Source organism: Hemicordylus capensis, chromosome 5 (assembly GCF_027244095.1).
Source record: "Hemicordylus capensis ecotype Gifberg chromosome 5, rHemCap1.1.pri, whole genome shotgun sequence".
In the NCBI taxonomy this organism is placed as follows: domain Eukaryota; kingdom Metazoa; phylum Chordata; class Lepidosauria; order Squamata; family Cordylidae; genus Hemicordylus; species Hemicordylus capensis.
The window spans coordinates 152,314,734-152,367,500 of record NC_069661.1 but is presented as its reverse complement, the minus strand read 5'-3'; the positions used below and the strand labels follow the sequence as shown (position 1 = coordinate 152,367,500).

Below are 52,767 nucleotides of genomic sequence, written 5' to 3'. Positions count from 1 at the left end.
TCCGGGTGTTGTTGACTACAATTGCCATCATCCCCAGTTGCAATGGCCTTTGGCCATTGGGAGTTGTAGTCAACAACACTTGGGGATCCCTCTTACAGGGAACACTATTCCTAAGCCTGTACCATTAGTAGCACACTTGTTTCTTACTATTCCTGTAGGGCATTCTTGCTGAATCTTTTACAGAAAGGCTTCCTCTGTCTGGATTATTGAGCTTCCCTTCTCATTTGAGCAGTCTGTTGTGTGTGATTGTGTGTGTGTGTGTGTGTGTGTCCTTTTTAAAGAAGCAATGTGTGCACAGCAGGACAAATATCCCTTGGAGCTCTGTACAATAAACATTGATTATTGATTGTTGTGACTTGGTAAGGCTGTCTGTTCTCATGCTAGTTTGATTGTGGAATTAGGTTTTAAGGCTCAGATAACAGATGAAATTATGCTTTACGAGGAGAATGTATTAAAGTTTGTTTCCTTGCTCCTTTTCTATACAATGTCTATCATAATGACATGGTTTCCACATTAAAAGACAAACAACAATCTGAAATACAAGGGTTGTTGATATTCTAATGCAAGTTGGTTGCATGAATCAGCGTGGTTTTTCATACTCATTCATATCTTTGTTTACAATCAAGGAGCAAATATTTAAACAGTTACAATATACAGACAGATAACTCAAATTAAAATTAAAACAACCGGTTAATGCATATAGAAAGCGTTGGCAGCCCTAATCTTATTTCAACCCTGATCTTAACTTAGAAGTAAATTGCTCTGGCCAGTTAACTGCTGCCACCCATAATTTTGCTACATAAAGGGTATTGCCTACTTTCTTATCTGAAAGGAGGAATGAACTGTAAAATTCATAATCTCTTCCTGGAGAATCTATAAATAGAGGTGTTACAAATCTATCATGGGCATCCTTGCAGAAAGGGCAATATAGCAGAACATGTTGTATCAAGTCACGGGCAGGTTGCAATCCCCAGTACTTTCTTTCCTCCAGGATACACAAAGACTTTGGGGACACAACAGGGATACAAAGCCTTTGGCTGTCTACATGGAAATAATGTGCTGGTCTTACAATTCCAACTGTTTATCACCCTCCTTTCTGTCTTAGGAACACAGCAAACCACCTTATACCAAGTCAGACCCTTGATCCATCTAGCTCAGTGCTATTTAGACTGACTGGCAGCAGCTCTCCATGGTTTTAGGCAGGTGTTTTTCCCAGCCCTTCTGAAGATGCTGCCAGGAACTGAACCTGGGACCATCAGCATGCAAGTACTATGGTGGACTAGTGTCAGGACATTCTAAAACAGGGAATGCCCACTAAAAGTCACTGGTTCCTTCCAAATGGCCATGTGATGCACTGAATTTGGCCTTCAGAAATTCCATTCATTCCTATGGCCATTTGGAACCAGTGCATTTCATTGGGCATTTCCTGTCATTCATTCAAGTACATTCCCTAGAGTCTACCTGATCCTTGACATCTTGTAGCAGAACCACCCAAATTATTGTATCTGTTCAGTAATAAAAAAACCTTCTGTTTAAAATGAGAGTTATGCTGGTTTACACTTTCACTCGTGCTCTAAAAAGAATGGAAATTGCAAGTTATGGTGCCCATCTTAACTTCTGCACCATATAAGCTGTAAAGACTTTGTACAGTACAGTATGAGTCACCATCATATACCAGACTGTACAAAGTCTTTACAGCTTATTTGGCACAGAAGTTAAGATGGGCACCTTAACTTGCAATTTCCATTCTTTTTAGAGCAAGAGTGAAAATGTAAACCAGCTTAACTCTCATTTTAAACTGGGCTTTAAAAATAGGGAAATCTGATTAGATATTATGGGGAAGAGCTTGCCCAAACCACAAGGTAGAACTTCCTGTTGTTGAACAACAAAAGCTTTGTAAAACCTTCAAATAAGATAAAGTCACACTCCTCCCACCTCCTGAAAAAACATGAGTAAATGAAATTAGTGGATTGAGTAATAGTAACCATGTGATCCCACCTCATGATTATTCAGCAGTGAATAAGGACACAAGAAGAAGAAGTAGGTAATTTGTGTTCACTTTAAATCTGTATTTCATTTTTTCATTTTTCTTAAGAACACGCACATACACAAATGATAGTTATAAATAACAAATGCTTTAACAACCATGTCCAAAATTTTATTATTATTCTATTTATTCCCCGCTCCTCCAATACACTATTGCTTGGGGTGGTTCACAATATAATTTATTTATTATTATTTATTAAAAAATTTCTTATATACCTTCTCCTCCAAAGACTGTAAGCTGTGAACAACAATACCAATGCCAATACCAAATAATTTAATAATAATAATAATAATAATAATAATAATTAATTAAAGGGCAAATGCCTGGCAGAACAGGTGGGTCTTAAGAAGGGCCTTAAAAGCAGGCAGGGAGGGGGCTGAACAAATCGGGGGCGGGGGCGAAGAGTGTTCCAAAGAAGAATGGTCAATAATGAGAACTATTAAACACAAATAAAACAAAGCAAGCCTACGAGAAAGAACAATATAACCGGAAAATCAAACATCACCAAGACCTGGCTGTGGCTTAAGAATGGCAACTTAAAGGAAGAAACAGAGGGTTTAATACTGGCTGCACAAGAACAGGCACTAAGAACAAATGCAATAAGAGCAAAAGTAGAAAAATCCACAACAAACAGCAAGTGCCACCTTTGTAAAGAAGCAGATGAAACAGTGGACCACCTAATCAGCTGTTGTAAAAAGATCGCACAGACTGACTACAAACAAAAGCATGACAAGGTAGCAGGGATGGTACACTGGAACATCTGCAAAAAATACAAGCTACCTGTACCCAAAAATTGGTGGGATCATAAAACTGAAAAAGTTGTAGAAAATGAAAATGCAAAAATATTATGAGACTTCCAACTACAAACAGACAAAGATCTGCCACACAATACACCAGATATAACTGTAGTCGAGAAGAAAGAAAAACAAGTCAAAATAATTGACATAGCAATACCAGGGGATAGCAGAATAGAAGAAAAAGAAATAGAAAAAATCACCAAATACAAAGATCTCCAAATTGAAATTGAAAGGCTGTGGCAGAAGAAGACCAAAATAATCCCAGTAGTAATTGGCACCCTAGGTGCAATTCCAAAACACCTTGAAGGGCACCTCAACACCATAGGGGCCACAGAAATCACCACCAGCCAGTTACAAAAAGCAACTTTACTGGGAACAGTCTATATTTTGCAACAATATCTATAATAATAACAACAATATTGATAATAAAATTCAGCCATCCCAGGTGTTTGGGAAGGACGTGATGTCTGGATAATACAAACCAGTCAATAACACCTGTCTGACTGTGTAAACAAGAAATAATAAGTAATTAAAGGGCAAATGCCAGGCAGAACAGGTGGGTCTTAAGAAGGGCCCTTAAAAGCAGCCAGGGAGGGGGCTGAACGAATCTGAAGGGGAAGAGTGTTCCAAAGAAGAGGGGCAGCCACAGAAAGGTCCTCCTATGGGCCCTGGCACCACACACTACACTCAGCTAACACACTAAGCAAATGCATCCAAAATAACTCCACCAATACTAAGTCCTATGAGGAGAGAGGAAGAAACAAGCCAAGAAAGAAAGAAAGAAAGAAAGAAAGAAAGAAAGAAAGAAAGAAAGAAAGAAAGATTAAGAGCCATAACCAGGGCCCAAGAATAATCAGTGTCAGAAAAGGGATCAAGGGGAAAGTGGGGTGGGGTGAGGTGAACCCTCACCTCAACACAGAAAGCAAGAGACCATAACAACTGAAGCATTGGTTTGTTGCATAGAGTAGGTTCATTCCAGTTATGACCGCTCTGACTATCTGTGACCATGGAAGCATTAGTTTCCAAATTTAAAGATAACATAGATGATGAGGCTACAACTGTCTTCCCATTTTTAGTCTGATTTCTTATATCACTGAGAAAGAGAAAGAGAAAGTCTGTCTCCCATGTTATCACTTTGGCAGTCGGATGGTATATTCACCATGTCTCAGACTGTTTTAAAGATGCTCTCCATATCTTCAACTCTGGCCAGTAAATTCTCAATCAGATGGCCTTGGGTCTGGACAGAAAGTACATCCTTATCTGTCTGGTTGGCTGTGTGCCCAGAATTGTCTTCCTTTGAAGATGCTCTATCAAGGCAACAGCTTGTTTGGGGCAGCCATTGAAAGCACCTGACTCCAATCTGCAGCATTTGTTGATTTTAACACATTTTAAACATTTGTTAAAAATTAAAAATTAAAATTAAAATTTGTTTAAAATTAAAATCAACAAATCAGCATTTGTTGGTTTTAAACTTTAACAATTAAAGTAGTTCTACTTTTATTTTTATCTTTAATTCCATTTCATTTTTTATCTTCTCACTTGTTGCCAAATCAGCTGACCTAATTTTATTTTATTCTGTGTCACTAAAGGCACTGAGAATATAACAGAGAATACTCTTCATGGAAAAATCTAGAGTGTGGCCAAAAATGATTTCATTTAATTAGCATAGTTGGAAATGCATGCTGGTGGAAGGAGAGCAAAAGCCTTCTAACTGCAGGTCTATTAAGTAATTCTCCATATGAAGGTAAAATCAATATCACTGATTTAACAATGCAGAAGCAGCCCAAGAGATTATGGAACATTCCATCTGTTAAGCCACCTACCAAAATTTAAGGTATTATTCTATTCTTTTCTATTCTATTCTATTACAATCAAAGATCAGCACACAGATCAAATCCAGATATAAGAGTTCCAAAAAGTGAACAATAACAGTGCATGCACATATATAAACACACACATAAAATATACAATTAAGAACTATTATATAAAATATAAAATGGAATAAGATAACAAAATAAAAACAAAATGAATTAAGAGCCTGAATTGACCATCTCCAAAACACCATATGTGGGTCTTAATTGCAGCTGTACAGAATTTGGCCACCAGTTGTGAGACATCAGTATACGTATCAGAAAGAAATAAGTTTATATAAAACTCATCAGAATTATATGGATATCTAAAAACAAGAAGGGCAATAAGTCTAAGACACAGATCACAATAAAATGAGCAATACAAGAGTACAAAACCTACCATTTCAACATTGCCATTCTCACAAGGACACAACCTTTCCAAAAAAGGAACCCTCTTAAATCTACCCTCTAATACCACAGAGGGCAACACATCCATCCGGGCTAGTGTCAGGGCTCTTCTGTGGGTTGGATATGTCAGATTATACAGCTAGTTGGCTGGTTTTTGTAAGGGCTTAACTGCTCCAAACCACCTGTAGCTTGATGCCTGACCTAAATCTGTCTGGTGTCCCATATCGATAATACACTGCTTAAGGATCACTCTGGCATTATCATAGCCCAGGGGGATAAGAAATTCTATTGATAGTCCATATACTTTTAATTTTTCAGTGATTAAGAGGGTCCAATCAGTGATTAAGAGAGTCCAATTCATCCTTAAAGATTAAGGGAGCTAAGCCAGAAAATGGGGCCGGGGGATCAATTTCAGCCAGAAGTTGAAAATATAAATCCAGGCAGAGGACTCCAAGTTTAACAAACCAGCTTCCAATTGCAGCTTGACATCTGACACACAACAGGGGGTTGAAAAAATAGGCCTGAGAAATTTGGGCTGGATCCTTTCAAGTGGACAAAAGTCATGATATATGCAAATCTGTGAGCCATAAAGAATATGTGAGATTACCTTAGTTTGAAAGACCTTAATGGCAGCTGGAACATATCTGCCCCCTGCCAAAAAAGAAGAATCTCAAAATCGCAGTAGTAGACCTCAGGGCATTTGTTACTATGGCCTTAGTTTGCTCTTTCCAGCTACCTATTGCCTAGAAGATGATCCCCAAATATTTGTATTGCAATGTCTGTGCTACATCAACCCCATTAATTTGCCATTTAGGCATAATAGCTTTATTGGCAAACATTATGACCTTAGTCTTCTGGTAATTGATGGAGAGCAAGTTCTCATGACAATAGTCAGCCAAAACTCTCAGCATTTTCCTCATCCCCACCAGAGATTGTGACAGAAGCATGGCATCATCTGAGCCCCTGGTGGCGCAATGGTAAAACTGCTGCCCTGTAACCAGAAGGTTACAAGTTCGATCCTGACCAGGGGCTCAAGGTTGACTCAGCCTTCCATCCTTCTGAGGTAGGTAAAATGAGTACCCAGAATGTTGGGGGCAATGTGCTAAAATCATTGTAAACCGCTTAGAGAGCTCCGGCTATAGAGCGGTATATAAATGTAAGTGCTATTGCTATTGCTATTGCTATCATCTGCATAGAGAAGCATTTATTTATTTGAGGGAGGACAGGATGCCTCCTTGCCTTAAGGAGGCAATTATTAGACCACTTCTTAAGTAGCCTGCCCTGGATTCCTCAGAGTTGAGCAACTATAGGCCTGTCTCCAGCCTTCCATGGCTGGGCAAGGTAATTGAGTATGTGGTGGCCTCCCAACTACAGGCAGTCTTGGATAAAACTGATTATCTAGACCAGTTTCAGAATGGCTTTCGGGTGGGCTATGGGGTGAAGACTGCCTCGGTTGGCCTGATGGATGATCTCCAATTGGGAATTGACAGAGGAAGTGTGGCTCTGTTGGACCTCTTGGAGGCTTTCGATACTATCAACCATAGTATCCTTCTGGAGCGTCTGAGGGGGTTGGAGGTGGGATGCACTACTTTGCAATGGTTCCACTCTTACCTCTTGGGCAGATTCCAGATGGTGTCTCTCGAGGACTGTTCTTCAAAAACTGAACTTCAGTATGGTATCCCTCAGGGCTCCGTATTGTCTCCGATGTTGTTTAACATGTGCATGAAACTGCTAGGAGAGATCATCAGGAGATTGGGTGCAGGGTGTTATCAGTATGCTGATAACATCCAAATCTTTTTCTCCATGTCAACATCATCAGGAGAAAGCACAACCTCCTTAAATGCCTGCCTGGAGGCAGTAATGGGCTGGATGAGAGGTAACAAACTGAGACTGAATCCAGATAAGACAGAGGGACTTATTGTGTGGGGTTGGAACTCCGGAGATGATTTTGATTTGCCAGTTCTGGATGGAGTCACACTACCCCGAAGGAACAGGTACGCAGTCTGGGGGTGCTTCTGGACACAAAACTCTCCCTGGTGTCCCAGGTTGAGGCAGTGGCCAGAGGTGCCTTTTATCAGCTTCGGCTGAAATGCCAGCTGTGTCCATTTCTTGAGATAAATGACCTCAGAACAGTGGTACATCTGCTGGTCACCTCCAGACTTGACTACTGCAATGCACTCTATGTGGGGCTGCCTTCGTACGTAGTCCGGAAACTGCAGTTAGTCCAGAATGTGGCAGCCAGGCTGGTCTCTGTGTCATCTCGAAGAGACCATATCACTATCTTAAAAGATCTACACTGGCTGCCGATAAGTTTCCAGGCAAAGTACAAGGTTTTGGTTATAACCTATAAAGCCCTAAACAGCTTGGGCCCTGGGTATTTAAGAGAACGACTTCTTTGCTATTAACCACACCGCCCATTGAGATCATCTGGAGAGGTTTGTCTGCAGTTGCCACTGGCTCATCTGGTGGCTACTCAGAAATGGGCCTTCTCCATTGCTGCCCCGAGGCTTCAAACACACTTTGTGCTGAAATAAGAGCCTTCCCATCTCTTACAACTTTTTAAAGGGCACCCAGGCTCGTTAGCCCAGCATCCTGGTTACACAGGTCTAATGTTGGCCTAATGTAGTTGGGATCCTATGCCAGTTGAGCACAAGATAGGAGAATACAAAAGCTGAAAAACCCCAAGAGAGTCACAGCTTGCCAGTGATTCCTTCAGCATCCATGGCAAACTCCCAACCCCAATTAGATTGGTACACCAATATGTCCAAATGGGCCAGGTATGCAAGATGCCAATCCATGCATGATGTCATAGGGCATTTCCCCATTGCCAGCATTAGGGATGTGCACAGACCGGTCTGGAGCCCATTCTAAGGGCCTCTGGACTGGTCTGGACCTGGGGCCAGTTTGGCGGTTCGACGCTGCGGGGGGGACCTTTAAGGGCAGGGGAAGGTGTACTTACCCCTCCCGCCGCTTTCCCCCCTCCAGCGCTCCCAGTTTTGTAAGCATTTGGGGCAGCAGAATACCTTCCTGCCACTCCTTCCCCTGTTCCTCGTCAAAAGGCTTCAAAAGCCTCACTGTGCGTGCGCACATTGTGCGCGTCACATCTGTGCATCGCGTGCGCACACACCCCCAACATGCACACGCACATGATGCAGGACGTGACGTGCGCACACGACATGCGCACGTGCAGTTAAGCTTTTGAAGCCTTCTGACGAGGAAAAGGGGAAGTGGCAGCAGGAAGGTACACTGGGCGCCCAAAATGTTTACAAAACTGGGAGCGCTAGAGGGGGGAAAGTGGCGGGAGGGGTAAATACACTCTCCCCCGCACTTAAAGAGCCCCCCTCCCCAGTGCCAGACCACGGAGGTGCGGTTTAGTGCACACCACTAGCCAGCATCTCTCACGCATGAACACTCACACACACACACAATCTGCCAAACACAATGACGCCACAAGGCCTTCTACAGCCTGAGCTGCTGTGGTAATGTTACTGAGATAGCTTGTTTGGGGGCTCCCAAGATCACCCCTATGCCTGTCGGAGATACAGGCTTGTAGTTTCCACTTTTGCTTTTCAAAACTCATAGATCATGGGTTCATCATTTGACTTGCATGAGCTAACTCTTGGGGTATGTCACCTGGCACATAGCCTGTCCCAAAGGAGAGAGGTCTCTCAGCATCAGCTGAGCGACAAAGGTCCATTCACCCCACCGGACGAATGTAGGTAGTATAACTAATCTCTGTTCCAAAACCTCTTGCTCCTCTCCTTTCTTGTGCCTTCTAAAATCCAAAGCTGTTCTCTTAGTTTCTCTGGGCAGCCTTGAGAGGACTTAATTAGAATCTCAAGCCAAATTGCCTCTTTGTGAGCTGTAACATCATCCTATTGAATTGTTAGTCTTGTTAGTTTTGCTAGTTAATCTTGTGTTGCATATTTTATTAATCAATATTTCATTTCCTGTACTCATCAACCCCAAAATAAACCTGACTCTGTTTTTGAACTTCAAACACTCTGTCAGTTCTTTTTGAAACTGAAGCTTTGCACAAATTTATTCTAAGGTGGGCTGCTCCATTCACGCTTGCTCCATTCATGTTTGCATTCACAAGCCCAGAAGGTAGTCAGGGGTGTTTGCCAATTCCCTAGGAGCAGTACCATTAACAGTACAGGGAACAAGAACCTGGGAACAGAATGTTGACAAGGCTGCAGCATAGGGTGGTGGCTAGTTTTAAGCTCCTTATACCACTCACACATTGCTAATAACCACCTTTTTGACAACACAACACAAAAGGAATGAAGATAGCTCTCATAGGAGGGGACACGTATGTGTGACAAACATTTGGGTCTCTTTAGAGCAATGGTTCAGGTCCCCATGAGACAGCAGCACCCACCTGTAGAAAAGCCCTATTGTTGCAAGGAGAAGATATGAGACAAGCCACAAAGGAAACCCCAACTGCATTCAGGCAGGTGAGAATGCTGGTACCTCACTGCACAGAAGCTCAGGATAGAAGCTGTGCTTCAGTCCAGTCAAGAAAACAGGCAAAACCAAAAATATTTTAAAGAAGTGTTTGGAGTGTCTGTAGAGGACCATTCAGACCAAAAGCTTCCCCAGACAGTAAATGGATGTGCTGGGAGGGCCCTGAAATATCTGTGGAGGATTTCCTGATGGGCATGTTCTCAGTGCATCCCTTTTCTACTCATGTGAGCGGGGTATCATCCTTACTAGCCTCAAAAATGGTTCTCCCTGCCAAAAAAGTGTGTGGGGGGTATGTCCTTAGTTTCAGTCAAATCTAATAACTAATTGGTTTGCAAATCCAAAACAACTGAATAAAGATCTATTTGGCATCTTTATGACTCTGATTTTATTTTTATCATCCTTTGATAGAAGTGTTTGAATTGTTGCTGCTTTGAACTCAAGATGAAACACACACTTTTTACCTGTCAAGCTGTGCTCAGTTTTCTGCTTTCAAGAACAGATCCTTTTCAAATATTTCTCTAATGGGAAAACGTATTTTTCTTTAATGAGCTGTATTGGAATACTGAATAAATATTGAAGTTTTGGATTTAATATTAAATACGGTACATTCTACAGCATTTCAACTTCCATACTTTCTGATGGTTTATATTTAATACATCAGTATTATCTTTTTGAGTTCTTATATTCAGCAGGCTTTTAAAATTATATATCCGTTATATTCTAGTGCTTCTCCTTGCTTATGCTCTCCATTCTTGTTAAATTACATTGCACTTTTTACTCATGACTAAAATGCATCCATTTTATATGAATACGTTCAAAAATCACAACTCCACATAATGCTGTCACTGTTTAATCCACAGCTAGCGAAATTTCTACTATTATTCTAAATGGATGTGAGAGAGAAATAAAATTGCTCTGTAGCCTTTCTTTTTCATGCTAATAAGAAATGTATCCCAGTTCTAAGCATGTTGATGTTGAACTGATGGGTCTTCCTTGCACATAAATGTATTAGAACTCGGACATTGGTCTAAATTATACCAGGAAGTAATTACAGTACTTGATAAACCTTGCTTTTTCTTAATTTCATTAATTTTCACACCAGTATACCACCCAATGTCGCATTATTTCCTCCTACATTAGTCAATATTGTATACTCATGTGTCAGGAATAGCACCACAGCACCACACAGGCGCGTAACAATGATAGGGCAAGGGGAGACAGTTGTCTGGGGGCCCCACTGCCTGGAGGGGCACCCCAGGGGCACCTCATGTGACTCCCCATTGCCCCCTGCCCAGCCCCATAGCCTCTCAGCCACTTGCCCTCTTCGCCGTCTCTCCTGCTTGTTCTGCTGGCCCGCAATCGAAGCAGCAGGCAAGCTGCAAAGAGCTCCTTTTCTCCTGCCTCTCAGCTGATCGGCGGGTGGGCGGGGCTTCCACGGAGGCCTCCGTGTAGGCCGCAGTGAAGCCTGAACTCGAGTAGGGCCCAAGCCAGCCAGGAAGGAGGAGGCAGCCAGAGTGTTCTCTGCAGCAGAAGACCCCTTGCTGCCCTGCTTAACCCAGACCAGCATTTGCCAGGTAGAGTGTGAACTCCTTTTTGTGGTTACCTTTCCCGCCCCCCCCCCCCATATATAGGGATCTGCTTGCCATAGGGCTTGGATATGGGGGGGGAGGGACCGAGAAGTCTCTGAATATTTATTTTGAAACAGCTTGGAAAATTTGCTGACTTAAAAAAAACTATCTAAAAAGTCCTATAAGTGGCTTGTTTCATGGCAGAAAATTGCAAAAAGATCTGGAACAGTATTTTATTAATTTTATTTATTCATTCATTCATTTATAAATGCACTTATGTTCAAGTTGTTTTGCAACCCAGAAGGTCTGAGTGAGAACTGTGAAGCATGTGTGGTGCTTTTATTTTATTTTTCTTGTGTGTGAACTGCTCCCCAATAACTTGCAGGGACTTCAGGGTAAATCTGGCCAACATGTGAATGCAGCACCTCCATTCCAGAGGAGATGTGTCTTAAAGGGCTTTAAAAGCCTCCTGTGAAAAACCTCCTGCAATCAAACTTGACTGAATTTGTTCAGAATTCTGGGAAAACAAACATAGGTTCACCCTGCATGGTTGAAAGTCTCCTTTGCTAATCTGCAGCGAGGGGCCCATTTTAATAATTCATCTTTCTAGTGTGTTCTAGGCATTAAAAGTAATACAAATGTATAGTACTCAATGTATATCACTATATATTGTGATGTGTGTGTGTGTATTCAGTGAAATGTATTTGCAGGCAGCATACTTATTCTGGAATATCAGACTTAAATCCTTAGGGGCCTGGGGTGTGCGGAGGCCCTGGACTTTGGGGGGGGGCATTTTAAAATCTTGTCTCTGGGCCCACTCCAACCTTGCTACGCCCCTGGCACCACACTCTGACTTGAGGCAGCTTGAGGTTTTCTTTTTTCTTTGACTCCGGCCTCCCAGCAGCCTCGATACAAGGAAACAGGCAGAGGCTGCTGGGGGGCAGGGGTGTGTGAGCAGGCTCAGCTCGAAGGCTTGCCCTTGAATCGAACCAGAGGGGAGCCAGTCCAAGGGTGCGTTGAACCAAGCCCAGCTCAAAAACATCCAATAGAGCCCGGTCCCGGCCTAGTCCTGCTGTTGAGCTGCCACACGAGCCAGCTTGACAGGTATAATTGTAAAGGGGAATTCGGCAACGGTTCCCCATTACAAGTAAAGGGCTAAATGTGGACATTGGGGGGGGGCAGGGAGGCCCGAGGAAAAAAGTATTCTTAGTCTTTCTTTTACCTTTTAAAAACAAGCTGCTGATGGCAGTTGCAGTGATGGAGGCTCCTTCCATCCCCCACACCCCTGGCCTCCCAAATGATAGGCTGGTCACAATGCCACCCATTTCAGGCCTCTGCGCAAGCACAGCTGCCTTTACAGTGACCTGTGCGCATGCAGAGACATGAGTGTTTAGTGTGCACAGAGTTCAATGTAATGGCAGCCACGCTTGCACACAGGCCCAAAATGGGCCGCCACGTGACTGGCCTGTCATTTGGGGGGCCGGCAGAAGAGGTCAAAGGAGACCCCCACCACCGTCTTTGCCATTCCCCACTGGTAGCTTATTTTTAAAGATAAAAGAGAGACCCAGAAAACCTTTGTCTTCGTCCTCCCCACCCCCCTGCCCCTGCATTTAGCCCTTTACTTGTAAAGGGAATCCTTGCCAGATTCCCCTTTACAAATATACCCATCGAGGCCTCGAGCTGGCTTGAGGGTGGCTCAAAGGAGGGACTGGACCAGGCCTAGGCTCAATTGAGCCTGAACCGACTGGGGTGGCTTGAATCCGGTCTGGATTTGAGCCAAATTAAATTAGGCTCGCTGATTCCATGCCCATCCCTACGGGTGGGGAGCCAAGAGCTGCAGTTAGCACATTGGCTGTGCCTTGAATCTGTTGTTGTTCCTTTTAGGGATGTCCACAAAATGCAATTCAGACCAAAGCACAACCTTTTAACACAGAGGGATTACACAACATCTTCTTTGACACAGAGGAGAGCAGGTCCAGATCTGCTCCTCTGCCTCTCACCACCACTTCCTTAATCGCAGCACCCTCCCCAGCTGTCATTGTGTGCCAATGGTGCTCTCCCCCAGCTGCCCCTGCACAACACTGGCACACGCATGACCTTCACGCATGTGTGGTGGCCGTGTGTGTGCCGGCATCATGCAGGGGCAGATGGGGGAGAGCACCGCCAGTGCACAATTATAGCTGGGGGGGGTAGGGTGTCACGCAGGTGCAGCTCAGGGAGAGCACCACTGGCACATGATGAATTAAGGAAGTGGTGACAAGCAGTGGAGGAGCACGTATGGACCTGCTCTCCTCCGTGTTAAAGGGATGTGCTGCAATTCGGCATCTGAATCACGTTCCGGGTACTTCCTCTGCCTTGATCCTACCTGCAATTCTATTTACTACCCCACCTGGTCTTTTTGGTTGTTCCCTGACTGTTGGTCCTTAGCTTCCCAAAAACCATTCTATCCCTTTAGCCTAGTCCAACAATGCCACCCATGTCCCACTTGGGCATTTTCCCGATGGCAATAAAATGCACAATGTGAGAAGTTTGCATGCAAGTTCTAAGAAAGCCTTAGAACTCCCACAGGATTCCATTCTCTTTTCCAGCAGGATCTCCGGCTGTGTTCCCACACCAAGCAAGGAGCTTGGACAATTTTTGCAGTGCCCTTTATCAGCCACCTCTTGCTTTCTGAGAATAACCTAACTCTTTGTATTGCTACTTTTCTGGTGAATGGAGGGAAAGGGTGGGTAATTCTCAGAAAGCAAGGGCTGGCCAGCAGAAATCATGAAAGCGAGGTCCTTGCTTGGCATCTGAACACACAAGACTGCTCAACTTCGGACCTCCTGCAGACGTTGGCCTACAATTTCAAAAATCCCTGGCCGCTGTGGCTGGGGATTATGGGAGCTGTAGTCCATAAACAGCTGAGGAGCCTAAGTTGAGCAGGCCTGGAACACAGCATGAAATCCCATTGGGAAAGAGGATGGAAGCCTGTGGGAATGTGTGGTGGGTGAGTAAGCTCTCACTTAAAACTTGTGCCCAAGCTTTTCCCATTGTGCAGTTTATTGACATCTGGAAATGGCTCATGTCTTTTTACTTATTTATTAACATATCGCCTGACTCTAAAGGCTCTAGGTGGTCCACAAAAGTAAATACAGTAAAGGCAAAATAAAGCAACCAATAAAACAACAATTTAAAACATTCACAGATTCACATTCACAAAAGCCAAGCTAAAAAGATATGTCATAAGGGCTCTTTTAAAGGTGGGTAAAGGTAAAGTTGCGAGTTAAGAAGTTGAATCACACAGGGGGCATAGCAAGGTTGGAGTGGGCCCGGAGATGAGATTTTTAAAAGGGGCCCTTCAGTGCTGATTAACAAAGGAGACTTTCAACCATGCAATGCAATCCTATGTATGTTTTCTCATAAATCCTAGCAAATACAGTACAGTTTGCTTCTAGGCAGAAAATCTAACCACATTTAACTGGAAGAACATTTCACTGAAACCTAAAGGACTTCATAACTTTTTGTCATGAAACAAGCCACTTATAGGACTTTTTAAAATGGTTTTTTAAATTTTAAAAATATTAAAAACCAACAATTTGTCTAATCCACTTCAATTTAAATATACACATTTCTCCCACATCTCTCTGCTCAAAACCAAAGCCCTATGCCCAGTCACTCCAGGTGATCTAAAGGCTGGGGCTGAAATGGGGTTGTTGTTTTTATTAAGGCAAAGGGCAGATTCTTCCATATTGGGATGGGACTACTTTTTAAAAAATAGTTTTTAAAGTTAAAAATAATATTTTAAACCAGCAAATTCCTCAGTCTCTGAATTAAATATTCAGAGTCATTTCAATCTGCCCTACATCCCCCCTCTTAGATTAAAGCTCTATGGCAAGCAGTCCCTAAATATCTTGGGGGAGGGGGGGGAATAACCACAAAAAGGAAATCACATCCTACCTCCATTACTAAGCCTGAGGAGTCAAAAGCTGGGCAGAGCTGTGATGGGCAAGGGCAGCCAGCGCTGGCCACCCTGCCTCCCTTCCTACCTTGCTGCCTGCCTGCCGGCACTCAAGTTCAGGCCTCTCTGCAAGCCCCGCCCATCCACTGAACAGCTGAGAGGTGGACACTGAAGGAGCTGCAGCAGCTGGCAGGCTGCTTCACTCCCCTGGCCAGAGCAGGAGGGCTAGCAAGAGAAGGTGCCAGCAGGCAAGGCAAGGGCAACTGGCTAAGGGGCCCTGGGGGGCCCTCCAGGCCCTGTGGGCCTAGAGACATTTGTCTCCCCTTGCCCAAAGGAACTTACGCCCCTGGAATCACTAACAGCTATAGGGAGCACATTCCAGAGCCCAGGAACGACCACAGAGAAGGCTCACTCCTGAGTGGATCAGGCAGAAGAAGACACTCTCCCAGGTAACTTGGCCCTAAGCTATTTAGGGCTTTAAAGGTAATTACCAGCACTTAGTATTTTGCCTGGATGCCTATTGGTAGCCAATGCAGTTGCTTTAAAACAGGCATAATAGGGTCTCTCTGAGAAACCCTGGAGACCAATCTAGCTGCTACATTTTGGACCAACTGATGTTTCCCAACCACATACAAAGGCAGCCCTGTGTAGAGTGCATTGCAGAAGTCACGCCTAGAAGTTACCAGAAAGCACACTACAGTTCTGAGATCATTGTCTGCAAGAAACAGACGAAGCTGTCATATTAACTGAAGTTGATAGAAAGCACTACTTGTCTGCAAGGTTAGTATAATTTTTAGATGTTCTATGAACTGGTCTTGTGGTAGCAAGCATGACTTGTCCCTTTAGCTAAGCAGGGTCCACCCTGTTTGCATTTGAATGGGAGACCACATGTGAGCACTGTAAGATATTCCCCTTAGGGGATGGAGCCGCTCTGAGAAGAGCAGAATGTTCCAAGTTCCCTTTCTGGCATCTCCAAGATAGGGCTGAGAGAGATCCCTGCCTGCAACCTTGGAGAAGATGCTGCCACTCTGTGTAGACAATACTGAGCTAGATAGACCAATGGTCTGACTCAGTACATGGCAGCTTCCTATGTTCCTACGTTCCTCCTAACTATGTGTAATATAGGCCCAGAGAATGGTCTGAAGATTTCTTTTGCACTCTGAACTGAAGCAGCTGTGCTGGTTCTGGCTGGGTTTGTCAATCTATTATATTAATTCTCCTGGGTGTGCCTTGGAATGTGCATCTCAGAGCCCAGCTGACTGGGCAGCAGATGCGCCTGATTAGCTTAGGCGCACCCAGGAGGATTGGTTGCCACGACGGCAGCCTGGCCATGGAGGCCAGAGGTGGCGGGACTAGCCATGGAGGCAAGGCCCAGGAGGGGGGAAAGAAAGTGGGGGGGCAGAACTGGCAATGGGGAGGAGAGGTGGCTGGGCCTAGAAGCAGAGACTGGGGCAGAAGTGGGGGGGGAGAGGTAACTGCTGGCCCCAAAGAGTGCACAGATGCTCTGTGCGGGGTCGGCTAGTTTTATTTATTTTTCTATGTAAACTACTTTGAGAACTTTTGTTGAAAAGCAGTATATACATATTCATAGTTGCAGTCATAGTCCTATTCAGGTGTCGGCCCAAATATGGGCTAATTACTCCACTGCCCAGGGCCGTGCTTAGAGAGCCCTGGTGGGGTGCAGGGCCCAGGGCAAATCAGCTGGTGTGTGGCCCCCTTCTAGTTAATTCTAATGGGGGTTAAAAGAGTGGGGCCTGGGGCAGTTGCCCTGTTTGCAATGCCCTAAGGACAGCCCTGCCACTGCCACAACTCAGGCAAACTGAGACATTACTCTTACGCTGTATCATAAGCAAAATTATACGCCTTTAATGCTGACACCAAACTGCAGTTAAATTATTACTGTTGATCTGCTGCTGCTACTACTGCTACTACTACTACTACTACTATTGAGCTACTATATAGGTAGTTAGTGAATACCTGGAACTTTACAGAGTCTCATAAACCCATCTAACTAAAACTTTGAGTTTTGCTCTGTATATGATTTGCTCTCAACCCTTAGCCTAGGTAATCTTTCCTTTGCTTTTGAAGTTCTGAGCCTGTCATCTTCCCAGAGTAGACAGGAGTATGGCCTTTCACTATGATTCAATGTAAATTTCCACACCCATCTCAGTTGCTGGTCACTGTGACTGACCGGGTGACAATGCAGAAAGTCTGAGAGTTACATTGGCTCAGGCTGAGGGTGAACAGCCAGCTCAGAAATGACATGTGAGCTGAATTTGACCTTGAGGTGGAGCCCAACCCAAGCTGAATGCAGTGTGCCAAGTCACATGCTGCTTCTGATCCAGGCCACACCTACCTCACGCTGGAATTAAAAGACATGCCAGGGCTCTTGCAAGGATACAGAGGCCTCTGGAACACCTCTCCATTCCAGTAGTGGGAGGGGTGCCAAAAAGCTGGGAGGGAGGGCTGAGCAGCAGCAGCTCTGTCCTGGTAAAGGCATTTCCACCCCGAGGCTTCTCTCCCAGTCAGCAGTCAGCACAAAAGGATAGGGTGCTTCAGGGGCTGCTGTGTTTTCACTCACCCTGCCTTTTAGGACCAAGAAGATGCTTCACAGGTTGGAGCAGGGAGGGGTATATTATCCCCCACCAGAATGCTGTGAAATGGGGGTGAATAGTAAAATCATGGCTGAAAGTATCTGCCCTTGAGCAGCTTTGTCTGGTGAAGATCCATCACCCCTGAGCTGAAGAACTGGCTATCCCTGACCTAAAGTATGCCCAATACTTTCATGTAACAAGCTGCACATTTTAGGGGACAATCAGTGGAGATGATGAGCCAGCTTCCTGTTAGATAAATGTGTTTGCCATTACTCATCTTCTCACTGGAAAGCTTCCAAGGAAACCCAGTGTTCCCCTGGAACATCGATTGAAAACCACTGCTGAAGCATAGCATGAGACTAAAATAAGTTACCAGCCTTTTATCTCAGGATTAGATATGGTGTAAACCAACTACGTACAGTACAAATACTGGAAACACATTTGTTTCTTCTTTATTAAAGTGTTGCCTGGTTTTAAACCCAAGTACAAACAGCTACCCCTGAGCAAACATTAGCTGTGCTTACTTGTGAAACTATTGTGCTCGCTTGGCTTTGTAGAGGTGAAGAATTATTGAACGTTAAGCAAGGAAGAGGTCAGAACTATGTTCGTTAAAATCAAAACCGTGACTGACCTAAAGTTGATCTAAGGCCACTGTAGTGTAGTGCTTAAAATGATGAACTGGGATTGGGAGACCCAGCTTCAAATTCCCACTTGGTTGTGAAGCTCGCTGGATTACATTGGGCCAGTTACTACACAACACTCCGCCTAACCTACCTCACAAGATTGTTGTAATAAAAAAAAATGGTGGGGGAGAGGGGAATCTCATATGCCACCCTGACTCCTTGGAGGGAGTCAGAGAGAGAAATATAAGTTGTAATAACTGTGCCTTAACTGAATGAAAAGTAATATTCTGACTAGTATGCAACTTTGTGAGTGAGACATGAAGAGGATGGTCATCTCAAGGACAGGCAGTCATTGGCAGACTACTGGAGGTTGGTTTGTATCTATGGCTAACTATATTCATTGCCGGAAATGGCAGCCTATGACTTAGGTGGGCAGCCAGCCGGTGGCTGACATCCAGCCTAAGTTACTCATAGTACTACTCGGGAGTTACGATAAAGGATTACTTAATTTCAGTGGGTCTTCCCTTGAGTTTAATCAGAATGGCCAGTGGCCACTTTACCTTTCCATTTCTGCTTCCTTATGTAGGGGTGACTCACCCTTTCATTGGGTAATGGTAGTGGAGGAAAAAGGACAAAGTGTTGTTGAAGGAATCAGAGAGGACAAATAAATGTCAACATTTGTATCTTTTCAGAAGCTAGGAGAGACTGAGATTGTCTTCTCAACACCTTGTACTTTCTGTCAGCAGTCACTATTTCCTGCATCTGATATATTAATCTGAGGTACTTCCATATTAAAACTCTTCAGCACAGGGCTGGTCCATCCACTAGGTGAACTAGGGAGTCGCCTAGAACACCAAGCAGGGAGGGGTGCTGACGGCTGGGTTATGTGCCACCCATGTGAGTGTTCCACACAGGCAGGTAGGCAGGCAAGCGCACTTCCAGTCATGGGAGCAAGTGGGCAGGTGACCTAGATGTTCCTTATCCCTGTCACCTGCCCGGCCACCCACTTGCTCCCCTTGCCAGCTCCACCTGTCACTGGGCAGCCAACCTGCTGCAGTACATTATAATCATGTTGCCGTATCATGCGCTGATGTCATTATAACACACTGTGGCAGACCAACTACCCAGTGGCAGGTGGAGGCTGTGAGGAGAGCAAGTGGGGGGCTGGGCGGGCAACAGGGACTGCCCACCTGGCTGCACACTTGCCACCTTCATCTGCCACTCCTGCCACTCCTGCTGACTACTTCTGGGCGGCTGACCTGACATGGTATGTTATAATCCCATTGTTGCATTGCATATAATCAAACTGCCACACTACATGCCAGTTGCCCAAAAGCAGCCAGCTGCAACAGGAGCAGCAGGCAGAGGCAGTGAGGAGAGCAAGTGAGTGAGGGGATGATGTCTGTCCAGTGGGGGATGCCTGCCCACACAGGCAAAGGGGGTGGAGCCACCAAAACCAGACTTTGGTTAGGGTGCCACCAATCCTCTGGCCGGCATTGCTTCATCATTGTAGAGGCATTTCTTTCCTACAATTATTGAAAGCAGAATTGAAACACAACACCTAATCTAATGTTCTATTATTCAGCAGTGCCCTCCCCGCCAGCCCAAATCCTTCTGTCTTTGTTCAGAAGTAAGTAAGTTCCATTCCACAACATTCCAATGCTAATTGAAAGTCTCCTCCTTCAGGTTCAGCCAGTTTGATTGCTTCTTTATTCAGCATTCCTAATTCATGACCATATTAATCTATATAGCCTCTGATTTGCCTCTTGCATGGCCTCTCTCAGTTACCCTAACGTCCATTAATTTTCCAGCTGGGATGGAGAAGTCTTTGATTACTTAGATCCTCTCATGTCCACCACCCACCCTAATCCCAAAACTGTTTAAAATAGAACCACAGATCAGGTGTGAAAAGGCACGGGAGGAAAATACAAAAAACAAGTTGTTCTAGTAAGAACTAATCAGCCTACTTTCCTTTCACTATCTCTACTATCTCTACTACTGGACTAAATGTGGTTCAAATCAAGGTCCACAAGTTAGATCTCTTGCACCTCAAACGTTCATGTGTCCGCCATCTTCAGGGATCAAGGTGGATGACATCATTACAAACTACACCACTGAGGTGTCCCTGTGTGTCACTCACTACAACTGGACTAAATTTGGTTCAAATCAGTTAGACAGTCCTCAAGTTAGTGTACTTGTGTCTCAAAAGTTCACAAATTAGCCCACTTGAGCCTCAGATGTTCATGTGGCCACCATTTTGAATTAGAGTGGACGACACCATCACACACCACACCATTAGGGCATCCCTATGTGTCCCTACAGCTGTAGCAAATTTGGTTTGAATCCATTAGGTGGTTCACAAGTTAGCCCACTTGCACCTCAAAAGGTTTACATGCCCGCCACCTTGAACTGGGGTGGATGACATCATCACAAACTATGCTATTGAGGTGTCCTTTTGTGTCCCTACACCTGCAGCAGTTTTGGTTCAAATCGGTTAAGCGGTTCACAAGTTAGTCCACTTGCACCTCAAAAGTTTATGCATCCACTATCTTGAATCTGTGTGGATGGCATCATCACAAACTATGCCATTGAGGTGCCCCTGTGTGTCACTCACTGCAACTGTGCCCAATTTCATTCAAATGGGTTAGGCAGTCCACAAATTAGTCCACTTGCACTGCAGATGTTCACACAGCCACCATTTTGAATTGGAATGGATGTCATCATCACACACCATGCCATTAGGGCATTCTTATGTGTCCCTACAGCTGAAGCAAATTTGGTGCAAATCGGTTAAACGGTTCACATTAGCCCACTTGCACCTCAAAAGTTTACGTGCCCGCCATCTTGAATTGGGGTGGGTGACATCATCACAAGCTATGCCATTCAGGTGTCCCTATATGTCCCTATAACTATACCCGATTTGGTTCATATTGGTCCAGGCACTGCGAAGTTGATGTTTGCGGGCGGGACACACACACACACACACACACACACACACACGGACACATGAACACACACACACACACAGAAAGCAGGGTGATCTCATAAGCCTACTGGAAAGTAGGCTAATAATTGAAGTCAACTATTTGAAAGCAAGGTCCTTTGTATGCTCCATACAAAGAGAGTGAACAAAGGATGCCAATTCCAGAGAAAAGGTTATCACCCCACTCTGCTCTTCTTTCAGTCTGAGGATTGCAGTCTCCTAGGTATAGCTCTTTGCAGGCACACACACACATCATCATCATCGTCATCGTCATCATCATCATCATCATCATCATCATCATCATCCTTTGCCTGGATTAAACTGCACTTTTGTGAATATTTACCATAAACTCAGGGTGAAGCTGGAAAAACAAAGAAGTCAATACTTATTTACATATATGCCCAGACTAGGCACTCTTACCTCTGGACTTTGGGCCTGAAGTCCAGGGCCTCTACACCCCCTGCCCCCCCCCCACCAAATCTTCTTTAATCTGTCCTGGGTGGTGTGGTTTGTGCCCTCAAGAACCTACATGTTTTTTTAAAAATGCAGCCAGGAAGGCGGGAGCTCCAAAGGCCTTTAGGTCCAGGTTCCAAAATTACCTAGGGGCACCTCTGTATATGCCCTTCCTTGTAGCAAATTTTAAATTATGCAACACTGATGTTGAGCTAAATGGATCTGATTGGAGAATAAAAAGTCTTGTGAATTAATGTACTTAATGTCTTGATTATGCTTTTCTGTTAAATTTTCCCATGTACAATCTTCTGTGTTCAGTGGAAGATAACAACAATATTGCAATAGATGGCAATAGTAGTGACATTTCCAATGCCTGTGAGTATTACCTTTGATAGGCTCATGTGTGAATGGACTTGAACTTCAGATATCGGCTAGGAAGTACTTAATCCAGGGAGGCAGGAAACACCTCCAGCCAGGGACGTAGCAAGGTTGGAGTGGGCCTGGAGATGAGATTTTAAAACGAGCCCCTCACAGCTGATTAACAAAGGAGACTTTCAACCATGCAATGCGACCCTATGTATGTTTTCTCATAAATACTAACAAATTCAGTACAGTTTGCTTCCAGGCAGCAAATCTAACCACATTTAGCTGGAAGAACATTTCACTGAAACCTAAAGGATTTTGTAATTTTTTTTGTCATGGAACAAGCCACTTATAGGATTTTTTGATGGTGTTTTTTTTAAAAAAATTAAAAATATTAAAAACCAATAATTTGTCCAATCCACTTCAGTTTAAATATACATATTCCTCCCACATCTCTCTGCTCAAAACTGAAGCCCTATGCCCAGTCACTCCAGGTGATCAGGCTGGGGCTGAAATGGGTTGTTTTTTTATGAATGCAAAGGGCAGATTCTTCCATATCGGAGTGGGACTACTTTTTTTAAAATAGTTTTTAAAATTAAAAATAATATATAAAACCAGCAAATTCCTCAATCTCTAAATTAAATATTCAGAGTCATTTCAATCGAATCCCCCTCTTATATTAAAGCTCTATGGCAAGCAATCCCTAAATATTCAATGGGGTTGGGGATAACCACAAAAGGGAAATCACATCCTACCTCCATTATTAAGCCTGAGGAGTCAAAAGCTGGGCTGAGCTGTGGTGGGCAAGGGCAGCCAGCGCTGGCCATCCTGCCTCCCTTCTTCCTTCCTTACTTGCTGCCTGCCTGCTGGCACTCAAGTTCAGGCTTCAGGGAGGCCTGCATGGAGGCCTCTCTGGAAGCCCCGCCCACCTGCCAAACAGCTGAGAGGTGGAGACTGCAGGGGCTGCAGCAGCTGGCAGGCTGCTTCGCTGCCCTGTCTGCCCTTGCCCAACGAAACTTACGCCCCTGCCTTCAGCCTCAAAGGCAGTATGCCTCTGCGTATCAGTTGCAGGGGAGTAACAGCAGGAGAGAGGGCATGCCCTCAACTCCTGCCTGTAGGCTTCCAGAATCTGGTGGACCACTGTGTGAAAAAGGATGCTGGACTAGATCGGCCTTGGGCCTGATCCCGCAGGGATGTTCTTATGTTCTTAAATGCATTAGGTGGGACAAGGTTTACTTGTCTGCTGGTCTGAAGAAGGTATTCTTGGAAGTAATTTGCACAGAAGTCAGTATGATTTACTTTCAGTTGAAAGTATTTAGGGTTGGATTACCAATCTTTAATCTCATATTATATAGTTATTCTGTGTAGTTATACTAAGAAGTAGCACCATCATGATTCCAACAATATATGAAGAGAAAAAAGTCTAAGCCTTGGGATTGTTTTTAATGAAAGGCAGTATATAAATTTAACAATAAAAAAGAATAAGGCAAATATAGATCCAGACCTCAAGAGAATTGCCTCTTTCAGCTTCATAAGAACAAAGCAATGAGAAAAGCTATTAGCATAATGCTATCGTGTATATATCTTTAAAAGCTATGTTAGCATGCTTGCTCACAAATTTGTATGTTACATGTGCATATCTGATAGAAGTGCCTTCTATCAGCTTCGGCAGATTCGCCAGCTGCATCCGTTTCTTGAGGTGAATGACCTCAAAACAGTGGCATGTCTGCTGGTAACCTCCAGACTGGATTACTGTAATGTGCTCTATGTGGGGCTGCCCTTGTACGTAGTCCGGAAACTACAGCTGGTCCAGAATGCGACAGCCAGGCTGGTCTCTGCGTCATCTCGAAGAGACCAATTATTAGTATTGAAGGAGCTTGGGCCCTGGGAATTTAAGAGGATGCCTTCTTCTGCATGAACCCCACCGCCCACTGAGATCTGCTGGAGAGGTCCGTCTGCAGCTGCCACCGGCTCGTCTGGTGGCCACTCAGGGACGGGCCTTCTCCGCTGCTGCCCCGAGGCTTTGGAATGTGCTCCCTAGTGAAATAAGAGCCTCCCCATCTCTGACAGCTTTTTAAAAGTCTTTAAAAACACATTTCTTCACCCAGGCTTTTAATTAATGTTGTTTTAATGGTTTTAATGCAGTTTTAAAATATTATTTTAACATTTTAAAATTGTTATAAGGTGCGTGTCCCCTCTCACCCCCATTTTTGTCTTGATGAATGTTTTGCTTTGTTTTTATTCTGTTGTAAACCACCCAGAGAGAGAGAGAGAGAGAGAGAGAGAGATGCTTTTGGTCCAACTTTCATGAAATTATTCAAAATCAAACTTACAAGCATGAATAACAAATGAACTACAATCTAGACAGAGGTAAGATAATGTTAGGATACCCCAGAGGAGCAACAGACTCAGAGATAAAGCTTTTGAAAATAAGAGATACACTTTAATTGTAAAATGCAGAGGTGCAATATTAAATGTAGTATTTGGCAATCTTGGTACAATTACAGTTGCGTGGGGAGTGGAGAAAACTCCTGTGACGAGATAAGGAGAGTCAGGGAGCAAGGGAGTGAAGGCTCTAATAGCCCAGTAGTTAGTAAGTGTTGGAATGTGGGCAGAAAGACAGGGAGGGAGGGAGGGAGAGATGGGGGAAAGATTTAGGGGTCCCAGTTGCAAAGGTTTTGCTAAAGCAGCAGACAATGAGAATCAGTCTGGCATCAAATTCCAAGATTTGTGGCACTCCATGCGCCCACAACTAGCACAGGGGAGCACTGGGTTACCGAGGCAGTTAGCTTGTGAAAAGCTCAGGTAGGGAATGGCCCTGCCTCAGTGGCTCAAGGATTTCCCTGAGAAGTCCAGGGGCTATCAGGCAGTCAGGTACGGAGATTAACCCATAGTGGACCCACACAGAGATTAATCCTTCCGTCCAAGAGTGTCCAGGGCTTGCCCCACAGCAAGCCCACCCAAACCCCACTCAAGAACAGTGATTTCAGCTCAGCAGTTCTGAACCCTGCAGTCCAGTGTCCAAATTTAGAAACCCAATAGTTAGAGAGGAAAGGGTTTGAGCCTCAGACTCAACTAGATAGACACCTGGACAGTAGAAGGCACTGTGTGCAACTTTCATGACAAAGAGACTTCATGCTGGGGGAGAAAATGCCTCTTTTATAAGGTTTTGCCCTTTCTTGCCAATGGCAAGAAAACTTTGTACTACAAAGGGGAAGGTTCCAGGATAGGATCTCGGAGAAGATGTGTGAATAGGACAGTTGTTAGATGGGTTTTGGAACAAAAGAGCCAATTCGTGCACAATCTAATTAGCTGCCTGGACACTTGCCTTAACTGCATGGTGAGGTGTGGCTGTTCAGATTCCAAGGGACAGTCTTTTGTTCAACAGCCCTGGTTTGCTTGACCTGCTACACTGGCCTAATTAAGTATACAAGGAATGCCTTGATCAGGTGTGTTGCCTCTCTGCCTACAGCATAAACTGGTTCAGATATGCACAGCTCTGCAATCTGACCCACCTGGAGGCTCACTCCCACTCCTGGGGTTAAACACCTGTCTGTATTCAGGGTCCCGCTCAGAGGCCCTTTCTTAGGTCAGAGGCCAAAGTTTCCAAGGAGGGAGGGGGGCTATGTGGCAACAGCTATGCTTTCAACAGCTTATATAATTCAAGTTCATTTTCTCTTAAGCACTTTATATGTGCTACTTTAACAACAACAACAACAACATCAACAGCAGCAGCTGCAGCTAAAAGAGGTCAAGGCACTAAGGACAACCAGACTGATTGCATGACAACTTGCTATGAATGCTCCCCCCTTCCCTAAGTAGTGGGAAATTCCGGGGTGCAGAGCTACTTGGATTCTGGTTTCCTCTGGAAGAGAGATGAGGCTTACCGTTTGTAAAGATTTCATTTATTTACAAATATACAGCTTGAGCATTAGATGGAGCTGAGAGAGCAGAACATTCCTACCAGCAGAAATGGGTTACATCAGTTTCCCAGAGATAAAAGCCAAAGTGCTTCAGCTCTCTCTGGAGGAGCTTCTCCATTCCAGCCTCTCAAAAACTCAAGTCTGTTTTTCCCTGTTGGACACCTATGATCTGTGACAAACTTCTTTATTTTTTCCTCTTTACACTTGGGGGGGGCAGGATGAGTCCCCTTATACCATGCATCCTACCATCAGGTGAGGACATGCCATTTTACCAGGCTTTTATTACCTCCATTTAGGATATTTCAATACTTGAATGCTTCATTCAGAAACATTTTCTGGCTTCCTGGACTATCAGCCAGCATCCTGCCACATGAAGAGATGGCCAAGTGGTCTTTATCTAATCTTAATACATTCTTTAATTCCAGTGTTACAGTGGTTATGGCAGAAATCAAGCAGGCTGCCTCCTGACAAGTTTTAAACTGGTTATATTACATTATTTATATCTCAGTGACCCAGTCAGATCTGTTTAGCTTATATCATAGTTACATAATGAACAGTTTAAAATGTGCATACACTGAAATGAATATGTTAGTGAGAAATGGCCTTTTTTTTTTCTTTTCCTGCGTTTTTTCTTTTCCTGCATAGCCATTTCAATGAGAAACCTTAACTGGTGTAACTGATAACCTAATCAACTAAGGGTGCAATCCTATGCATGCTTTCTTAATAAGTCCAATCGGACGTAATACGACTAACTTCTGTGTAACATGCATAGGATCGGGCTGCACAGCTTTCAGCTGATCAGTAATGAAAGCAACATTTGTTTTTTTGTGACATATTTTGATTCTGGTATATTATTGTAACAGGAATTGAAAAGAAAATATTGTAACTGTGACCTTGTTTACTGCCGCACACAACTTCCAATATCGTAAGAGGGCACCTATACTGAGGTTTTGGTAATACAGTATGCATATTTATTTAGAATGTATTGGTCAAAAGACACATGACCAACAAAAATATTGAACCAGCAGACAGCCCTGTTAATATTATAGATAATTAATTTACCTAGCAAAATACAACCCTTGTCTTATACATCCTTATAACACTCCTGTGACGCAGGTTATTTTCATTCAAGCCATTCCACAATGGAGGACTGATTTTAACAGGACTCCTGTGCCTTTGAAATCTGCCCAAGAACCATATCACGTTTTTCCAGGTATGGAGTTGGTGATGGGGAAAGCTTCACCTAATAAATTTCTACCTGCAAGAGTGATCCAGTCATCTGTCAGACTGAGACAATCTCTTCAGGGCATAGTTCTTGATCATCACTACTCATAAATATCAGCTATTTTATATTACTATCAACTATACATTATTATGGAGTGCCAGTTTGGTGTAGTGGTTAGACTAGGACTGGGGAGACCTGAGTGCAAGTGCCCAGCCATGAAACTTCCTGGATGATTCTAGGTAACTTATCTCTCAGCCTAACCTACCTCACAGTGTTGTTATGAGGACAAATAATATAACCAAGTCTATATTGCTCTGGGCTCCTTGGAGGAAGAGTGGGATATAAATGTAAATGTATACATTATTTGATTTTTTTAAAAGAAATAGATACATCATTTGGACATGCCCTCAACTCCTGCCTGTGGCTTCCGGAGGCATCTGGTGTGCCACTGTGCGAAACAGGATGCTGGACTAGATGGGCCTTGGGCCTGATCCAGCAGGGCTGTTCTTATGTTCTTATGGATGTTACATCTAATGAGCTTAAATGTGTTGAGGTGGCTCTGTCTGCCTTATCAGCTAGTTGTCAAAGGCAATGGTTTTCAAACTTTCTAACTTCGGGAAATTATTCCAACTTTAGTCTTGTTCAGTTCTTTATTGTATCCAAGTAGTACTGATCTCTGGGGAGACTGCAGATCCCTGCAAACTGAAATTACTTCAACTGTAGCAACGTTAAATAACCTGTTTACAACTGGGTGGGTACACAAATGGATTAAAATGCTGCTGAGTCATTAATCTGGCATAAGGAATATTTTATGATACTGTAGTTGTTGAAGATCAACAAATCGGCTTATATATAAGTATTTCAAAATTGCAGTCAATGCATTTAATTTTTTTTAATGAACCCAAATTGATTTCCCCCACTTTTTCTTTTAAATGAACCCAAATGGTAATTTGCTCCAAACTGTGCTAATACTATGCCTACTAAGGGGAGGTTTTAAAGCCGGGTTTTAAAAAAGTTTCCTATGACAATCTGTTTCTTTGTCGTAGAAACAAAGCATATATTCATTGCTCCTTAGACGCATTTGCATAAAAAGGCACATGGCATGCATACTAGAATGTTTAGTTTTACATTTCCTGAGGGAAACATTTCTTATATTACTTGCACTTCTCTGAACTACTCTGTGTGTGGGGTGGGGGTGGGGGTTAAACTAAGTAATCCAACCACAGGTGAGTACAGATAGTATCTCTGATATTCCTGCATTGCCTTTTATCTTTACTTTAAAAGGTTTCGTATAGATTTTCTTAAATGTTAAGCTGAACTGTCTGTCTGCTTAAAGCATTTGAACCGCCCTTCTGCACGATTCCCAGGTGCAACCATTAGGACATTAAAACTAACAAACAAAAACTTCTCAAAATAGCTTGAGGGCAAGAAAGGAGTTGTGTTGCTCCTAACTAGTTATGAAACCAGCACGGTCTAAGAGGTGCCCTGAGTTCCCTTGAGTGTGCTCACAAGATGCTGAACAGGTTGCCAGTCAGGCCCCAAAGTGCACATGGCTCTCTCTTGTGATGCTTCTGCTTTGGGTAGGAGTTATTCATGCTGAGATCCCAAAGCACTACCTAAATGCTGCTTCTGACATTAGTGCCCTGTACACAGGCACAGAGCAAGCCACCTAATGGCACAGCAGGGAAGTAACTTGCCTAGGGAGCAAGAGGTTGCCGGCTCGAATCCCCACTGGTATGTTTCCAAGACTATTGGAAACACCTATATCGGGCAGCAGCAATATAGGAAGATGCTGAAAGGCATCATCTCATACTGCGTGGCAGATGGCAATGGGAAACCCCTCCTGTATTCTGCCAAAGACAACCACGGGGCTCTGTGGTCGCCAGGAGAGACACCGACTCGACGGCACAACTACACGGGCATAGAGTGTCTCAAAGAAACATGGTAATTATTATTATTTTAACTAATCTGAGACTGATGATGCTTGGATGGGTCTGTCATGAACAACCTTGGTCTGCTTTGGAATGTTTGAATGAGGGGACAAGCTTTCTTCTTAGGTGAGAAAACTCTGGCTTCTTATTGGTCCCGAGATTTGCCCTTCCAGTTTGTAGAATTTAAAGAAGGGCCAACTGTCCACAGTGGGTCCTCAAGGCTGGATCATCCATGAGGCCAGCTGAAAAGGTCACTGCCATCACCACTACCACTACTGTTGCTGGCCACCTCTGCCCACAGCTTTCTTGGGGGCAGCTGCCACAAGAGGCCAGGTGAATCAATGGCCTCAAGTGGTGAGTATGCCACAGAACAACTGATGTCACAGAATGGTGAGTGCAGGCACCCCAAAATAGGCACCACCCCACCTGCCTGCTGCTGCCCTCACCTCCACTGCCATTGCCCCATCTGTTGGTTCCTTCTTGGTCCAGCTTCCTCCACCCTCATCAGTCCTTCCCCCCCTGGCCCCAATGCCACCCCTCTTCCCACTCTCCATCCTTACATTCCAGGGTGTGCTGCAGCTTGGTGTTGGAGGCCAGCAGCAAGGCAGCGTGGATGCAGCCTGTGTTCACCAGCAACCTCTCCTCATCGCCACGGCTGTGCCAGCACCAACACCAGCAGATCACTTGTGCTCTCTCTCCCTTCCAACAACCAATCTGCCCATTTTGTCTTCTCCATTTCAGGAGTAGACAAAGTGGACATGTTTGCTATGGGAGAGGAGAGAGCAAGGGAGCTGTTGGTGTTGGTGTAACAGCAATGAAGAGAAGCCACTGCTGGCTGCAACCTCCATCCATCCTTGCTAACTTGCCACCAGCCTACCACACCTTGGAGCACCACACCTTGGAGCACGAGGCCAGCAGTGGAGAAGAAGGGTGGCAAATGGGGCCAGTGAGGTGGGGGGCAGGGCCAGCAAGGGGGTAGGGCAGAAGCAAACATGGTTCTGGCCCAGAGAGTGGGGCCGCAGCTCATTGCCATTCACCACAAGTAGCAAAAGGCAATGAGCTGGGGCTGCTGCTCCTGATACTCTGCCCACGTTCCCTATATTTGGAAAGAATGGGAGTGGACAGAGGAGGATGTTAGGAGGAGGAGAAACGAGAAGACTAGACCACCTCTCCTCTCCAGTTCCCGTTTCTTTCCTTTTTAAAATACAGGGAGGCTATTCACACACACGTGCAAAACTGGGCTAAAGAAGCCCAGCCCAGTTTTTCACACATGTATGTACCGCCAGGAACGCACCTGATCCCAGCTGCACCACAGCACGGCAAACTCGCTTGTGGAGCCACCCTTCTAAACAGGGTTAGGAGAGCGAGCGCTCTCCTAACCCTGTTTATCTGATCCTATATCAGCCAAGCAGCTGCGGCTGATAGACTCAGGGAGGGGAGGGGAGGGGAGGGGGGATGTCCGCAGTGCATTATTGGAGCTCTGGGTGGGTGGGACAACGCAAGGCAATGCACCCCAACCCTCAGAGTTACCAGCAGGAGCCGGTGCTCATCTGGGCAGGTGATCCGCCTGCCCAAGGAGGAAGGACTGCTTGTCTGCGGGGAAGGTGCATTAAATCAGCCTTCTCCGCAGCTCACCCTCTAGCCCTTCTCACTGCTCATGAGAAGAGGCTTAGGGAGTGTGGGAGGAGGAGCAGAAGCCACTGTGGAGGCTCTTCATGACTTGGCTGCCTGGTAAAGCAGGGTAGAAACTTGGTCCCTGAGCTGCTGGATGGCAAGATGCCGCACACCACCAAGTGGAGTGAGCAGCAAGGTATTATCTGTGGTCCATTGCCAAGCGAGGTGAGGGGATGTGGCTTTTGGCACCTTAACTCAGGCCAGTCATGGCTGAACTGTAGCTCTGGTAGACAGACTGGGGAAATGGGATATGTTACATTAGTTAGAAAATGTATGTTTTGTGTTCTTTAAATTAATACATGTAGTTGTAAAATGCAAAGTATGCTTTCTGTATCCTTGCTCCTTCAACTTGAGTAAGCCCATTTAAACCTTCCTATTTCTCTGTTGGCATAACAAAGCCAATGGGTATAAGAGAGATACTTTTGCCTATTAATATGCAACTAGCTTAACCCACACAGAGCATCTGCACACTAGTACTTGATTGCTCCCCTCACCCCCTGCCACAGCCCCCTCACCTCAGAGTTCTCTCCACCCACACCTGAGCTGCACTCCTCCTCCTCCTCCTCTGTCTCATTGCTTCCATCCCCCTCATCCCCTCACCTCACCCCTCTTGGTTGCTCCTCCATCCCAATCCCATTGCTCCATATCCTTCACCCTCACCCCTCTTGGTCGTGGCTGCAGCATTGCCGGCACTGATTGGCCAAGCCACAGCCCCCTAAACCCAGAGACCACCCTGCCAAGCCCCGCTCCTGCTCCTCCTCCCCACAGGAATAGCAGTTGACTGGGCACTTCCTCACTGCTGCTACCGCTGCCATGGCTGCTTGTTCCCCTCAGGATGCTGACAGGCTCGGGCCTGTCCCTTGCTTGCCTCTCTCCCTCCGTTAATGGCCTCTGTAGCTCCGAGCAGTGGCAACAGTTGACCAGGCCATTCCTTGCTGCTGCCATGGCCACTTGTTCCCCTCAGGCCCCTGACAGGCCCAGGCCCATCCCTTGCCCTTCCTTTTTTCTCTCTTCCCCTCCCTTCTTTCTCTCTCTCTCCTTTGCTTGCTCTTCCCCCGTCTCCCCCCTCTTCCTGAGTTAACAGATCTTGTTCATATTGTTTCCTCATCTAATTCACACAGTGGCAGCCTCCTTCTCCTAAAGGGGCTCCTTTCTCCCTCGCAACAGCTGTAGGGACACATATGGACATCTCAACGGCATAGTTTGTGATGATGTCATCCACCTCAATCCAAGATGGTGGCAGTGTGAACGTCTGAGGTGCAAGCCAGCTAATTGGTGGATTGTCTAACCTATTTGAACCAAATTGGGTACAAATGCAGTGAGTGACACACAGGGATACCTCAGTGGCATAGTTTGTGATGATGTCATCCACATTGATTCAAGATGGAGGATGCGTAAACTTTTGACGTGCAAGTGGGCTAACTTGTGAACCGCTTAACTTATTTGAACTAAATTTGCTACAGTGTAGGGATACATAGGGACATCTCAATGGCCAAGATTGTGACAATGTCATCCATCCCAATTCAAGATGGCTGACATGTAAACCTTTGAGGCACAAGTGCACTAATTTGTGGACAGTCTAACTGATTTGAACCAGATTGAGTACAATTATAGTGAGTGACACCCAGGGATACCTCAATGATGTAGTTTGAAATGATGTCATCCACCCTGATCCCTGAATATGGTGGACACATGAACATTTGAGGTGCAAGAGATTTAACTTGTGGACTTCAATTTGAACCAAATTTAGTCCAGTTGTAGAGACAGTGAAAGGAAAGCAGGCTGATTAGTTCTTTCTAGAACAACTTGTGTATATATATATATATATATATATATATATATATATATATATATTCTTCTCTCCTCTACATTCTTCCCGCCAGTAACAGCTGCATTCCAACTGACCTTAACCATCACAGGCTCCTTTTCCCTATCTGCATATGGAATTCCCACTGCCAAATCATCACGGTGCTCCTGCTCTGTTACCTCCGATTGGTAAAGCACAGACCACCTAAGCCTTATATATATAGATAGATAGGGCAGAAGGTTGGCAGTACGGCGGCCATCCCTTGCCGTAGTAAAAGAGGATTATAAGCTCATTAGTTACAGGGTCCAATTATAAAAATGTTTTCTGAAAATACCAGCTTCTGTTGCGGGCTTCATGGGTTTAAGAGAACATTATATTTTTGAACAGGTGACTGTTTGTTGCATTGTATTTTAAGCTCTCCTGCTCTCTCACTCTCTTCTGAACAGCTTTGTTGCCTTTTAAAGGTCTCTTGTCTTTTTATGAGGTTGTTATTCTTTTTTATTCTTTTTTTAAGCCGCACTGGATTTGTCTGATTTCAGACTGATGGAGGAAAAGGGGTTCAACAATAATGACCAGGTACATTTCTTTGCAGTGTTTCTGCTAGGCTTTCTTATGATCATCACTGACTGCTGAGTTAATATAGAGGAGATATGGATTCTGCTTACCATTGCATTGATGATTTAGGGGGGAAACCAAAAACAAGCCTAAGCTTTTGCTGCAGATATCAGGAGGATTTACCAGGCTTAGCTGAGGTGGCTGCAAAATTCCACTGCTAACCTAAGAATCGGAATGCTGGCTTTAGAAAAGATAGCTAGAAACCTATTAGCCAATTAGCAGCTCAGCAACATTCCTTAGGCATGAACTACCTTTTTGATTCATTTTTATGTAGCAATGTGCCTATCTCCTAACCATCTTCATTCGGCCACTTACTCTTGAATACTGTACAGTCTAGTGCAAGGGATTTGAAGCTCGTTGTATAAGGCAAGCCCTGTGTATGGAAGGATGCTGCGCCTTTATATAGTACATACTGATGTACCCTGCAGCACCTTTTATTGGATTATGATGATGGTTTCATTTCTTTAAATGTGGCTAAATTTTGCTTCATAGCTTGCAAAATACGCACAGTGATGCTTACTTTGATGTAGGTTCTTGTTGTCTGCCACAAACTGTATGAGGATTGTTTATCTGGCTGATGACTGTAATGAAGGATATCTGTCTATCTACTCATGTACCACTGCTGAACTTACTGCTAGTAAAACTCATACCATAACTGAAAGAGTGGTGATCTGGTAGAATACAGAAGCGGGGAAGGGCAAGAATCCTGGGGGAAAGGGAAATAAAGAGGAGCTGGTGAACTAGCAGCTGCAGGCACAACAACATGTTTTCCAGAGAATTACTGCTCTGTGGGTTAACTGCAGAAGCTAGGGCAGTGTGTATCAAAATACTCACTTTTTCAAGAGCTGATGCGATTTTACCAATATGGGACATGAAGACAGCCAAATGGTAGTTGGTGGGGAAACGGGATTCTTCTTCTTTAGTTGCTTCTCCTATTGGAGGTTAGCTATCATTAAGGCTACTGGATATTTTGACGCTGCATCTCTAAATAGTGATGCAGTGCTTCTACCATACCAGTCTCTAAGGTTTTTCAGCCAAGATGTTTTCCTTCTTCCTACCCTCCCTACCCTCCTCCTGCCCTCCATCTTTGCTTGCAATAGTAATTGCAGAAGACAGTATCTCTGATGTCTCATCACATGCCCCAAATATTCCAGTTTCCTTTCTTTTATCTTTCTTAAAATTTTATTTTATTTTATTTATTGTTGAATTTATATTCCGCCTTTCATTAAAACAATCCCAAGGTGGTTTACACAAAAATTAAAAAAAAAACTATAAAAATGACACAATTAAAATATTAAGCTAAAATATAAAACCAATCTGATTAAAAAGATTTAAAATACAAGCATAAAAACTGCACAAAAATGTCCATGTTTTTATTCATTCTTTGCAGAAATTCTAAACTGGTGACAGTATCTACCCAAAAGTGAGACAGGAGTCAGATATTAAACTGTAAATAGGTAGTTATTTACTTTCAGTTTTAAGTAAGTTTTAGCCCACAATAATTTAAATGCATGGATGAAAATGGCTAATGCAGGAATGCTCTTTTCTTCATTATAAACCAAGGGCATGGCCCTCTAGGAAGCCATCCTGTATGAGTCCCATTGAAAACTGATAGCAGAAACTGATCTATCACACATTACCCCACCCTTCCTTCTGTTGCACACCAGTACTTTTGTTTCACTTGGGTTTGTACAAGAGAGTTCTGAAAGATTGCACATTGTGCAATCAGAAACCGGCACTGGAATTTCAACAGGAGCATTGCTCCTGTTGAAATTCGACTGCTGGTTTCTGTGCACAGGTAGCTACTGTACAGTTTGCCATAGGGCAGGGCTGCACACCTCAAATGCCCTGCTTGGCCGGAACCATCCACAACTTGGCGTGCAGGAGCCGATGTCAATTTTTAGCACATTACTACACTAAAATTAAAAATATTATTAGTTACTTGTGGATCTATTCCTCCATTAAATGACCCATAATTTTAACCAAGGATAGTTGCCGGAAAGTAGATCTGCCCCTGCTCAGTCAGTGGGGCCCCTGGAGTGCATGTCAGCCCCAAATGCCAAGTCCTCTCTCCCTAAATTAGCATTGCTTTCAGGCTGCAATCTTAGGCATGCTTAAATGGGAGTAAGCCTCATTGGGATTTCTGAGAAAACATGCATAGAATGGTGCTGTAAGGCAGTTTCCAGCTCCTGTGTTGTTGCAGGATACCTGGGGGCCAGTAAAATAGTCCCTGCAGGCCAAATCCAGTCCCCAGGCCTTATGTTGTGCAAGCCTGCCATAGGGACTAGTGCTGAGTGAGGGAGCAGTCCTTGGGTATCCAGTGAACAAAGTACCAAAATGCTCAAGGACATTTGACAGAAATACTTTCAAGATTATAATATCCAGTGAACAAAGTACCAAAATGCTCAAGGACATTTGACAGAAATACTTTCAAGATTATACTATCCAGTGAACAAAGTACCAAAATGCTCAAGGACATTTGACAGAAATACTTTCAAGATTATAATATGCAAGAGAAGTGGAAATGGAGTTTGGCTCACTGTGGAAATCCACCTCAAAACTGTATGAAATTAAAACCTGTTCTTGGGATAAGGATATTATATATTTCCTTCCTTACTCTCAAACAACTGGTTTCTTTCCTTAAGCTTCAGTCTTCTGAAACCTTTTGTGTTTATAATTTAGATGCCTGGCCAAATACTACAGGATTATTGCCGAGAACTATAGAAGGAATGTCACAGCTTAGCCTCATTTCAAGACTAAGAATTCAGAAGTATTTCAGCAAACTGAGCAAATATGGGATCCTCACACAAGATGAGTTGTCCTCTGTTAGGGCAAACCTTTGATCAATCACATTCCCATTTTTGCGGAAAGGAAATAATGCTAACAAAATTGAGTTAAAATAGGCAAGTATCGCCTTTTGTGCTGGCAGCAGGGAAAGGACAGAATACTAAAAGCAATTTAATTCTGCAATGACATAGTAGTACATTCTTCTGTTGATGCCATCTCTTGTATTTAAGTAGCATGTATGAAAATCTCTGTACAAGGTTTTCCATAACCTCAGAAAATAAATTAATGTAAAATCACCGTCTGAGAAATCCCAGGATGTATAATTAAACCCTGCTAAATGGGCAAAAGAGGTACCTTTTAAAATGCTCTCTCTCTCTCTCTCATATTTAGGAGCGGGGAGAGCAACTGTCCTATTCATCCCAGCATGGTGTCCCTTTCAGTGGTTATTGCTGGCGTCTCCTTTGTGTCCCTTTCTAGACAGTGAGCCCCTTTGAGACATGAAACCATCTTCTTATTCCTTTTGCTATATAAATCTCTTTGTGAAGTTTTTTTTGGGGGGGTTGAAAAGCAGTATATACATATTTTTTAAATAATGATCCCAAAAGGAGTTCTAAAAGGACAGATCATTCTTCTAGAATTTAATTCATGTTTCAGTAGTACATGGAGATCAGGGACGAAGACTTCATTGCATTAGGGATCATATGACAGCAACATGGTAAGATAATAGTTCCTCCTTTGAGGGCTGACAAATCTTCAAGGTCAAATTTTCAGTTCTGCTCTCTGGCCTAATTCTCTCTAAGGAGGTAAACAACATGTGTCTGGAGTATACTACTTCAGATTACAGGTGGAGGCTGATATGACAATACTCCTACAAACAAACAAACAAAAATCCCTCCACATAGAAAATGAAATGTTGTAAAGAAATGCTCCAGATGACATATAGAGGCGATTCTCACAATCGCCAAAAAGTGGGCTAAGGGAGCCTAGCCCGCTTTTTGCCTATTGTGTGCTGTAACAGGAGCCACACGGCTCCTGGCAACAAACCTCGGTAATTCCCCTTCCCCTTAGCCAAGGTTAACGGAGCGAGCGCTCCATTAACATCGGCGTTTTGCTCGTGTGTCATTGTGGCGCGTGGTGACACACGAGTAGACCCCTGACCAGGAAGCTGCAAGCAGCCTCCCGGGCTCGGGGGGGTCTCTCCAGGATGCCCCACATGCTCATGTGGTGCATCCTGGAACTTCCGGGGGCCACACGGCCCTCAATCCCCGCAGCCCCTGCTGGCTCCATGACAGAGCTGGCAGTCGTGTGGGTGGCCGAACCAGTCGCCCAGGACTCCACGGGCAATCGTCTGCAGTGAGAGCGGGCTAAGCCCGCTCTCTCTGCAGACTGTCACACCCTCAATCTCAGATAGCGAGGAGGAAGGGGAGGCTGACAGCCTTTCAGCCGATGCGGGGGTGCCTGAGAGGCCGAGCCCAGCTGTCAGTTCCCAAGAGACGGCTAAGGAAGAGACAGCTGATGTTTCGGAGCAGGCACAGCAGTCTGGGGCAGCGGAGACAGCGACGGACAGACTAGAAGATGAGCTGTGCGAGCAACCCCCACTGTCTCCACAGCAACAGCGTGTCACAAAGCGGAGAGCACAGCTGGAAACTATCAGGAGGAGTAAACACCTCTTGCAGAGGGCTGATAAGCCTTGAATCCCTGCCAGCTGAGAGTTACCAGCTTGGTCTATAAAGCACGTTAGCAGCTTTCTGTTAGCTGCTGGAAGATAACATTTGTCAACCCTCGTGTCAACAGCTTTCAGCCCGAGCCTGATATAAAGAACTATTCCGAGCCGTGTTACATTTCTGCAGCCCAGTTTGTATTGTGGTCTATCTTCCTGGACTTCCCTTCTGGGTGGCCAGATTGCTGACACAGACCTCATTTTGGCGAGTCTCACTGATCGTGAGACTGGCCTCATAGTTTGCTATATATACCCCCCCCCCCGAGCCATTTTGGAAGGGCGGTATACAAATCAAATCAAATCAAATCAATAAATAATATATGCAGAGGGAGCACTGTATAGAATAACCTCTTCAGTCATATCAGCCCTCACCTGCAATCTGAAATGGTACAGTCTAGGCACGAGATTGTCACCTCAGTGAGGACTAGGCTTATATATGTCCAATAGATAGTGAGGTATGCAAGATTTAAAAGGAGGATATGGCCATGAGCAAGAGAAAAGGGGAAAGAAAGAAAAAAACCACAATCCAGTTAGGACTGAAGCTAGTACAAGAAGTCAGTACAAGAAAGACCAGACAGACCAGATGCAGGACTGGGCTAGGGAACAAGAATTTTAGAAAACAGATGGCCTTGAAGCAAACCTCAAAAATTTTCCTCAAAGCAAACTTCCATAAATCTTTTTGTCTTCTTTAATATGACTTATACTTATTATTGGAAGAGTCAGCATTATGACCCAGTGGCATTTCACAGAACTACAAGAGCTGAGGCTTGTGCAGCAGAATATTTTTCCTGAAGAATTAAGGGAGATTCACCTTGGATGAGCTCAGCAAAGCTTAAAGTAAATAATGAAATAGAATCTCTTTCCTTTTCTACTTGTCCTGATTCACCCCATCTCAGCCATACAGATCAAACAAGTACTGAGTATGCAGGAAATCTGTAGAATGATTAACTAAAGGTTAATCATACCCTCTGCATTCATTGTGACTGGTAAACCTAAGGCATCCACAGTAGTAGTAGTAGTAGTAGTAGTAGTAGTAGTAGTAGTAGTAGTAGCAGCAGCAGCAATATTAATAATAAAAGAGTAACAATCTATTACTTTATTTTACTTCAAATACTTGCATCACAACTTCAGATTTTTAAAAGACACCTAAAAGCCAATGGTGAACATAACCTATATCCCCTAAAAGAAATGTGGATATTTTAAATGAACACTTGCACAGTTCAGGGACCCTGCACCTGAAAGAAGTATAAATATTATTCATGCCAGTGCAAGAAGATAAGCAGTCAAGAAGGGGAAGGATTGAAAGCAATAGAACCTCTGGTGGTCTGGCCTGTTAGGTCCGTGTTTGGAGCTGAAGTGATAGGGAATTTTGGCTCTAGGCTACATGAAGTCTCTGAAACAGTAGCATAATAGAAATGAGACGGCGGTGAATCAGATGGTCCCTGGTTTAAATCTCGTGATGCTTGCACAGTGCATTGTGGGATATCTGGCAGCTGGGCTTCCTTCTACCATCACCTCTCCTTCAGCATGCCACTCACCGCCCTGCTGCTCGTGTGGGCTCGCAGGTGGCAGAACTGTCTTTGGGCCCCAGATATTCTGGGGGAAGGTAGGTAGGATCCTGTCTTCCCTCTAGCCATGATGAGAACATCCCTTATATGTTAGTTAATTTAAAGCCTGCTCCTGCTTTCAGACCTGGCTCGTATAGGCCTTCCTAAGGCCAAAGAATCAATTCATCAGCACCTTTGAAATATTCTGCTTCAAAAGGACAGTGCACGAACTGCACAATGTGTGGTTGTCGGAAATTGTAGACTAACCTTATCTACAGCTAATTACTCATACAAAATTACTTTTCCTAAGTTCTACCATGCCTTTACTTTGGCCCGTTTAAATGTGTTACCTTTGGCAGTTTTGGAGGGTAGATTCGGGAACGGGCCTTCTCCATTGCTGACCCGAAGGCTTTGGAACATGCTCCCTGATGAAATAAGAGCCTCCCCATCTCTTACAACTTTAAAAAAGGCAGTCAAGACACATTTGTTTACTCAGGCTTTTAATCAGATACTGTTTTAATAGTTTGATGATTTTTAATCGTTTTAACATTTTTTAAAAAAATTAATTAGATCTGTTTTTGTATTTTAGCATATTTTAATTGTGTGATTTTTATAGTCTTGTTTTAACTTTTTCTATGTGGACCACATTGTGATTGTTTTAATGAAAGGTGGTATATAAATTTAACAACAACAATATTATTATTATAAGTTTTAAATTGTAGTAATGTTTTAAACTTTTTATTTGATATTTTTATTGTAAACCACCCAGAGACTTGCGTTTTGGGCAGTATACAAATATGTTAAATAAATAAAATAGATTCTGCCATACACTGTATTCCCAACAGTACTGCCCTTGCCGCTTAGGCATGATCAAGTCAGTGGAGCATGTATTACTCTACTGTGTATTTTATAGAGATATACGTTCTCTTATTGGTCCGATTTTGTTACATTATCAAGGCAGGCTGGATGACTTTTATGTAAATTTTATTCATTCTGATGCCAAGATTGTCTAACAAGGAAACTCTTCTCTTCCTGCCAGCAGCTCTCTTGGGCCCACCTATCTGGTGTGCTGATTGGCTGAGCTCTGGAATTCACCGGCCTGTCAATCAGGACAGGGTTCACTTCCAGTTTACTCTTTAGGGGAGGGGTGATTGATCACTACACCCCACTCCTTAAATTGAGACAGGTGGCTGGAAATGGGAGTTGACAGCTCCTGGCTCAACAGGGAGTTGAGAACACAAAGCTTAATTTTCTAACTTAACTATCTAAACATACAAAACAGTAATAAACAATAACATATCAACAGAACATTTGAACTTCTTATCCTGTTGCCTCCACCTTTCCCAAACAACTTTAGGTCCCAGGGGAGACTTCAAAGTGTCCCTGTGACAAGGCCCCTGTCACAGTGTTTGTTTGTTTGATTGATTTATACACCGACCTTCCAAAAATGGATCAGGGCTGTTTACATCAAAATAAAAACAATTAAAATAAAAACTAAATCAATTAAACAATTAAAACCATTTAAACAAACATTAAAATCATTTAAAACCAAAATTGAAAATTTAAAACCATAAATCTAATTAAAAGCCTGGGTGAATAAATGTGTCTTCAGTGCCTTTTAAAAAGTTGCCAGAGATGGGGAGGCTCTTATTTCAACAGGAAGCACATTCCAAAGTCCAGGAGCAGCAATGGAGAAGGTCCATTCCCGAGTTGGCAGCAACTGCAGACAAACCTCTCTTAACAGGCAGTGGGGCTCATGGCAAAGAAGACGTTCTCTTAAATACCCAGGGTCTAAGCTGTTGAGGGCTCTATAGGTAATAACCAGCACCTTGTATTTTACTCAGAAATGTATTGGCAGCCAGTGTAGTTCTTTCAACACAGGAGTAATATGGTCTCTCCTAGATGATCCAGAGACCAACCTGGCTGCCGCATTCTGGACCAACTGCAGTTTCCAGACAACATACAAAGGCAGTCCCACATAGATCACATTGCAGTAATCCAGCCTAGAGGTTACTAGCATATGTACCACAGTTTTGAGGTCATTCATCTCAAGAAACAGACGCAGCTGGCATATCAGCCGAAGCTGATAAAAAGCACCTCTGGCCACCGCCTCAGCCTGGGACACCAGGGAGAGGTTCGGATCCAGAAGCAGCCCCAGACTGTGTACCTGTTCATTCCGGGGGAGCGTGATCCCATCCAGAACTGGCAGATCAAAATTGTCTGCTGAGTTCCAACCACACACAATAAGTACCACCGTCTTATCTGGATTCAGCCTCAGTTTGTTATCCCTCATCCAGCCCATTACTGACTCCAGGCAGGCATTTAGGGAGGTTATGCCTTCTCCCGATGATGTTGACATGGAGAATTAGATTTGGGTGTCATCAGCATATTGATAACATCTTGCACTAAATCTCCTGATGATCTCTCCTAGCGGTTTCATGTAGATGTTAAACAACATTGGAGACAATATGGAGCCCTGAGGAACACCACACAAAAGTTCAGATTTTGAAGAACAGAGGTCTCCAAGGAACACCATCTGAAACCTGCCCATGAGGTAGGAGCGGAACCACTTCAAAGCAGTGCCTCCCACCTGCAATCCCCTCAGACGCTCCAGAAGGATACTGTGGTCAATAGTATCCAAAGCTGCCAAGAGATCCAAAAGGACCAAAACAGTTGCACTTCCTCTGTCAATTGCCAATTGGAGATCATCCACCAGGCCGACCAAAGCAGTCTCCACCCCATAGCCCTCCCGAAATGGGTCTAGATGATCAGTTTCCTCCAAGACTGCCTGGAGCTGGGAAGCCACCACCTTCTCAATCACCTTGCCCAGCCATGGAAGGTTGGAGACAGGCCTGTAGTTGCTTAACTCTGAGGGATCCAAGGCAGGCTTCTTCAGAAGCGGTCTAATTATTGCCTCCTTAGGACAAGGAGGCATCCTGCCCTCCCTCAGAAAAGCATGTATAATCTATACCAACCTTCTACAACAGCCTCCCTGCCAGATAGTATAAGCCACATTGGGCAAGGATCAAGAGGTCAGGTGGTAAGTCACACCTTTCCAAGCAACTTGTCCACATCCTCAGGAGTCACGAACTGAAACTGATCCAGGATTATCACATAAGAGGAGCTGCTGTACACCTCTGCATTTGACTCTGTAAAAATTGTGGAGTTTAATTCTAAGTCAGCCAGAATACAAGAGATTTTGTCCACAAAAAACTCATTAAAAAGTCACAGCAAGTAATTGTTGGTTCCAAGTACCGATTCAAGGGGAAAGGGGTGCACCTTAGCCCCTTCACAACCCTGAACAACTCCATCAGACATGAACTTGCAGATGTGATATGGGAGGAAAAGAATGGCTTCTTTGCTGCATGTATCCCCAGAGCATAGATCTTCAAATGCGCTCTATATAGTTATCTCTTGGATTTGAGTTGAGTCTTTCTCCTTTTGTGTTCTAGTTGTCTATCTTGCCACTTCAGCCCCCGTAGTTCTTCCATATACCAAGGGGCCAGTTTTGAAATGGGTCAGAGAGGACGCTTAGGGGCGATCGTGTCCACTGCCCTGGTGAGTTAATTATTCCAATTTTCCACCAGAGTGTCAACAGGATCACCAGCAGAGCCAACACTAAATCCTTCCAAGGCTCCCCAGAATCCTACTGAATTCAATAACCTTCATGGGCAGACTATCCTAATGGGTTCCCTGCCCCTACAGAGGTGGGACGTGGTCATGAGTCCAACCTTAACCAGACTGTGGTCCGTCCATGACAATGGGGAAATCATCACAGGAGTCCCCACGCACAGAACACCACCCTGTTTAGAGTGAAAGACCAGATCAGGCATGTGACCAGCAATATGTGTTGGTTCCAAGACCACTTGGGATAGGCCCATAGTTGTTATGGCCCAATGTTCCTCTTTTTCTTGTGTGGAGCCCGGTCTGGGCCCACTGGCATCCTTTTTGACTTAGTGCCCCTCTCCGAAACATTGGTGGACAGTCCTTTTAAAGTCTGGGGCTGAGAGGATAAATATTAACTGAGGGCTGCTTTTTATGCCTCTAAAGCAATTTGACACTCTCTCCCCCACATCTCCACCTTGGCTTTATTTGCCCCAGCTGTCCTGAGGACCAGCACCTGTTCTCCTGGATCAAATACATGCTCCCTGGTGTGTAGACCAGACCAGGTCTTCTACTCTGTTTGGGCCTCCCACAGATTGCTGCAGAAGGGACAGGGTCTCTTTCAGTGTGTTTTGGGGCTTCTCCCGAAAGTTCAATACATTTTCTCCCTGGAATGTTTCCTTTCCCTCCCACTGACATTGCACCTGTCCCAAAGTCCGTCTGACATCTCTCCCATGGACTAGCTCAAAGGGAGAATAACCTAGGCTGGGGTGTGGCACAGCCCTATAGGCATCCAACAGCTGTGGCAGCCCCAAGTCCCAGTCCTTGGAACATTCCTTAATGAACTTCTGGATCATGGCCTCCAAAGTCCCTTGGGCCTCTCCCACCGATCCACTTGTCAGGTGCTGGTCAGACACTGGGATGAGATGCTCCACTCCATTGGTTCTCCAATGCTTCTCCATCACTCCATGTATGAACTTGGCACCTGCATCAGTCAGCACTTCCCTTGGCCAACCAATCCTGGCAAAAATGCCCAATAGAGCCTGACTGACAGTCTTTGAATCTTTCTGGCTCGGGGTGATCACCTCTGGCCACCTAGTGGCACAGTCCACTGGAGTCAGTATGTACTGTTTTCCCCTAGGAGCAGTGGCAGACTGGCCAGGGTGTCAGCTTGCCCGATGGCAAGTGGGCCCTGTGGGCCCCTGATGAAGTGGGCCCCCCTAAACATTAGACAATATGTTAAAAATGTTAATGACCTTTTAGTAGTTTGAAAATATAATAGGAGTTCCAATATTATTACTGTAAGCAAATAAAATTTTCATCGTATTACTATTTTAATAAATTTTTTTAATAAAATCATTTTTCGAGGATATTTTATATTTAAGAATATTATGCCCAGCCAGCCGGGGGTGCCTGGCGGAGGGCAGCGGATTCAGACAAGTATGATGCAAAAACAAAACAAGAAGCAAATGTTTTACTTCAAAGTCTTCTAAAGTATGAAACAATATTGACAGCATTTACTTACTTGTATATATTTGAAACTACAGACAGGTTATCAAGTTATTTACAGACAAGTGGTTTAGATATGTTTACTGCATGGAGTTTAGTAGATTCAGCTACGACAAAGTTGAAGGAACAGATAAGAGCATTTGATAACATTCACAGCAAGGCACTGGAATTTGTAAACAAATGTAATGACAAAATTTCACAGTTGAATATGGATGAAAATCAAACATTGGAAATTGACTCTTTGGAAACAGCATTGCCAGTTAAGAGGCAGAGGAAGAAGAAAGGAATGGCCGATGAGCTTATAGACGATGAAGGAAATTCCTCAGATTCTCTAGCTGATTTTCAAGTAAATGTGTTTAACCTAATAATGGACTGCATTGTCCAATCACTAGATTCACGCTTTGTACAACACAAAAAGTTGTATAAAGATGTATTCTGCTTGGACCCAGTAAAGTTTAAAACTATTGCAGAGAAGGGCCTTGAAGATGAAGCATTGGAAGGTATTATTAAGCTGTCTCCACAAATCAGCAAAGTTCAAGTTATATTGGAATTGTTTTCTTTTGCTTCGAACTTTGATGTATTAAAGCTATTGCTTAATGATGGTGAGAATATGGATTCCAGTTGCAACAAGTGTAAAATTTGTAGCACTTGCCCATCGTGTGTATGAAAAGTCCTGGCATCCAACAGACTTCATGACAAGGCATATGGTAACCTTTATGAACTTTATAAAGTCATCTGCACACTATCACTCAAGTCCAATGTGAGAGGACATTTTCAAAGCTAAAGATCATAAAGACAAGGCTAGGAAATTCACTGTCTGAGGAGAACTTGGAATCATACATGTTGCTATCCATTGAAAAGGAATTGTTAGATGAATTGGATGCAGAAGCAATTATTGACAGATTCACACAATCATCTAGTGAACTTAAACGATTGCTCTTAATATAGTGGACTGCATGAAATATGCTTTTGAACTACCTGTTAATGTGTAAAATGTTCAGTACAAGCAAACTATTTAAAAATATCCACCATTTATTTTTTAAAAATTAAAAAAATAAAAATTCAGTTATAACAATCTGTACTGTATACTGCCAGTAATATGTACAATATATGTACACTGCAATTACTAAAAAATATACATTTATTTCACAAAATTTTAATTGTACCTTTTTTCCACTTATGCATTTTTGAAAATTTTATTTATTTCTTATAAAAAGTAAATGACAGCCTTATAGTTGTGGGTGGGCCCCCTTTGTCTCCTGGCAACCAATATTTTTAGACCCAGTCCGCCACTGCCTAGGAGTCTTGGGTTGGATAGACCCCAGGATGCCTACTGCCACTCTCTGAAATGGGGTGTCCTTGCCAGACAAGGGTTGTACAGGTGTCTTCCCTTTGTCCCGGCTCTTCTCCACCTTCTGGCAAACCTCACATGACTTCACATACTCTGTCATGTCCTGGCCAAATCCAGTCCATTAAAAGTTTTTCCTTACTTTCTTCTTGGTTTTCCCCACCCCCATGTGTCCATGTGGGTGGGCATGCACCACCTCTAAGATGTGCAAGCTGTGTCTCTTAGGCACTATATGTTGCCTCTGGGGTTTGCACCCCTCCCTGTGAGTTTTATGGATATACGCACAGTAAAGCAACCCATTCTGGATGATGATCTGGGAGCTCAGCATTTCCCTGAGAGGTGGTGAGTTGGGGTTCACCTCCTCCCACAGTTGCGTCAAACTTGGGTCTGCCTCCCTGCTCTCTCCAGAACTCCTCGGCCTTGCTTCTGAGGGCTGCTGATGGTGGCTCCTGGCATCTCTGCTGACTCTGCCTTCTCCTCCGCAGTGTCCCCCTCTTGGTCATTTGCCTGCTGTAGATGCTCGGGGATGGGGGCATCAGCCTCTGCTCCTGGGTGCAGCTGGATTTCTCCCTCACTGGGCCTCTTAGCACTTGGGCTAGGTTCTGGCTTCAGTCTGCATAGGTGGTGCTGGTGGGGACCAGGTACCTTGGCTCCGCCTCTCTTGCTCCACTGTCACTTGATCCTTCTCTCCTGGCTGGAGAGTCTCCCAAATGTAGCCAGCTAAATCTTCTCCAATCAGCATGGCACAGGGATGTTCTCTCATCACTGCAAACTCCCATTCTCCTTTCCAGCCAGCCCACCAAACAGGTAGCTTCCCCAGGGGCATTTCTGCCTGGCCTTTGGGCAAGGTAGTCCACACCTGGGATGCCTGGGCAAGCTGCTGGGCCTTGACAATCGAGGGGTGTATGGCTGTTATAGTAGCACCAGTGTTTCTCCATGCCATGACTTGCTGGCCATTGATTGACCCAAACACTCTGTCACCTCTTGGATGGAAAAGCTTCCACATCAAAACAAGGAGGTGGCCCCATATTGGCAGCCACCACCTCTGGGCTCCTAGTGCGAACCATGTTCAGTAGGGCTTTAGGCCTTGGGGCAGTCCGTCTTGAAGTGCCCCCCTTCCCCCACACTTAAAACATCTGGAGCTGGCCTGCTCAGTCCGTCTGCCCTCTTGTGGTGTAGCAGGCGGGAGTGTGACTGGTGTCCCCTGGGCTCACCTTGGTATGACTCCAGGGCTCCTCCCGCCATGGGAAAAACTTGGGTCAGTCCTGTTGAAGTGCCTCTGCTGTCTCTCTAACTCTGGAGTCAGACATCCTCTGTGCCCACTCTCCAGTTTCCTCAATGGTCTTGGGCCCCTGAACAAAGACCTGCTCAAAGAGATGATCTGGCAGTTGGGTCAGGGATTGCTCAGTTTGGACCAGTTCCATGATTTCCTCAACTTTCTTCACCCTTGCCCGTTCCAACCATAAGCGCAGTGCCCTCTTTAACTTGTGGGCATAGGTCTGATAAGACTCTGCAACTTTCTTCCTCAGACCCCTGAATTTAGCCTGGCATTTTCTGGAGTAAGTCTTAGCCTGGACTTAACCATGTCTTTGAACAGCACTTAGTCCTCCATGTTACTGACTGACATTTCTGTTGATACTGCCAGAAGGGAACCAGTCAAGCGACGTCTCAAGTATTTATTTACATGTACAGGTCCTCTTTAATGCTATAGCCCTGGCAGGGCCCTTCAAAATTGGAGAGAAAACAGTCTGGATCCTCACCTTCCTTGAACTCTGGGGATTTGAGTTTTCCCCCTGGAGTGGTTGAGGTAGCAGAGTTGGCTAAGGTAGTTGGTTCTGGTTGCCCTCTATTTATCTGGGCCATTTCAGCCTCATGGGCAAGTTCCATCTTTTTGATCTCCAGCTGTCTCTCTCTCCCTTTTTCTTCCTTCTCCAGATTGCAAAAACATGCAGTGGCCCCTCTCCGCTGTCTATACTAACCTAGCTATTCATCTAACCCGGCAACTAAAAATTAAAATAACCATGTGTGTGCTTGCAATCCATTTTTGTTCACAGTCAAAGGAAATTAGGCTTTGTCGTAAACTTGTCAGGCTAGTCTCAAGTTATATGACACCCAGGAGGCTACCAGCACTGGTGTTTAGCTTATCAGCCGGTGGAGCGGAGAGTAGATAGAAAGACAAAGTAGGTTATCAGGCAAAGCAGTACAAGCAATCCTACAGCAGAGCCAGTCCCAGTTGTAACGATATCTAAGCCAGCTGACCAAATCTAAATCGAGTTCCACAAGTAGAGTACAAACAGTCCGGGGTCAGTGCATGAGCAAAGCAAGCAGGAACACAGCTGGGTCATACAACAAACACGACGTTGCATCCAGCACTGCGACTGTGGTGTGGCAGTCTTAAATAAGTGGAAACCACGTGCTTTCAATCATTGGTCTCTGACTCAGCAGTTCTCCTTGTTAGCCGAGTAGTTCTGCGCGTGCGTCTCCTAATCTCCTCCTTTCTGTTTGACTGGCACCTCTCTACAGCTGAGATCGGCTGCATCTCCTCCACAGGAGCTGTTGTACTAGGCTCCGTCTCTCCCTCAACGTCCTGTGAATCAGCTCCACTTGCCTTGGCAACTTCTTGCTTTTGAAGCTGCTGCACTCCCTCCTCCGCTGTCACACTGCCTGTCTCCTCCTCATCTTTCTATTTGGTTGTTGAAAACCCATTATTCATTCTTAAAAATTATATCAATTTCAGGTGATTTAAGACATTTTAAATTACTCCAATCCATTTTTGTAGCTTGGGCACTTACTCTTATGCAGCAGAATTTCCTTTTTAAAAAACAACAACACAAAAATCGAGAAATAAACACATACCCTGCATTTAAAGTTTCAGTGGAGCTCAGAGTTTCTTTTGGCAGGTTCCTGTTGTGTACACTGAGTAGGAAACTCGAGTTCACACAATGATGTGTAACTTGTGAAACGGCTCTCGAATCCAGTTCAGCAAGCTCTGCATGAGGAGTGCATCTCTTGGGCTTCTCTCTCTCGTGCTTCTTGACAATCTACTATTGAAACTCAGGCAAATTTCAAAAAAGTGCTTTGCAATGTAGCTCAAGTAGCTGTTTACAGGGAAAAAATGAAATACCTTGTGTGTGCACACTACTCTTTCAGCCTGTCTAAAGGAGTTTTTCCAGGATCACTAAAAAACAAAGTGCTATTTATAAAATTGTGGTGCAAATGTTTAAAAAAATGAACACGGCCAGAGATTCTTCATGTGGAGGATTTTCCATTAAGTGAAGCACATTTTCAAAATGTTATTTTAACACTGCACTCTTTCAAGTATTCTGATGTTCTGGGCTTTGATTTCCCTGCAGCCACATCAAACAACTGAATGGAAAAGGTTGCTCTCACTTTGCGCAAATATCCACATGAACGTGAGATGCATCTCCTCTATTTAATCACATTTGGTAGCAGAAATGTTCAAAAACATGGTTGAACTGTAAAAAAACCAACAATTAAACATAGTTTATAGGGCTCAGGCAGATAAGATGGTCATACTTTTTAAATAATGTGTAAAACCAGATACAACTTTGCCGTAAATAAGTCACACATTGTAGTTATTTGTCTGCATGGAACTTGTTCGATCAAATCTAACCTGACTGAAGATTCTGATCCCTCTGATATAAAATATGAGAAACAATAATTAAGTGGAAATGTGATGCTAATTTCAGAAACCAGAGTATTTGGTTATTGATCACACCAGTGTGAACTGGAAGAGTTCCAATATTTTCTTAAAGGTTCTTGGAACTGGCATCGACTTTAGGAATTCATGGGACTGGCATCTGTTTCCAGAAATTGTTACCATTAATGGTTTGATGTTTCACTTCTTTTCTGATCAACTTTATCCCTAAGTTCAGAAATACATAATTCCAATTATATTTAATATAATCAGAGATTGGTCAAGATATTTTGGCATGTGAGACAGAAAATCCAAATGGTACCTCCCATGATGGTAAAAAATTTCAAACTAAATAAATGACAATTTGCTATTCTTTAAAATGCCTGGGAAACTCAAAATTCTTTCAGAATCTAATATTTGGATTTTGGGTGATATAGAAATTAAATATATAAATAAATAAATATTTTCCTTTAACACAGGTGAGGCTGATTCTAGAGTTTTAAATAGATTTCTTTTAAAAGAAAGTCTATACAGAGGGCGGAGGGAGGGATGAAGCAGGGTGAAGAAAAATCATGTTCTTGTGAATGGAAGAGTATATATCAGTAACTGCCAGAGAGAATCATGTAATCTTGCAGAAACTAACACAGCACTTCACTCTCTTTTCCTTGAAAGTTAAACCAGTGAGACTATCCATTGCCTGCATTGCTATTTGACTGATTATTTTAATTGTTTTCAATTCTACTCATAAGGATAGCACAGTAACAAACTCTTTTCAATGGGCAGGGAACATAAATCCCATCCATAATGTCCGTGGAGGGCTTTTGGAGAAGGGAAATGGCTTGCTGATATATAAACACAAGTTTTGTTCATAATTCAGCAAAAGGCAAATACAACAGTTGTGCAAATCCTGCTATCCAAACAAAACTAGGCCCATTCATGATGCAGTAAGTTTGCACTATAGATTAAAACATAGTTATGCTCCTGTTTGCCAGCGGGGGGGGGGGGAGGCATTCATGAGTTTACCACATGCCAGCTTCAACAACAGATAATTAATGGGTGAGTGGTCTGCCAAACAGTAGTCTCTAGACACCATTTCAGTTTATTCAACACATATTGGATAAGCTATACCATTACAGAAAGCAATTGTTCCTCTTTAGGTGTTCATTCTTTCTTTCTTGCTATGCCAATTTGCTACTAGCAATTGCTTCCTGGAGTAGATCAGTTTGATCTTCTCATGTAAATGTTTAGGCTCTGCATACAAATGTGGAATATCTCTTGCATTTCATGGCCGTTTGGCTCCTTTGCTTCTTAAACTGCTTAAGTCCCAAGTATCTGAAGGAAGGTCTTTTTCCTCAGGCATTTGTCCACCACACAAGACATGACCAAACCATGAGTGACTAGGGCAGGATTTAACCTACCTCCCCCCCACCCCCCGCCGCCTCCCACAGATGACCAACAGAGCTCCTGTTTGGTGCGCCAGGGCGTGCCCACACAATCCATGCAGCATGGATTGCTGGAGACCGGGTCTCATTTTCCTGGCTGCTCATATGCACAGCCTCAAGATCTGCTGGCAGGGTGGCGGGGTGGGGGTGGGGGGGCTCTCCATTGTCATGCACATGGGACAGGTCCTTCTTGGTTGTTGCCCCAGATTGTGCTGTTTGCTCTCAAACTTGTCTGCCTTTCAACAGCAGGCAAAGGCAGTACTGTTCTCTTATGCCTTTAGCCTTTGACTGATGTGTTAATCTTACGTTATCTATCTATCTATCTATCTATCTATCAATCACACTAAGGACGTACGTGGTACATCTCGTGGTACATGGCACATCTCGTGTGAGCTCTGACAACAGACACGGAGGAGGGCTGAGCAGCGGACAGCTACTGCTGAGGCGACAACGGCGAGGAGAGAAAAGGCACAGAGGAGGGCTGAGCGGTGGACCCAAGGGCAGCTGCTGCTGCACTCGAAACTGAGGGCAGTGGGGGGCGGGCTGTGGTCACTGCTTCCTCCCCTCCCTCTGGCTGCCTCGCCATTGGAGCCAAGGAGTGCTTCATCCAGCCCGCCAGGAAGTGCTCCAGGAAGAGCAGTGGTATTGCAACGGCAGCAGCCTAGCCCAGCTCCAACTGCTGGCCTCCGTTGCATTGCACCACCAAATCTCCTCACAAGGAGGATAGCCAAGCCAGGGCTTCCCATCCAGCCTGCATGGATGGCCAGGCTCACCCTCGCAGACCTTTCTCCCTCCGGCCTAAGGCAGGAGAGGAAGGTGGGGCAGGGGGCCGGATCGGCTGGTGAGGGGCCAGAAAGAACTAGCGCACATAGTGGTGGAGACGTGGCCGGCAGGGCGCGGGAGAGGGGAGACTGAGGTAGGATGGCAGCGGAGGCGGTGAAACCTCCTTCCTTGGGCCCTCCTGCTGTCCAAATGACAGTTCGGCCCATTTTTTCCCCCCATTTTGGGGCTCTCTGTGCAGCGCATAAGGAAAGAGGTTTTGCCACCTCCGCTGCCATCCTGGATGGCAGGGGGCAGCTTAAGCCAGGGAGGGAGAGGCGGGGCAGGCAGCTGGATCAGCCAGGGGGAGAGGTGAGAGACAGGGAGAACTAGCGTGCAGATGTTCTGTGCCGGGCCAGCTAGTGGTTATTTAATCTCTTTACTGGTTGTGAGATGCTGATGTTAATTTTTATTTATTTATTTTGTGATGTATTTTAATCTTTGTGAGTCACCTTGCAGTTTCATATGATAAGATGATATATAAATAATATTCTGTGTGTATATTTCTTCCCGATACCTGTGGCACATAGAATTATTTCCTTCATTGGACAAAGTGACTTGCACTTGATGTCATAATATATTTATTCATTTCTCAGGTGCCACAAAATTCGCTGTTGATTTTATTCTTAACAACCTTTAGACTAGAAACAGAAAAACTGTAATGCTTTCAAAATTCTATCATGCTTCGTGATGTTCAGGGTTCTAGGAAAGCCCTACAATCCCCAGCTTTGCATGAGAATTCTAACAACAAGCAACTTGGGGCCAGTTTGTATGAACATGGCCCCATCATGCAAAGAAGGGGAGGGACACGACGAGAGCATCCCCACCCCACAGTCACCCAAAAAATATCCTAATGAGTTGTTGGGGTATTCTTCAATCATGTGCGGGGGCTGTTAATCCAAATGGCCTCTAAACACATATTCCATAACCCAGGGACGTCCCAGCACATCAAAACGTCCTTCAGTGATGCACGAGCAGGTGTGCTCTTGGCACTTCCCCTCCCCTCTTAATGTGTTGGGGTGTGTTCATGTGATGTGGCCCCTTAACAGGTATATTTAGCTCCTAA

At 44.3% G+C, this 52,767-nt stretch overlaps 1 long non-coding RNA gene across 2 annotated transcripts; it reads left to right on the top strand.

The window, feature by feature from the left end:
- Window positions 1-24,121: 24,121 nt before the first annotated feature.
- Window positions 24,122-52,215, top strand: LOC128325990 (uncharacterized). 2 transcript variants are annotated; one of them, XR_008307782.1, is made up of 3 exons: window positions 24,122-24,463; window positions 33,168-33,229; window positions 51,231-52,215. It is a non-coding gene; the product is annotated as an uncharacterized LOC128325990 (long non-coding RNA). The 2 variants fall into 2 exon arrangements; XR_008307783.1 differs by lacking the exon at window positions 51,231-52,215 and adding an exon at window positions 35,951-36,352.
- Window positions 52,216-52,767: the final 552 nt, after the last annotated feature.